Source organism: Glandiceps talaboti, chromosome 12 (assembly GCF_964340395.1).
Source record: "Glandiceps talaboti chromosome 12, keGlaTala1.1, whole genome shotgun sequence".
In the NCBI taxonomy this organism is placed as follows: domain Eukaryota; kingdom Metazoa; phylum Hemichordata; class Enteropneusta; family Spengelidae; genus Glandiceps; species Glandiceps talaboti.
The window spans coordinates 9,164,385-9,235,639 of NC_135560.1; the positions used below are offsets into that span (position 1 = coordinate 9,164,385).

At 34.8% G+C, this 71,255-nt stretch overlaps 2 protein-coding genes across 6 annotated transcripts in view; one reads left to right on the forward strand and one right to left on the reverse strand.

Annotated features, from left to right (window-relative positions):
• Positions 1-3,667, forward strand: part of LOC144443309 (leucine-rich repeat-containing protein 28-like) — a 12,621-nt gene extending 8,954 nt beyond the window's left edge. For all 5 annotated transcript variants that reach the window (XM_078132746.1, XM_078132751.1, XM_078132750.1 and 2 more), the window contains exons 8-9: positions 271-470; positions 1,154-3,667. In XM_078132746.1, coding sequence (XP_077988872.1) covers positions 271-470; positions 1,154-1,401 — 448 coding nt within the window. In that variant the 3' untranslated portion in view covers positions 1,402-3,667. The remainder of the gene's footprint in view (positions 1-270; positions 471-1,153) is intronic.
• A 5,843-nt stretch (positions 3,668-9,510) lies between these two features.
• Positions 9,511-47,153, reverse strand: LOC144443272 (myocyte-specific enhancer factor 2C-like). The gene is made up of 10 exons (XM_078132711.1): positions 47,068-47,153; positions 27,331-27,472; positions 25,380-25,583; positions 14,618-14,761; positions 13,963-14,164; positions 13,338-13,464; positions 12,784-12,940; positions 12,264-12,387; positions 11,118-11,253; positions 9,511-10,655 (listed from the first exon to the last, which is right to left on the reverse strand). The coding sequence occupies exons 2-10, from the start codon at positions 27,382-27,384 to the stop codon at positions 10,334-10,336; spliced, it is 1,470 nt and encodes a 489-aa protein (XP_077988837.1). The 5' UTR covers positions 27,385-27,472; positions 47,068-47,153; the 3' UTR covers positions 9,511-10,333.
• Between the last annotated feature and the right edge of the window lie 24,102 nt (positions 47,154-71,255).

The following is a 71,255-nucleotide window of genomic DNA, read 5'->3' on the forward strand; positions in this document are numbered from 1 at the left end:
ACCCTGTTCATGGTATTGCCCACTTGTCCTCTGCTGTGGAGAGATTCTCTAATTTGCCTTGATAACCTGTCCCATTCTCGCCACCTAGTGGTAAAGCCAGAAAATGAACAGTTTGACAAAACCATGATACAAGAACTAATTATTTCAATAACTTACCGACCTTTAAAGTAATGTATTTAAAATCATTATGAATAGAAATTACCTGTGAAAAGTAAAAGTACATGAAACTGATCTAGACCTTGAAATAAATCTGAGATATTTTTGACACAGTTGCCACAGTGCTGATGTTCAACAGATAGCAGAAGATTCAAGGTTACTTATTGAAATGGATGGATACATCACACCAGTGCCACCTGAGATTAAACAGGTGTACACTCTACAAGATGCAAATCAAGCAGATGTACCCAGTCTTCTTGACTGTTGTCTGAAAGTTGTTTATAGATACAAAAATTTAAAAGATAGCCAAAAAGGTAAGGCAGAAAGCAAAATGACCTTTGACCCAGAAGTCACAGGTGATGAAAAAATACCAGAACCCAACAGATCTTAGAGTCACATGAAAGGGGAATTAATTTGAATATTTCATGAATAAATACCAAAAGAGTGGAATGGTCGACTGATGAACAGTGTGAAAGTATTTTTCACCTTCAATAATCAAGAGCTCATGACTACAATATCTTTTGCCATGAACACTTTTCTTTGATGGTTTTATACATTAGCACATCCCCAGCAGTTGCAAACAGTCATTATCCAGCAACCAATCATAGAGTTCCTTTCATACTATCTATGTTGACTGTTTTTCCAACATGGCTGCCTATGACATAAACATTAGCTTGAGAGTAACTGAAAGGTGCTGTGACAAAAAGACGTTGACCTAGCTTCAGAAACAAAGTGAGGCAAATGCCATTTAGGTAATTTTTGAGTGTCACAGAATCAGTAAGTGTATAGAGATTGTTATCTTTACATGTAAAACTAGTAAACACAACATGGCACCCAAGTGGACATTGTGTCGTTGATGGCAGCCAATCAGGTTAACCATTTGAGGGCATGCTATCATATACAACTGTCAAAGTTTCCATATTTTCACAAAGTTTCTTAGAATCTCTGTTTTTATGTGTATAAATCTGTCTAAATCTGTGTTTTGATTTTGTTGCAGGAAAGCTGTATATTGAGCAAACAGACTTACCTCGATACTTATCAGATCTTCTACACACACCTACAGCACACTGTCTGGCACCTAATGCCTGTGAGAAACCCATCTTTACGGTTGCATATGCAAGGATCTTCAAATTAGGCTGGGCTCAACCATGGCAGGATAAAGAACCTAATTCTATACCTTTCCTTGGTTTGTGTTGTTCAAAACAATGTCTTAAACTCTTTACTAGGTTCCCAGTCCCAGTTTGATTATCACAATGCATGATTTTATGTAAGTTAAACTGTGTGGTATTAGCTAATACCACACAGTATAAACTTGGCAATTTCCAACACAAACAGTTTTTAGAAAGCTGTGTTGAAAGTTTTCGTCCTTTCACTAAGGACTTCATCAGCAGACTGAAGTAAATACTATGCACTAAAACAAAGGTGTTTATTACTTAGTTTGAGAATACACATCACTTATTTGCTGATGAAGTCCTTGAGTAAAGGTCGAAAGCGTTAAACACAGTTGTAAGTTATGGTTAAGTATACTTCAGTAAGTAGAATACTGTAGCAATGGGCAAATAATGTATAAAGTCAGCTTGTAAACCCTGTAAACAGTGAATTGCAATGTATCAAATGATAGGTCTGCAGTTTGTTTCATTTACAGAAGATACAAACTTTCTTGAGTAAAAGTAGTATGTACTCACATGATACAGTCTAACCTGTATAACCACATCTATGTGAGTCGCCCATTCTTCACCATTCTTTATAAAAGACTAGAAGACTTATCTCTTTGAAAGGGGCATTTTGAACATTTCCACAATTGTTTTTCTACCTCAGCACCTTATAGTATTTGTAATTTTACAGTATTGGATAATTTTACTAATATTTTATTTGACATGAGAGGAGTGCATTATACAGTATTATAGGGTTTCAAGCCAGTATATCTAAGAAATACGACTTTGGTAATCCAGCCTTTGGTTTACTGAGATAGACGCGAACTAAATCTGTCGTTCTTCAATGTGGTGGATTACACAAGTGGGTGATAGCAGTTCCTCTGCTGCGTGATCCTAATCACCCTGTAATCAAGATAGCGTAAATGTTGGAAGTCCCAAAACAGCGCTGCAAGTTCATGTAATTCTCAATAAACTAGTTTTCAGAGATGCCTCCTTACTGAGACTATAATTAAACCCACATTCTTTCAGTATCTTATCACTGTTGTATCAACATGTTGCAACAACAGTTTTAGTTTGTGTCTATCACTTCCTTGTCTGTGGTCTATCTTAGAAAACCAAAGGCTCAACTACCTGGTTAATAATAAACCACCCGAAGTGGATGTACACTCTAAGGTTTGACCAGTTGATGGCCATGACATATATGTCACAGGATATGACATCACATTTACCACAATCACTGTCAAGACAAAGATTGTGGTAAATATGTTGTCACTTCCTGCAAGGTTTTCCCACAAACCCTTGCAGTAAATCCACAAAATGACAGAACATGTAAGATATTTCAAAGTTACGTAAGTTACCAAGGTGTCATTACATCACCTAAAATTATATGAAAGTTGATAGCAGTAATCAATACAAGTGTACCTGACTGGACATTTTTTACTTAAAATAGAGGTTAACATGATATCAAAATTAAGCCATTTTAGAATCCAATATGGCCGTAGAATCCAATATGGCCGTAGAATCCAATATGGCTGCCGAATACTTGTTTATAACTCAATTTGAAAATAAGAGGTTGCTAATTTCCTTGAAAACAAGATGGTGACCCCCAAATACCTGTTCTTATTTGGAAAAAAATCAAATTTTAGAGAGATTTTAGAACTTTGATATTCATCAAAATTAATACCTGAGGTTGAAGTGCATTCTAACTGTCATGGTTTACCAGTTATTCTGATAATGTTTATGTACTAGTGTTTTTTACAACTCTATTCTTGCGCACAAGAAATTATTCTACAACGATAGTTGTAGAAGTCTGATTTTTATTATGGAAAATGTTGAGAGAAAATTTTTTAGATTTTTTAATCTTATAGCATCAAATTGTAATATGAATATTGTTTAACAATTTCTTTTAACGTAAGGGACAATCACAAAAGGTCAGTAAGTGAATTTTGTTCATTTAGGGGAGGGGTCAATGTGATTGCTGAACTTCATTTTCACATTTGTAACCAAATTTCAAAAACTTTCAAGCCTTCAATGATAAAAGGTTCTGCATTTCCTACTGAGATGTTGGTAAGTTGATAAAAATTTACTTCTAATGTGTGAGATACAGAGTTGGGTTTCTTGTAGTATTTTCATGCGTTTACCATCATCTCTCGACAGTAAACAGGTTCATAAGGTTGGAACTTCATGTTGACCATCATTTTTGTACCTTGCATCGATCGAAGTGGTGCAACCGCTACAGTTTTCATAGTAAAACTGGGCCCGGGACAGTAATTCACCCCAAATCACCACATTGTGAGTTGTGACAACAGCAAGGCATGTTTATAATGTAAATAAAAATAAGATTTTGACAGCTTGAATGTTCTGCTGGTCACTTTTATGAATTTAAACTTACACCAGATATATTTCAAGATTGTGCATATATTTGTTAAAGTGTGTTTTTTGAAGGAGAAATATAATTTGGTGTATGATTGGCTATTGCTGAACCCTCTGTTGTCGATGCAATTGAAGCGATGTACAATAATCCCGGGATATTATCGGTGATGGCGCCCTCTAGTGACGACTTTCAGTAAGAACAGCAGAGGCTACTATGAGATGACATCGTTAACTTTATCAAAAAACGAACTCATTTGAAAATCTTCTTGCTTGTATCATTGAAAAACAACTACCTTTGAATGATTGAAGTGAACACTATTTTAAGCAGAGGAGTTCGTATGTAGGTGTTACGGTCATGTGCTAGTATTACTGTACTCGGAATGAATCGGACAGTCTGATGGCGCAGCGGATCGGAAGACAAAATGATGATAAACCCAAAAGTTTGTGATTAATGTAGACTCTCACTTTTTTTTGAGACTACAGACCCCTGGCTACAGACATAATGCAAATTTAATTTTTAATTTCTGAATATATCACTTAATTTTTGTTATCCATGACCACAAAACGTTAAATTCGGAGACGAGATATGTTATACCCATGTATTTTCTCTCATAAGCATAGCATAGATACGGGCTACCTTCTAAAATACCACGTCTTCCGTGTTATCTTTTTTATTCAAAGCTGCAATTTTTAACTAACTGTCTCCTGCATATCTATAGTTCGTGAATAAATACAAATAAATGAAAACAAAGGAAATTATCTTTAGAAAGAGAGGAATAACATAATTCGTAAGATTTTTAAATCTTATCTCGCAGAAGTTCAAAAACTGTTCTTTTAGCGCCTAAAATGTCCAGGGTCGACTTTTAAAGCTGCAGTATTAAATTGTGAATTTTCGATAAATTGTGACTTGTTCAAGAGGACAGCAGTTTGGGCGTGTACCAATTTTGGCTTACGAATGTGGGTGCCTTGCCCAGAGTGACTCATCGTATTCTGACTCATCCAACAATTGAAAGGTATCGAGTATATGGAAGATTATGATGTGCCGCTAATAAAACAATGGTTTTGAAATCAGAGCTAAACAAAAGCAAAACAAATAAAATAATTGCGTACATCTAAAGAGCATGGTCGATTATAGTGAGGGCTACACTGCACAGTAAATCAAAATATCCCATTCACTATCATTGTTTTCGTAGATGTGTTTGTCAAATCCAGTCTATGACCGCCGGAGTACATGTCCGATCGATATTTAATTAAAGCGGTTAAATTTTGTAATTCGTCAGCTGTTTGTAGAAAAGGGATATATTGAGGTTCATGGTCAGTTCATGTCATTGAATTTCCACCCAAAACAAAAACGATTTAACACCTTTCATCAAATTTATTGCCTAGTATGGTATTTTGCTATTGAGATAGACTCATGTAAACATGAATGAACGAGCGCCGCCACGTAATACACGTGATTAGTGAATAAAACACCTTGGGACATTGACGTAAACAAGGGACAGCTTTTCATGCAAACATTGTAATTCTTTATTACTTCTTAGCATGTCTGGGACACAAACAGACGCGAAGACAATAGCACAATAAAAACCTTTTTTTTCTTGTCCTCGGACAGCTAGGAAGAACAAACAAAGAATTTATCTTGGTTGATTTCCTTCTTGTATTAATCGGTGGACTCCGTCTGCACGCAGGACTATCGGGCGATAAGATTCTAAACACATAATCTTTTATCAAACATAATTTATACAAACTAGAAAAAAGTGGGTTTGTACAAGTATAACGACTTGTCAGCGTTTTCAAATACTGTCTATGCTATGATGAAAGGAAACATCAGTAGTGGCTGGGGATTCAATATTATTACTTTTTATAGGGAGGCGAGGCACATACCAGTGAAGATCAGTAAACAAAAGACTCACTTCACACCAAACCAATGATTCCGTTGGGGCTAAAAAAGAATGATGCCAAATATCATGACACACACACACACACACACACACACACACACACACACACACACTTTTGAATACTTTCCTTTTTAGTCATTCAGTTTTCCAAAAGTTTGTCCTGAATGTCCAGCTAAGCTAGTATCCTTCGTCACATCTCAACCAGTATATCCCTTGTTCAAATCTAACACTCCCATACACATACATACATTCCGTCAGACAATAATCCAAACAAAACAACCATTATACACTTTAAGCCAAATTTTACTGTAATATTGCAGTAAAAACCATACATACAATCCAAATTTTTTTTGCATGATGAAAAATTTCCATAAAAATATGAATATTAATAACTGTGTAGAACAATAAACCTATTTTTTTTTAAACAAGCAAACAAAAGGTGTGCATTGGTAGGCACAAAAAAGATGCCACACAGCTATATGACAGGGATGACAGTATTGGAGTCTTTGTGTTTTTATGGCAAAGACCAGCTTTGAACCCTAGGAATATCCATGACCATTGTTTTACTAACACCATCTAAACTTGTAAAACTCACAAATTTATCTAAAATAAATAAATAAATAGAATTTGTCCATGGATTTGTACAGCTATTATATGACGTGGTGCAAATCTGTATGCAGGTGATATGTACTAACTATAGCGTTGAGTGATTTTCTAACTTTCTAATTTTTATGACTTGCGCATCCCTGAACACTCCTCCCCGATTGTGTTGCTACAAAAATCTCTACCTTGTAGGGTTTTAGCCTACAAGACATTTCTATAATTAAGTTTAGCAGTACTTTTTTTTGCTACGTTGCTGTCAGTCAAAATCTGGAGATGTGTCCCCGACTCTAGACTGCGTATTTCAGTCATGGAGTAGAGACGTCAGTGAAAGTTGTCACTTGACAAGGCTGGCCAGGAGCCCCAAAACTCTCACGTGGGACCATTTTAAACTGGTACTAAACTTTCTGTACACTCAAATCTGTCTTGTAAGAATATTGAAGTCCAGAACTGTCTATCTACATTTGAACAAAATTCTTGAATGACAAACAATCGTCAGTGGCAACCAGCCATTACATTATAATGGTTGAACCAACCGTGTCATCAATGACTGAACCCATGGACATATTCAGAGAAATCTGTACATTTTTTGACTAAAAGGGAACAATTACAAAATTAATGAGATGCATGTCTTTTCTTTATCTCTGTGTTACAAATCAAAATAATCAGATATGAGGTTATTAAAAGTAAACAGTTCTGTGGCAGTTTCATCTTTTAATTTAATAAATCAATTAAACTTGGCCATGTCTTTCTTGTACCAGTATTCTCTGCATACTTAGTTCAACACACTCTTTTTTGGAATTCCATGCATGCAATAGTAGTAAATTTACATTTGCCTTTCTGTTCACTTTCAAATCATTTTTATTTGAGTGTTAGTACCTGTAAATTGTACTCAGTGATTACTTCATTTTATCATACATCAAAATACACCACTGTTTGAATACAGTTTGTCAAATGTATACATTATGTACAAAGATTCTCACATCCTGGTAGGTTTTGGATTTCATGCGTCATGTTTCATTAAAGCCCCAACCAGCTGCAACAGGAACTATTTTCTTCATAATTTTTCTCTGTTTCAACTTTATTTATGTCACATGTATTGTTGCATTCATCAGTGACCTCTTAGTGATCATACTGTAACAGCATCCAATATGTTTATAATTTGTTGGCAAACGATTGAATGGCCTTTGCTTCTTATTTATACTGATTTACACAAGGACATCAAGCCTGTGTACGGTACCATAAATAAGTTTATAATTGATTCAGCTGATCAGAATGAACGAACCATTTCCAGTTAAATTTGCGACGAGCAAAAATAAATAATAAACAGCAAAGAGTTACAGCTAGTGGGGCTTTATAACTTTGAAGACAGATAGGCAGATACAAAGGAAGATACTCCAACATTTTTGATGATATAGACAGACCAGCACATCGATAGATGTTATGATACCAATAATACTCTGCCTTTTTAACGAAAATGATCGATACACACATGATTTTTATACATGGCTTATTGTTTGCAGCACGCAGAGTTGCCCATCATTTTGTAAATGGTTCCTATGGAACACAAAAGTTACAATTTCCGCAATTGGGACAAGTAAACTTAAAACTTTCACTTATATTATTAAACAGGGATAAAAAGACATCAGAATGAGAGGAAGATGTCACGTTAGACAGCAATTTATAACAAGCACTAGATTTAATTAGTTCCACAATAAATTCAACAAAAATATATAATCTTTCATAGATGGTGAGACAACACAAAACTATACGTTTTGGTTTCTCCGGTCCATAACTTCTAAAAATGATCATTTATGAAGAAAAATAAGGAAAACAATACCAGAGTGAATACACGTATGTGACAATAAAATGTGCCATCTCTATACCAACTTTTTTTTTTGAAATATTAATAATAATAAACATTAATAAATAACCAGATATTTTTTTGACCTGTTTGAGGAAAGTAATAACAAACTATCACTACTTCGTCAAAACTTGCATGCAAATGAGTTGCTCTCAATTGCATTGTGGGAATAGTGTACAAGAAATCTTACACTGGTTCAACTACATTCTAATTCTACCATCTATAAGTGGTTCTTGTTGTCTTCTTTTTTTTTAAAAACTCACTCGCATTTATTTTATTTATTTTTTTTTGTTTTATCTGCAGCAAAATATTGTACAAAATAAAGCCACACACTCTAGAGCTAAGGATCATTCATATAAAATTATACAAACATTAATTGTTGGCGATACAGCTGCAACTTTGTTGTAACATCTTCCCCAGTTTTGGTTAGAAAAAAAAAAATCAGGAGGTACCATTGAGGAAACGTATCCAAATTAGATTCTATGTGCTGACCTTTTGACCTTCACTACCTATAACTACATGCAACAGATGAAGGTTCTACTTTCTGTCTCTCTCAAAATGCATGTGGAAAGCATAGTTGTTTGTATGGCATTTTCCAAAAAACGTACTACCTGGATAAAAGATTCAACACATATAAAAATCTCTCCTATACCTATTGCCAGTTTTGTTTTGTTTTGTTTTCAGCGTAAGGCCACATATATTTTGTATCTGAGATCATACTAATTCTTCTTATTTATACATTTCTATACACTTTGTTTTTTTGTATATGAAAGAGGAGACTTTTAGTCAATTTTTTTATAACATACAGCTGGCATTATTCATTTGCCAATAATTCATTTTTTTTTGACACCATCTACATACATTTTTAAAATCTAATTTTTTTTCACTTTCTGACTGAGTACTCGGTGCAGCATATTGCTGCTTTTATAAACTATTTCAAAAAACTGTACACCTGAAAACAACAGCAAACTTATAAGAGATACCTATACCAAGGGATGAGATTATGACACAAAGACAGCTTGGATGTCTGGAGTGGGGGTTGGGGATGGGGTGGGGATGAGGGGAATAGCTACCAGTTTGAATGAACACATGGAAAAACTATACAATCACTATGTCCAATCCTGGGGGGGTCATGCAAACTTTAAAGAAGCTTGCAGTAAAGTTTGAATTCACCTAGATCATACATCAGGACACAATCCATTGCGGATTATTATTATTTTACCTGGCTAAATTAACTGACTTTAACTTTACAAATTAGCTAAGATTTGAAATGTATGTTTATGGTGTGTGTGTGTGTGTGTGTGTGTGTGTGTGTGTGTGTGTGTGAATGCGAGTGTTTATGTATGTATGTATGTATGTATGTACGTACGTATGTATGTATGTATGTATGTATGTATGTATGTATGTATGTATGTATGTATGTATGTATGTATGTATGTATGTATGTATGTATGTATGTATGTGTTTATATCTTATATTCAAAACTTGCATGGCATATTTTGTTGCAACAACTTAGGGGACATGAAGACAAGCGAGTAAACATCATAGTTAAAGATCATTTGAGTTTTCTTTTCATTTCATATTAAAATTTCTATTGCTATCGTAATTGTTTGTAGAGAAAATTTATTAAAAGTGGAATCCCCCTTTTGTTATATGAAAAAAGACTGAAGCTCTACTGTTACCATTGCAAAAATCTGAACACTACACAAGACAGGCTATGTCGGAGATATAAAACAGTCTGATTGGCTGAGAGAATTCTAACTCTAAGGAGCACCTGCTCAAGGACCAATCAGAAACTTGCTAGCTTTAATCATGTGGTTTTTATGAGTGGTAACATCCTTTGCGGTTAGTATAAACCGTAATTAAAAGTTGATGAAGGTGTAAAATCAAGAAATGGGCAGTAAGATTTGAGTGTAGTTTTGAGAACTACGATAAGTTTCATTTCTCTGAAGGCTTGCTCACAAAAAAATGGTGTCTTGTCAAGTAATCCAGAAGAACTGCACAGCTGAGAGCTTTATGTGTCTGAAAACAGTCTTTGATATGGGGATTACATAACACGAAGTGGGCCGATACCAGGCACTCTTCATCATATATCACTTATATTAACTAGGTTTATTACTACTCCTATGAACTGAATAGTCTTGGAGTAGAACTGAAGGTAAGTCCGACTATACTAACTCTATAGGGTAATAACGCCATATCAAAATTTATGTTGCATCTGATATGGTGACTGTAACATCATCCCTGTATCACTTTTTTGTAATTTATACTTGTAAATTCATCTACTACGACGTCCACCCTTCCACTCGTTGTCTTTTTGACGGGGGATCTTTATCTACCACTAGTCCTCTGTTTGTCTGAGTCTGATAACTCATTTCACCACCCCGCGTGTCTTCTCGATCACTCCCCCCAAATGGTGACGCTGATGCTGAACTGCAGTGACTGTTACGACTTGGTGAGGTTGCTGTGTCATGTGGTGTGCAGCGGCCGGCGTTCGGATTTAACTGGTGTTTGTCTCGTTGTGGGGAAATCGGTTCACTTTTTATACCAATAGATCGGTCTGTCATCAATAGTCCTTGGGAGGTACTTGGGTTTGGTGTGCCAGATCTGGAAACAGCAACCAGTATAGAAGTCAACATCAGATTTACAGTGTATTATATCTCATATCACTGGTGCTAAAATGGGCAACTTAAAGGCCAAAGATTCAATGCCAGGTTCTCACATTAGCACTGTAATTTAGTGTGTATGTAAATTCATAGAAGTATGTTGAAGTGTGTATGTAAATTCATAGAAGTGTGTTGAGGTGTATGTGTATGTAAATTCACAGAAGTGTGTCGAGTTGTATGTGTGTATGTAGATTCATAGAAGTATGTTGAGGTGTATATGTGTATGTAACTTCATAGAAGTATGTTGAGGTAACAGTATATTCATCAGATCTAGTGTACATTGATGAAAATCTTAGTAGGTAAAGCTGCTGCTATTTGTATTGTTATGTCTATTTATCTGTGTCAATGTTTTCATTTTGTCTATGAGATACAGTACAAAAGACAGGATGTGCAATATACTTACCCTATACCAGCTGCTTGTACAGCAGCAGACAGCGGGTGTTGATGCTGCCAAGCTGACACTGCACTAAGGGGTAACGTCCCCGGTGAGTTGAAATTAGACAACTGGGCTAGATCAGCAGTGCTCAAATTAAAATCTCCTGGGGATAAAAAAAGCATGGTCAGTTCTTGTTTATATGGAACAAAGCTGTGACAAGGTTTGGTGTCAACATGTCGAGAATATGATGCTAAATAAAGGACAGCGTTTCAGAATAGCGACTTGTGATGATGTTGAGTTTCACTATGTTTCCACAGGAGCATGTATTATTCACCAACCTAATATAGTGACATTATTATAATGATCATTATACCATGCATATGTCAAGTTGAACAAAAAATATGGAATATGTACTCTGGCCGTTTTACGTCACGACAATGATCGTCTATGTCATAACGTGTGTCTACATCACTGGTTCTGCTGTGTTCAAAATGTGAATCAAAACGTTCAAAATTGCCATTACTTTCCCCGATTTTTCTTTGATATTACTGAGGCTCGTATAATTATGTTATTCTCCAATATTTTTCTTCATTCAGACGGAAAATATAGTACTCGTGAGCTAAGCATTGTCACAGTGACAAAGGCACCTTAGGTCACTCATATTTTCTTGGCTAAACGAAGAAAAATATTGGGGTATAACATCTAAATAATTCTACATACTGTACTCCCGTAGTTTGTGACCATTGCCAAGGGTTTAATAGCTAGTCAGTTTAAACCTAGCAGCACACAATGAACACATGTATAAATGTAGTCCACTAAGTACCAGTATAGTTTGTGCATTATTTCCCAACATGGTAACTCAACTAAACTGACTTTCAAGTGAGTCTGAGACAGTTCTACCCTAGCAGTCACACAATAAACATGTGACAGTGCTAGTTTGACAAATACAAAATGTAGTTGGTAACTCAACCCAACAAACTTTCACTACTCAGAGATTTAGCTAGTCAGTTCCAGCCAATAAACACATGTACAGTTCTAAGTCCACAAATACCAGTGTAGACTGGTACATTGTTTCCTACCTAACTAGGCAACTCAATCCAACATGGCTTTCACTCCCCTAAGACTTCTCAGATCACACAACTATTTCCATGAACATAGATAAAAAGTTCTCACCTGTTTGAAAGGCTGTAGGCATCGCGGACGGATAGTTAGGAATTCCTGCAGGGTTACTCGGTGTCGCCAAAGATACAGTCGGGGTTGCGAGGGATTGGTTTGGATTAGCAAGGCCTATGCCAGTCTTGAAATGAAAACAAATCAACATACTTTTGTAAGACCAAGATACTGTTATACTTCAAGTCATTTACGATGTCTATTTTTTTGGGATTGTATTTTGACAGTGTTTGAATTAAACAGATTTTCACAATCAACTAAATAACTTTTTTGCAACCAAACCTACAGTATATTCATTAAAAGTCCAGTAGCAAGTCTGTACGGCCCAGTTTGGGTTAGGATTAAAACTCAGGTGTGAAATTAAGTGTCTGGCACAGCCTTAGAAAGTTTAGTCCAGAAAAATCTTTATGGCCAACATTGACAAGATACAATGTAACACTACTGCAAGAATCTGGAACTGAAACTCTGGCCCTTTTTTACTTGTACTGATGCATGCCATATTAACAGAGAATATTTCTCTTACCACCATGCCTGCTCTGCTGGCAGGTATTACCACTTTGAGTTGAGGTCTTGCAGTCGTTGGAGATTGCTTTGTCATGGCTTTGGTGACAAGACCAGAAGGACCAACAGGAGATGCTCTTGCCGGGTTGCCATAACTACTTCCTGATGATGAAGATGTGGATATTGTATAATTAGACAAGAAATTCAATCACCATCTATTTTTTCACATTCAATATTTCAAATACATATTTCAACATGTGAGCTACGTGGTGATTTCTAAATGTTTCCTTTTTATGTATAAATTAATACATTTCTTTAGCATGTAACACAAAGGACAGTAACCATGTATAATAGAGTATAACATTAAATGTGAATGACGTATGTAACTGAAGCATAGCTCATGTGAATGAAGCAATGAATAGCTTAATACTGTCATGGAGAAACTTGAATTTCTTGTGCTCTAAATAACAACTTTGCTTTGTGATAGTTTAGTATCATTGCCAGTCGGTGAAATGTATCCACTATGTACACAGCAAACAATACTGATTCCTGATTGGTTGCTCAGCAGGTGTGTGCTAGCTTTCCTGATTGGATGAGCCAATGTGAAAGCACCAATGTAAGTGAAAGAACACATGCTCACCTGTTGTACCAGTGCCAGCACTGGTACTTTCAACCCCTGATGAGCCATCATTGAGGGTAGTACCTACATGCATAACACATGCACAGACAAAACACCAGAATTACAATCACATGCACCAAACAATGAGTGACAAACCAATCACAAGCAACTATCCCTCACTTTCTCCCCCTACTGTGTGCCCACGTGTATGTTTTGGAGTGTTGGTATCCATTGTATTTTAAGCAAGCAAAAGATTCAAATTGCTATACAAATTCACCAAAGTGTTGTTTTTTTCACATCACCATCTTTTAGAAATATATACCCAGTATTTCAATGCAAATCTAATAGCATGTACACATTATCATATTCTTCACTTCATTTTCTACTCATAAATTGACAAGATAAATTGACAATGAATTGTCAAATAACTACAGACTCAGCTTAGACACTTAACAGAAACTTTACACGGTCTTTGTTCTAAACATCTTAATGAGTCTGATTTCATAATTCTATGATCAATAAATAAGCCAAGATTTTTTCAAGTGAAGAGAGATTTTTCGAGCTAAAAGTGACATGACTTACTTGGTGGACCACTGCTTGATGGTCGTTGAGGATGTGCCATGTTGCCAACTGGACTGACTGAGTTCCTTGTGAGCTGATGTTGGTGGGGTGGTTGTAGCAAACTACTTGTATTGGGATTATAACCAGCCATGTTGTTAGCCTGAGAGATTGGTACACTTACTGGCATAGCATGTGGATAACTGTTAGATGTTGGGATTCCCTGCTGGACATGGATAGATAATAATCAGTCAGTATGGAAGTCACTGCACTGTTTTAATCTATGACAAAACTGGAACTTTTAGTAATCACGGTACCTCAATATCAGTTCTAATATTTACAAATTGTATGACATACATACATGCATGCATACATGCATGCATGCATGCATGCATGCATGCATGCATGCATACATACATACATACATACATACATACATACATACATACATACATACATACATACATACATACATACATACATACATACATACATACATACATACATACATACATACATACATACATACATACATACATACATACATACATACATACATACATACATACATACATACATACATACATACATACATACATACATACATACATACACACACACACACAGACTGATTAATACGGAGGCTGACATACAGAAATTGCAATATCTAGATGCTTACCCTAGCCATAGTATTTCTCTGCATCATCATTTCAAATTCTTCGTTTATTTTGGAGTATTTAGCTTCTGTACGAGGGGTTAACTGGAAACCTTCGCCATCTGGGTCTGGGCTTTCACATCCTTTATTCTCTTTCTTGTTCAAGTGCTGTAATCAATATCAAACCTGGTGAGTTACATGGCGAGTTACATGGTGTGTTACATGCTGCAAAGCGATTACTCCAGGAAATACATGTAACACACAAATTTGTGCAGACGATACATACAGTTTGATATTGAGGTAGGGTGTGTACAGTCATGCATTATGATTTATAGTTGAACTCACATAACTAGGATGATGAAATTTAGTATCACCATATTACGCCAATTATAAGACGATATTGCACACATACTAAAATGGCTGGCATTGTTTACACCAATGCTACAGACAGATAAATAGACAGATAAAGACATATACCCGCACCCAAACAGTCTGTCATGTTCACTCATACATACAAAACATGCACAGATTGAATTATGCACACCCAGTTACAGTAAACTCCATTTTTCATGAGTTTTATAGTCATTACTTTCAACATGCAGTACAACTGTTGTTTTATTGTGTAGGGTATTATTATTAAGATAATATCTATTGTTGTACGACAGCTTGCTAGGGGTCAATAATCGGTTAATCCATCCAACTGTTGAATTATCCAGTTGTCCACATGGATACTAAATATCTGGGCACCATCAGGGCCATCATCTGGTCTCTGTGATGGTTGGGGTTGCATATCCAACATTACACCATATGGATTCCTATTTCTCTACATGGCCACTAGAGGGCACACCATCCAACCCAAGGTCACTTCATGTTTATTCATGAAATGTTTTCTAAAGACAGCAGCTTTACCTTTCTAGTGATATTATTAGCCAGAAATTATAGTTTCTGGACCATTACAAATGTAATTTATACTTGAAGAATATTGGCAATTTATGAGGGACACTGTAAAACAGATGTTTTCTTTTATTTTCAAAGCTCATGGTTGTTAGAAAGTAAAATGAATGCAGCACAATGGACCACAATATTGCTATTCTTTTAACTACCAGTACAAATACAAATAAAAAAAAATGACATTACTCATTACTCAGCTGGATAGTCATCAACAACTGACGAACAAAAACGGATTAGTACAAACGGTGGAATTCTAAAACACATATAAAAAAAAAAAACATCTCTGAGGGCAAAACACCACTTTGAATTAGCTTTCTTGCTTAACCTTGACAGGTTGATATTGATAACTTTATCTATCGTCTCCAGTGAAATGACCCCAGATGAGAGGTCATGAACAAACTATCATGTTTGACTAATTACGTGAAATGACTAGCACGCTTTGAGCACACTCTGACGCTGCAGTATCACCAGTTTCTAATTAAATCTTAATCATGGGCCATGATGACTTGCCACAGGAGTGTCATGAAGACACTGGACTTTGTAGCCGAACAACTTGAGCAGAAAATTAGAAGTTGGCCAAAACGTGCTCTACTGTGTGCCGAATCAATAGATGCACATCCTGTGTAATCAACAAATATGATGGGACGGGTACACTTTCACTTTACATTGTGATTGGGGTCAGAATAATCCAGCCAGTGGGTGTCTCTTTTTTTTTTAATCACAGACTGTCCCATTTATGAAGAATGCCTCTCTCAGCTCTAGAATTCATCAATTAGTATCAGATCTCCAGACTGTTTGACCTTACAGGATTCCATTCTTGCTCATCAACTGTAACTCCCTGAATACTTGGCGATGAGATCTACAGCTCTACTAGTACTAACATGTGTTTTACTCTTTCTATGAATATCATTTGAAGTAAACTGAGGGTAAGAGTATCCCTGGAAGTGTAAATATCATCAAAATATATTAACCCCTTCAATACTGAAAACATTCCCGCCAAAATTGTGTGGACAAAATTCTTGTTTTATGTAAGTTTTTGGCATATATCAACTTCATTTTAGACTGGAATTAAAGAAATGTTACTTCTTAATAAAGTAATATTATTGTAATTATAAAAATATTCATACAAATTGGGTCTCCATATTATTTAAAACTCGTCTCTAGTCATGAAAGGGTTAATATTCACGAGGGCAAAGTGATACGAATTCTGTACATCTAAAGAGGGCAATCAATGTTTTACCAAGAGCTCAACAAGAGATAGAGAGGGGGAAAAACGGTTAAAATTGACACTGTTTACCCTAATATGGTTAAATAATTTGTCACACACTATGGCGATAACAACCTAGGCAACCAAAATATGTAATGCCTATGTACAGTTGTTCAAAACACTTACAGTAAAATTAGGTTACATCTAAACAAACATTGCTGAGTACTACTGTGTTACAGCTGTACAAGAACTTTACACATAGGTATTTTTTTTTATCAAATCAGCTTTTGAATTTGTTTTATTTTCACTGAATCTAATTCCTGGTGACTTGCTTTGTTTGTTTTTTTGGTCCTATCAAGTTCTAAAACAGTTACTGGATGACAAGTTGGCACTAATACTCCTCTGAGGTAACTACCTAATGTTGGACCTAATGTATCAATTTTCACTGCTTACTTACAAAAGCAGAAACCAAAGAACCCCCCCCCCCAATTTCTTTTCAGTTGAATCAATGGAGGAAAACGCAGGCTGCAGAGACAAGCCATCAACTCACACAAGATAATATGCTAGTGGGATATAATATCTGCCATGATTTACAGTAAGGATGAACTTTTCCCCCCAGACATTAATGGTATCGCAGAGTAATTCATCACATATAATTTCTAAAAATATTATGATAAATTACTTTTGTAAATTATATTGGAGATATGATCTAGCCTACAAAGCTATTTGTACTGTAAATTTAAAGACAGTTTTGAAAATGAGCCAAAAACAAAGTCATACATCAAGATGTATGTTCCTTCTAAGCTGTCGCCTATACACACAGCTCAATGTTTATGTTTGATGTAGTAAATCCCGGAACAACTGCGGTTTACTTCTATGGAAGTGGCATGGATCGACATTCCAAACAGCTTTGAAACTAGGACGTGAGGAAATACATCTTGTTCACTGTTAATTCAATGAGAACGACCATTTATCAGTCCAAGCAACGATTTAATTCCCCTGAGCACACGTCATTAATTTCCAACACTAAAAGTATGCCATATTTGATCAGCCTTTTCCCACTCTCTTGCTATTCACTGATGACTTCAACGTCTTGTGTTACAAGTACATTCTATTTTTAACTCAAGACTGCTATATTTAGCAGCAGACTTATTTTAGCTCACTGTAAGTCTATTTTAGGAAATGTGTTCAAAGGGTTTATTTGCCTGACACTGCATAAGGGATTACGTCTCCTGGCAACCGAGTACCCGGTACTACTTTTCAATAACGTCACAACAGATCCCAAATGGATTTCTTAGCAATATTGATTTAACATGAATTATTTTCTCAGATTTTTGTCCAGACAAACAGCCTTCTAATTTAAATAATGAAGGGAATTGCACACACAAAAATGTCTAAAACTAATACATGGAAAAAGAAATGTAATTCTTTTCTTTTTTTTAAAATTCAAACTACACCACAATTTGAAGTTCTTTCCTAGACTAAAACTGTTCGTGTGGTAGAACAGAATCATCAAATTAAATATTTCATAATTATCTGGGTAAATGTCAGGTTATTAAATATTTTATTATATCAATCATAGACAGGACAAAGAAAAATAAATGAATTCACCAAAACCACAAACAGAAGATATGGCATGTCATCTCAGTTAATACATTTTCTAAATTTAAGACTCAGCCTTCCTTTGAAGTTTGATAAACCAAGATACTAAAAGAAAAAAACATTTCTGTAAAGTATGACAAATGGAAACTTGCTTAAATACTTTCTGCTTACAATAAATTATTCAACTTAGACTCAAGTTAGAGACTGTATTGCTTTTGTCTGAACTCAATTTGTTCACGTGATTATCACAACTTGTGTTGTTATTACATATTTATATCTATAATATGGAGTTGGTGTATTACATACCACATAGACTGTAATATACCAAAATAGATATGATAAATATGTTTTTGCACGGAACAACCGAGAGGAGGAATCTAATAAAATGCAGACTCCATGAATATCATGATGACGCCATAATTTCAAGGGAAAGCCTAGTGATGTGGGGAGGGGGTGTTTTGGAAAATTTTACATAATTTTGTATTAAATTCAATTTTACGTTGGTATTTGAGTGGGATATTGTGTAATCTGACAAAAGTCATATTCTACTACTGGTACTTCATATTGCATCATCAGGTTATTATCTCAGCAAAAAATTCACACAGGTCAGAGGAATTTTGTTGCTTTTATGTATATTATATAATTTCTGGGATGGGGAATTGTGTTCTATGGTTGCAAAGATTTCCAGTGGGTTTACAAATGTGTGTGTATGCATATGTGTACACGATGTGTGTATGTATGTATGTATGTATGTGTATGTGTATGTGTATGTATGTATGTATGTATGTGTGTGTGTACATACGTATGTACGTACTTACGTGTGTGTGTGTGTGTGTGGGTAGGAGGCATGGGTGAGAGGGGGGGGGGCGGACAAGGAGACAAGAACAAGGATTTCGTATTGAAGTGAATGTAGAATATAAAGGAGCACTCATTCTAAGTAATTGAAACATCAACTTTGTATACCATTTATAAACTGCAAACACAGTAAATTATTTTTAGTGTGAATATAGTGGCATGTGTTGAAAGTACTGTCCACCAGAAGGTCCTACGTGCATGGAGTCTACCACAGCCTACAACTTTAGATAGACCACAGCCTACAACATTAGATTGCTGGAGGGCGGCACACTTGCTGTATTCTAATGGTTATGGATGCTTTACTCTAGTTCACAAATCTCATTCATATGTCTTTCTCATTTGACAAAAGACCACCCAATCGGAATTCTCACATAAATCAAAACAACTAAAATTATAACCACAAAGCAGTATACCACATTTTTTCCCCATGTGGCCCTTTACTGTGTGTTGCCTTCATAGTTAAACTTGTTTCAACTTGCTGGCAGGGAAAGTAGCATATGGTATATTTTAACAACAAAGGGCAATATATCATCAATATTACTTTTAATTTTTATCTTCTATAACACTGCTACTGAAGCAATACTAATTTTTTCCAACAGTTTTAAACTCCGAGACTTGACAAGAAGAACTCGAGCACACAAAATGTTGATTTCACCATACCCTTTTTTGCCTAACTAGCGTGTTTGGATACTCTTTACATGTACCTAAAATTGCCTCTGACCAGATAACAAACTACTGATTAAGCTTCATTCAATATACCATTTTCATTAAAATGAAGGCCCACTGACTTGAAATACTCATCTGCCGATTTCATGTTGAAATTTCGAGAATGTGCAGCGTGTTCTTGTCAGCCAAAACATGACATTAAACGAGTTATTAGTTTTAGGTCAAATTTCTGAAATGATGTAAGAAAAGAAAGTATTTACGGAAACTTGATTTATAAGGGAGCTTACACTTACAAAGTATACAGTATTATAATTATCAACTGGATCAAGTACGTATGTACACAATTTTATATGCAATATGCCACTTAGGCAAACACAAAAAAAATGTTTGTTTCCAATACGATGACTTCAGAAAATAAGGTAGGTAGGTCAGGATTTTACTTTATTTTTTTTAATTCCTTTGATCCAAAGACAAGATAGCCATTGGTCACAATACTTCTGTAACAGTTGATGAGGTGTACAAGAAGTAAATAAAGACAATTCTGTGATTCAGAAGTAGACGAACACAATATGTAGACTGTGCTGTTATAGGCTGATATTGTTTCTCTCTGGAATATAATTTTTTAGAAAAAAAAGTAACCGAAGATACTTTGGGAAGAAAATCTACTGGGAAATAGAAGTAAATTGTCATAATTTTATCTGTTTGCATGTAAAAAATGGTTGGCGGCTTAAACTAGGGTTGGTTTGGTTACTGGAAACATACTATTTTTTTTATTTGGCCTTAGTAATATATGTCTAACTGTATTAAGTATGTGCGTGTGTACATATGCATTCTTTGAAGTGTGAAACTGATTTATAACTCTATCAGATTCAATACTAATAAACCTGGGTGGTGTAATTTGAAGAAAGTAGACTGCATTATTAAAAGTTGTTATAATTACAGCATAGTTAAAGAATGATCACCTTCCAATTTGCAAGTCTGGTGTTAGTCCGATGTTAACTCTCCTGGTTAGCATTGGGTTGGCCCAGTGTACTGGTGTAGGAAATACCCTTCAGACTGGCCAACATAATGCTGGTGAAGTGCTAATGCTTGTCTGGTGTTAGTCTGATGTTAACTTTCCTGGATAACATTGGTCACTAGCACACAGCTAGCCTAATAGTTTACAATGAATGGGTCTCATCAAAATTTAGACTATAAGGTAAGATGTAATACGTCAAGTCCTTCAGCTCTAACGCAGGGTGTCATTTGACAAGGAGTACATCAGAGTATGCTACACTGAACCATACTACAATGCACCATGGGAACAAATTGCCCTCGAAAATCTAACTTTCTTCTATTCTCTCCAAACTTTATCAAACTTAACCACATGACAGCTTGTCCTGGTCCTCTTGGAATAATAAAAGAAATTTGAGGGTCCACCATCTTGTTTTCAAGGAAATCATCAATACTTTATTTTCCCATAGACTTAAAAACAGTATTCGGTGGCCATATTGGATTCTAAAATGACTAAATCATTTTGACCCCTAACTCTAATTAAAAAATTTGTATGGTAACCCTTGAATTTTTCATTGTAATTTTCTTGATTTTCTTATAAAGAGTTCATTTCAAGTCACATTCTATATGAAGACAAACATAAAATATGTCAAACTTATTCTCAAATAGTTTGGTTTTGTGAATAAACAGAATGCAATTTGCAAATCTTTTTGTCAACCTACCCTAAACTGTACAAAAGTGAGTGAATCACACTGTACTGTCTAATCAAAAACCAAATGGGAATTTTAACATTTCAAATACATTTATGTTTTTTTGAACATGAAAGAATTACATGAAAATAAGTACGAAAGAAAGTGACTTTATTCAGCTCTACCTTTCCTGATAATGTATCAAACTTGACGAGAACAGTGTGAGTATTTAAACACACAGAAGACGACAACACTTGCGTTACATACCAGTAAGTCGTACACACACCAGTAATAAAAAAAACATCAATGCCTAGTTTGATGCCCAATGTCATATCTATTGTTCACATCAAGGTTGTATATCATGTATTAGTACCACACAACATTGCAACATGTGTCGTACTGAAAGCATTGAAGGTTGGAGCAAAATGTCAATCTTTTGTTGACATGATTACTTCCTTCCCCATTTTGATCAGTAATAAATGCTATACACTGTCTCCACAATTGCTCTCTTTTGTTTGGGTTACTATTGTGCTTAAATAGGGAGGGCAGAACATGGTAGTTTTTTCATAATGCTTTTCTAATTTTCAGACTCCTGTTCAGAGCTACCAATGTGAGTACTGAGCACAGTACTTTTCTCTTGGTAAAGTGATGCATATCAGATGTTTGCCACTTTCATCAATCCTGTACATCTACAGGCCATATATCTTTAGTTCTAACTTCTATCTGCTCTAACTCTGTCAACCTGATATCCTAAGACACAATTTTCAAGTATTTATTTTGAATGTTTCTATTTTTCACCCTCAAATATGGCTTAAATTAAATCCATATACACACTCCTGCAACAACATTCCATGGCGTGCGCACACACACACACACACACACACACTCTCTCCCTCCCCTTCCTCCAATCACACATATGCACTCACATACACACTATTTATATTTATTTTATTAAATACACACACACACGCATGCACGCACACATACACACATGTACGCACGCACACACACACACACACAGCATACAGTAACAACAGATGGACTTTCCTTGTCTTTTCTCCTACCTCCAGTCATACTCTCAGACAGACACAGACACAGATACCACATGTCCTTATATATTTGTCTTTCACTACAAATATTTCATGCAATACAGTCACAATGTCCTCTATTACATAATTATGACATTGTAATACTTGACCAAATGTACGATGATTTATGACAAATTGAATTAATATCTATTGTTCAGATACACCAGTTTATGTAATCAAATTTATGAATATTGTTCTAGTTTTCATAACTATAACAATTCTATTCCCTTGATATCATGTGGGTTATGTAGATATACAATAATTCAAAGGCTGTAGCAGGCAAGCTGACATTTCTATGCACCCTGTCTTTCAACATATCACAATAAATAAACAATCAAACTATGCTGTTTCAAAAATATTCTCACATTGTCATTATAATTTCCCATTTTATATTTGTATTGGTGAATGATATCATATCTATACTTTTACATGGACACAGGACTTGGTACTTAGAAGTAATGTATACTGCTATTACTACGATGTAATATTGAATAAACAGTTAGATGTTATTCCCCAATATTTTTATTCATTCAGCCAAGGAAAATATGAGTTACCTAAGGGGTCTTTGTCCCTATGAGTCCCTTAGGTCATGATTATTTTCCGGTTGAAGGAAGACAAACATTGGAGAATAACATGATTATACCACGCCACTAATATCAAAGAAAAGTAACGTTTTGCCTCATATTTTGAACACAGCAGAACCAGTGACACAGACACACATTATTGTGATGTAGAACGACCAGAGTATAAATTCCATATTTTTGGCTTATGCACAATACAATCTTGTATTCAGAAATGATAATTTGTATGAAATATTCAATCACCAATATTTCTCTTCATTTGAGATGCTTTGGGAAGGCTGTAAACTTTTTTGACATGTTTATACACTATTTGAATTAAAATTAATGATTCATTTATTGTTAATGTTGTCATAATGGTTTGCTGTGCACAATATATTATTTGTGTTTTGATAAAAGACAGCACACAATCATACCTTTGTATCTCCGCTAAACTACCTGAGTGTTTTTATGCTAGGGGTAGAACTCCAGTAACAGAGATAGGAATATCTGATAAAAGTTGCATAACTTTGTACCATAGTTTTGGTGGGCAATTTCCCAACTTACCTACTTACAACCCTAAGTGGTTGTTGAATGGGGCAAGAAAGAATGCTACATACTGGTTAAAACATCTCATCTAAAGAATTTATGACAATTTTCCCAACTTGCTCCTTCCTCCCACCACCACCCACCAACAGTTTAGCACACACTATTTCACCCTATCAATGTTGCTTAACACACAGATTGGAAATTGACTGAGCCAAGTTTGCACTCTCCTTAAATAGGAAGCCAGTTTTAATTGCTTGATCAACACTCCATCAGAACATCTTTCTTTCTACTAAGCTGCAACCTTGAATGGTAGTTTTAGCACATATTTGTACTATAGCCATAACTGAACACATACGGCCAATTCTGAAAGTCACATTGTATTTCACCTGGGGCATTTCATCTCAAGTCATGGAATATCAAATTTATTACCAGTTTTATAGGTTTTTTGTGAAAGTCACATTCGACTGCTAAACCATGCCGTTAGCCATTAAACATGAATAGATGGTAAACAGTGTCTACCCTTTCCTTTTCAACTTACCAAAAATAAATGGTTTGGTTGATACGGGATAGCAATGGAATAACAAAGACTGTTCCGTGCTACCCTCTTTTTTTTACTTCTATAACTTTCACTAACAATGACTACAACTGCAACTACATTAACCACATGGTTAGCAAGGAAGGTCCACTGCACGACAAAATACAATACCACATAATTGAGTTGTGTCATATTGCTCCCCCCTGTGTCTTAATTTAGAACACTTTCACTGTTTTTGCTGGTTTCAAAGTTTTACAAGTCAAATAAGAAGACTGATACACTTCTTAAACAAATAAAGTCCAATGTTGGAGCCATGACTTGGAATAAATTTGCTCTTTTTTATTTCATTTTTAAGAGTCAATTAACTTGAACAATGCATTTAATAACATGGTTGCTGGCTGCCATTATGGCACTTTTAAAACTTGTTCATTATCTGGTTTAGGAACGGTAGTTTGATCACTGTTAGAACACCAAATGGGTCTTAATCCTCTAAACTTTATTACCCGACAATTCTTGAATGTTCTAAGGTGTCTGTCACATCCTTGAGGTTGAATGGTAGGAAAGGAAGGATAGAGTTACAATTTGTTCTGTTTTTTTATGTCTCCACTGAGGGAAATACAGGCCTATCACTCTATTGCTCCCCTCCAAAACAATGTATTTCTAAGCACAAAACCATTCAATTATTCTGCATTAGTACACACATATCCCTATGAGAAATGCAACCGCTAACTGAACACACCCAAACACTTAGGGACAAAGGATGAGTGAACGATATAAACTGGGACATGACGTTGGGGTTTGGGTGACAAAAACAAAGGTGATAAGTTCAAGAACTGTTGTATTTTTGGGAGAATTCAACTGTTCCAAACAATTCTGATATGACATGTTTTGAGTGAATACGCTATTGTTGAGCTGCTTCCGAGCATTGCACGCTTTGACTTTCTGAAACTATTGTCTCGCAAACAAGCAAACTTGAAAGCAAACAAACTGCATCAGGGTACTTTGAAACGTGCACAAGGCTATTTGATGATTTTCATTCTTGTTGCTTGAACAGTAGGAAATCAGTGATAGAAAAAAATAATGGCATTGCCTACCTCAATAATATCAGTGTTGGTTCTACTTTCGTGTGGTTCGTTGTACTCTGTGTACTTGAGTAGAACTTTGTCCATGTCTGTGCTGGCATATTGGAATAGTTTATTTGAGCTGTTGAAGATGATGAGCGCAATCTCACAGTCGCACAGGACACTCAATTCATACGCTTTCTTCATTAAACCAAATTTTCTTTTGGTGAAAGTAACCTGAACGAGAAAGGACAAAAAGATATAGAGAGGTACTTGTAACGTGCCATAGGGCATTGTGCAACCATATGGAGTGTCTACTTCTAGTTATACCGTCATGTAACATGGTAACGGTTGATAAACAAATGTACCTAACACCTAAACAACAATCAGAAATTAGTACTTTTGAAAACTAGAGACCCATCAACTTCTGTTCACGCATGAAAGTCTAAAGATCTGAAGCAATACATTGGTGTACATATTGTAGGAGGTGTCACTGTGTATATATATACGTAACTTGGTAGGAAAGAAAACTAGAGTAAGGAAGCTATGACAAGATGGATGGGCTTGTACAGTAACAACAAAAAACTTGAAGAAGTGCTGTTCAAATACAAATTTTGATAGGTTTGTTTGGACGGTAACAAATGCAAGTTCAGGCCATTACCAGCACAATAAGTCACCTGGAGTTGATCTCATTATGCTTTACAGCAACGTCACAAACTGTTTTGTATTCTGTAATCATAGCCCCTGTTTGGCTGACTGTAAAAACTCTGAACAATGGCGAGAACAAAAAGACAGCAAGGAAGGGGAAAAGCAATCGAATCAATGTACATACATACAAAACGCAGACACGTGGCACAGAGCTTACTGCCAAAACACATTTCATGGAGTGAAAACTTATACAATACATTGCGATGTTAAATTTGACTTGGCAAATCAATCTTTGGCAAACCTTTTGTGACCCCAACCATTCTAGGGGAACCCATTACACGTGTACGAAATAGTATAAACTTTAGTTGTCCAATTTACAACTGATGGTTATTACATAACATAAAACTCCTCCCGTTCATTGTCTTTACAATAGACAAAACCATTAAAAACCACCTTATATAATTGACTATTGTAGGATTATAGAAAGTGTCTGATGTTTATGTTTCCAACGATTTTATTACGACATGTATTTATTAGGACACATTTGCGTATTAACCAATTGACATCAAATTAGCCTTCTAGGTACAAAACAGACTCTTTTAAAAAAAAGACAAAATGTTGCTGCAAACAGCTGTCAGTATAAGGCAACCAAGTTCCAACATTTTCAACTACTTCATAGGGGCAAGATAAACACTGGGTAGTCTAAAGCAGCATAATGGTTGGAAAAGAAAGCAGGAATACTACAGAAGAGGTAATGAACCCCCATGTTTCCACCTGTTCATCATTTCATCCCTGGCTAACTTTCACACAATTGCAAACAGAATATTGCTCTATGGTTGAATATATTTCCATGCATTCAAAAATATGACTATCAACCAATCTGGTTCTTTTACTTGTTCAACTTTTGAACCGAGCCACTTCAGTTTGAATTCACTCAAAACTACTTCAGAACAGGCAATCACAAACAAGTGGACCTCCGGGAAATAAAAGTCTACACAATATACTCAATAATTTTTCACAGCGCAAGTTCCATGTATAAACAAATAACAACACTTTTTCTTAACTCTCCACTGAAAAGAGGAATTCTCAATTAGATTAAGTGCAAGCAAACCATGCCCCCACAAATATAACATCATCAGGTATCGATGCATTTAATTACTATATGTGGACGTTTAAAAATATAACCAATTATGAAAATTAAAGATAGAAAAAAGTAAAAATAAACCTTCATGATCTATTCCATAAAAAGAAAGAATAATATTTTTGAAAATATAAACAATTACTTTTCTGAAATATACATATATCATGCACATATATATATATATATGACACATACCTGTCGGTTTCTTTCATCGTTGATACGAGATATCTGGATTTTCTTTCGTCCCATTCTGTTCTGTCGGGGTGTTTCTTGATAAGCTATATTTGTTGTTGATGAGTATTCTACCTTATAGCATTACCCAATGACAGACCAAAGCCTGAAAGGCAGACAAAAATTACAAGTCCATTAATTAGTGTGTCTTTGTATATCCAGCCTAGCATGAAAGAAAGGCATCTTTTCAAGCTTGTTTCTAAACACAGACACATAGCCCTGATAATAAGATATGAAATGAGTAAAAATAACCAATTTAACAAAAATCTCAAATTAGAAACTCCTATATTTACCACAGTCGGTTCTCTGTGCGCAGGCATTAGCTGGAACTCGTTCCTACTAAGCAAAAATAGCTTGACTATGCCTCTTTTAAGTCAACTCTGGTGGTAAACATTTGCTGGTACACACTGTCAGCCAACTTCATGCCCTGGCAGCTGATCAGTATGCAAGGATCTCATGAATATTCATGCATACTAATGAGGCCTTCAACAAAATATACAGCTTTCTGACCAAGAGAGATGCTGGACACACAATATGGCACAGTGCATGATACCCTTACTTGTGCATCACTAGAACCGTGACAAAAAAAGATTAACTAGATGATAGATTCTAAGAACCCACATCATTCATCCACAGGACTTGGTGTCAATAGTTTGCACATTGGGTCATCTTGTATAGCTCATCTCACAGCCTACATTTAACTAAACGATGTGTTAGATCTACATCATAATTATTTTATTTGTGTCAGTCTCTTTACAGTTGCAAAAATAGCAGCTGTTAACTTTGTATTTAAACATCTTACCACAGTTTCAAGTTTCTACCAATTAATGCATATTTATCTTGAATTGATGTATAGATCTGATATATTTGTTGGTGTGAATTCTCAGAATTTTACACTGTTGGTATAGTGACCATGTTTTCAAGAAACTATGTTCATTGTGAAAAAAAAATTATGCTTGCTACATAAGCACAACATTCTTGAGAGGGGTACGCATCTCTTCTATATATGAAAAAATAAAATACACATGCACTTTGAACACCTTGTGGTTGTTTTGTTCAATGTATCACAGAATGGAAATATGACACTTGTACCTTGGCTTCACACCTGCAGATATACAACACCCTATCAACTATCTGTGCATTGGCTGAAGTTACGAAAACAGGTGCTGTGAGATTAACATATCTCACAGCCACACCTGATCTCATGATAATATTTTGTCTGTGTATTTTCTTCCATATTTTATTATCCATATTTTGCAACCAAACAGATATGTAGAAGATGTCAGTGTCAGTTTTCTGGAAGAAGTTGTCATAAATCTCTTTGTTTACCCTAGACATAGCATCAAACAGATTATAAGTTCAAGTAAGCCAGCTATGCTAAGCTTACATACTTTGTGCAAGTCCAGGAAACAAGTTCAATTTGAAATCAAGTTAAAGGGTCTTTTACAAAACAGTAGCAGCCTAGACAATCCTGTGAAACTCAAACTTCAGATGGGCAATATATACAAAAGCTAATGCTTTATGCTGAATGAAATCAGAACGATATATATTTAAGGGTATACAGCTTTCATACATTTAAACTCTTTACTAATAATTCTCATCAGACATATTCCCCCTTTCCGTCATAATATTAAGTAGCACACATAAATGTTATTCTTTGTTGGCAACTTTATTCTTTCAAGTTATTTGACAATGTGTTGTTTTCAAATTTGAAATATAAAGTTCCAATCTCTAAATTTCTGTGACAATTGCAAAAAAAATTTTATGATTTGTATATATCTTCCAGTGTGGTATTTTAATTATTGATTATCTTCAGTTATAACTTATACATTAGTTTTTACCTTCAAAGTTTTAAATTACTCTCTGCATAATTCATTTGCAGTAGAGATATTTTTCGGAGAGGTTTGGCAAAATTTATTTATATCTTTATAAAATTTATCCGATACTATAGAAACAACAAATTTTACTAAGGTAAAAAATTCTTGGCACATCAGTGAGGTTGAACACTTTTACTTATGACAAACTGAATGTGTTAACTTTTCATATTCCAATTTTTTTGAAAAAATATTTTGGCTGTCTTGAAAGCAAGTCAGAGTCAGTGTCTTGTTGAGACAATTCACTTATTTGTTTTTTCCTAAAATGGAAGGGGGGGGGGGTAATTTTTTTTTACAAAATAGTAGGGTGACAACTATCACAATATATTTTCATTAATTTATTATACTTTCTATAATCATAGTTATATTCCCAAATTAAATTGCCATATTTACAGAAATTGTAACTTTTCCTTGTCATTCTCTACAACCTTTTCAGTTCCACACTTTGGCAAAAATATTTTATTTACATAAACAATGAATGTATTATCCCAGTAGATAATTTTAAACAATTTATCGTAATGTTTATTTCCTTTCATCACCTTTTTAGTCATAGACATATATATATATTCCAGTAACCTACAAAAATTGAAACTGATACCATTTCGGATCCTATCTAGTTTCAAAGACCCAAAATGTTATATTGTGTTGCCAAAATATCTTACACTCGGGTTACAAAAGCTTGCCAACGGAAAATGCAGCGAAGCAACCCTCACAAAGTTATCCTCAGTATAATAATAACAACATCATGTTGGTGGTAGCGTGTGACAGAAGTTTCTATTTCTGTATTCTCTCTTTTGCTGTTTGTTCTTGCACCCTCATATTTCCATGGCTAATTTATTAGAAAGCGGAGACATAAGCACCGCGACAAGTGTATAGGCTTTGGGACAACACACACAATGGCTTTATTTTTGGGTGGAACACCCTCAAAATTTCACCTTAACATCACAATTTCACACAACACCAGCCTCCTTACTTGGCTATGATTATTTATTAATAACTACAAAACAAACATAATTAATCTGGAAATCATACCCAGTAACAAATCATCTCATTTTTTTACTAACATAATTATAGTAATTAGGACAGTGGAAAAAATCATAAAATGACATGTGTAGCTCTTTCTGGGTCCAATTTTTCTAAAAATATTTTCTCTAAACTTTTGCTTCATGTTTTTTTTTTCTGGTTTGTCCCTTTAATTAAAGAAGACTGCAGCAAACTATGTTTTAACTTTTGGTCATTTTTTTAAATATTTGTACTTCGTTTATATTACAGAAGATTTAATTACGTACTATGAATGTTACAAGCCTGTCACTGCTCTCAGTAATTAGTGATAATTTGTGCTACAAAATTTATCAAGAATATTCATTTCGCAAAGAAAATATTTTTCAGGTTTCGTAGTCAAATTACAAATCAACATACATTTCTATATCAGACTACAACGAAATGAGAAACTTTCTCATTATTACACTTCTCTATTGCCATGACGATAACTTAAGCCTGAAAGTGATAAGCTAAGCAAAATTTTTTCTAAAATTGTTGTATTGTCTATAAATTTTCTTTGAATTTTGAACAAGAGGAAAAGTTACCAAGTTTTTCATCCCAAAATTTAAATTAAAACATTAACCTTGCAAATAAGGAAAAACTATGAACTTTTATGATCAAACTGTTAAATTTCAGTCTTGCATAAATTTCTGACAAAAAATTTCAATGGAGGAACAATAAACTGCAAATATAAAATGTACACATAATCTGTGATTCTACACTTAGCAAAGGTTCTACGTAATTCACAGATTCAAGACACTCATATACAGAACAACACAAGCAATACACCTTATGGGTGCATATCCTACATATACAAATATCTCACAAACTGAGAGATGACTTGCAAATACAAAATCTTGTTTACATATAACATGTGGATCCATACAAAGTAAAGTTTCTATTAGGTTTCCAGATTGCAGGAGATCTGTTCCAAAATCAACGAAAGCAATACACTTGATGGCAGTTTCACTGTCCACATCTCAGATTGAAATGTCAATCACAATAACCACCACTAGTAAGTGGTAGATGTTATTTAGATGGGACATAAAAATGATATCAAAGCTTTGGAAAAATGCAGTCTTGGTAACCAGGTTTCCTTGTGTATACTTATTTAGACTCAATCACATTTATCATTCTGACAAGCACCAAAAATAAGTTTAAACAAGTATTTTGTATGTGTATTCTGTATGCTAACTTTAGATGCAAATCTTAGATACAGGCTGTGTTGCTTTTTATAACTTTGTGTCGGATAAATAAAGCTAAATATAACAAAAAAAAGCATAGCACACTAATATACACAACACACACACTTAAATATAGGTTCACTGCCTGTGTTCTCGCAAAGGTTTTTTAAACATTGAGTATTTCAAAATTAGAAAATAGGCTGCAGTCACAGGGGCACGTGACTGTGGGTTTTATCAGAAAAAAAGTTGAAAAAAAAGTTACTTTTAACTTTCATGAAATGATCGCAATTCATTTCAGTTGCTTTTGATCAAGCAAAGCAGTACTTGTATGACTGAGCAAGGGTTAATATGCTTATTCAAGTTATTGCACTTTTTTTATCTTCATTTCTCTATCTATTTCTAAGCCTTACACCTCCTTATTTGTATCATTTTCACAGATTACAACTAATAAAAGATTCATGAAATGTTTCATTTCATTACGTTATAGTAATGGGTACAAAAATACAAGTTGCGAGGTGATTCTACATAGTACCAGGTATGAGAAGCTTAGTTGAAGATAAAATCTACATAGCTACAAACACGGAAGTTCTGATTTTCCCAGCGTCCATTGTGTATTCAACATAGTGGCAATTTTGAGTGATACTCAAGGTAAGAATCAGTGGTGCTGTACAAATTCTTTTGATTGATTGATTAATTGATACATTTGAATTAAAGTTGATACACTTGGGATTGTACACTTATTGCTGTCAAGTACTTTATGAAAAATTGTGTCCTGTATCATTGGTGGTAATAATTGGTCATACCATGCCTAGTCGATTTCTGCTTCCTAAAATTGAAAATACGTATTCATATAGCCATTTTTCTGAGAAGAATGAGTTGACGGACCAACATGGAAAATTTCATTGATCAATTCCACAGGAGTTACCAAAAAACATTTCTACTGTAGGGATGTCCTATTCTAAACACACAAACAATCCCAATATGAACACCTTCACATTAACATTAACATATTCTGTACAAACTACAACATACAGTATTTCAAGAAAGCCACCTGACCACTACTCATTTTTTTATCCAATTCTTACGTTACAGTATGCTGATGGAGGGAGTTACTTCATGTACATGTACATGCACTTGTACTGGGATCATTCGTATGTTTAGAATAGGACATCCCTACGGTAGAAAAAGTTTTTCCAAACACTCCCCTGGGGTGCACAAGTAGCGTGCACTTCTCTCCCCCTACTTTTGAAACTTAGTGAAGCCCCTGGTACCCGTTACTAAATCGATCAGGCTCTTAACTAATATTTGTTACCTACATTCCTGCAAACCAGACACGACACAAATAATACAGGAGACATGTTTGACTAAATTTATCATTTATAAGATTACAAAACTGACAAGTAAAGTGTGTAGGTTTCCTAGAATGGCTGTATTAATTAACTATTATTTCACCTGATATTTATAATCATAAAATAAACTTGCTGAAGTTCGCATTGGTCTTTCAAGTTATAAACAAACACTTCCATAGTGGAGCATTAGATGAAAACTCTCATTAACAAATTCAATTAACTGAAGTAGACTTAAATTCAAGAGGATACAGCATGCCGACAGTTGGGAAATTAGGAGAAGAGGAAGTCGTTGACTAAAAAAAAAAGGAGGCTAAATTTGCAGTGATGTGTACTCAGATGGCGAAGCATGCATCACTGTTAATACTTACTCATCTCATTACAAATGTATGTATCTTGGTTAGCTTGGTAAAAGAGGACAGAGATGTTATTATAATATAAATCTATAACATAATCTGTAAACGATACCACAAATAGCAAAATAGTTGAAAATGTATAATTTGTCAACTTTTTAGAATCTCAGCAAAATTCATGAATCTTTCAAAATACATTCATAAAAGTTATTAACTTCATTCCTGTTAACTTTTAACCCAAATCCCCAGAATAAAATAAATGTACATATGCTGAATACCATCATAAACATATTGTCAAGATTTAGCTTAATAAGTAACTGAAAATAAACAGCAAACAACATTATGACGACTACTCAATTATGAATCATATTTTACAACAATCACACTCTCATAATTCATCCAAAATGTTTTTCCTGTTATGATACCAAAGTATCACCTCATTGGTAGCTTCAGTCCGACCAGATTATTACTTAGTCACTTTTATAAATACACCTGTGGAATTTGTTTATACACAGACTGAGAGCTTTATAAATCCTCATAACGCTTGTCAATGGCTGTCAATTAAATATGTATTTTTTCTGATGTACTTTTTTTAATTAATCACTACATGAAGTAAATATGTCCGGTAAGGATCTGGAACACAGGCTGTTTGAATAGTCTCATAATGTCAAAATGCATCTATACTTATACAATTCATGATGGATGTCTGGACTTGTCATAAATAATGATCATATCAATATGTGGTAGCAATGTAGTCGGTGTTTGTTATTTTATGATCACACATACCTACATTTGCACAATGTAGAAATTACACATCAACTGCGTTACCAATGCAATACTTTAGTTATTTCATATTCATATCGATGTAAAATTTTCAAAGAAAGTGGGCTAACATTATTATGTAACAGTGTGCTTGCTAAGGGCAGTAAGTAGGCAAAATCTAAGAGGTGGAGGGGGGGGGGGGAGCACTCTGGATTGTAGACTCTATGAGGATGATGAAACACTGACATTTTTACCCTTTCTCCCTATTATGTTACCAGGGTTCCCCAACCTTAGCAAAAAACACTGCATAATGCTTTTTTACGACTATAATGAATAAACTCAGTAATTTTCAAGAAACTTGTATTTTCATAATCATATTTATAGTTTTTGGGAGTTGAATTTCAAATGTTGAATATAGACAGACACCTGTTCTTGGGCTATGTATGTACACGTATAGTTTACAATGGAAGGTGTCTTCTCAAATAGCAGAATGCAGTTGACTTTCTGCGTTTACTAGTCATCCTTCTATACCTGCTGACACTGAAAATAACCATGTATTAGTAGACCAATATTCAATCGAAATGTACAGCTAAGGCGAAAAAAATTAATTTAGTATTTCCGATACCATGGCCTTTAAAAATAGAGTACGTAGGTCGGGATTTTATTTTATTTCATCTTATTTTATTTTATCTTTACCTTTTTGATTGTTTTCATTTTTGAAAAATATTGTCTCAACCCAAAAGCAAACAAAATGTCAGTCAGTATACCCCTTCTGTGATAATCTGATGAAACATGTACAGACATCACTGTGGAAACAAAACAGACGTGCATGGAGGTCAAGAAGACAAAGAGTTTCTTAACTTTTTGTTTTAAATGTTTAAAAAAATATTTAGGGTCGGCAGCTTAAAATAGGGTCAATTGGGTTTCATATTGGAAACACATTTTCTTTTGCCTAATATTAATGTGCATATGTTTCCCATCCACTATGACTATCTGTGGTGTATATTGCAAACAATTATTATGTATGGACATGTTTTCCCTAAGTTTGAACTTAATTGACTTCAGACACAAAACTGATGGATGAAACAAAAGATTCAGAAAAATAACTACACAAAGACCCACAAAGAAGCAGAACAAAAAATATCATCCATTCAGGTTCATCACATGGTAAAATGAACCTTACACTATGTAATATAATCCACACTGCCAAATTTGTGAAATGGGTGGAATTCACACACATGATATTAAATTACAACTGTACAAATCATCCATATCTCCAGTAACATGCAGTTTCACTATTATAAATTTTGCATGATACAAAAGCTCTCCCTATGGCAAGGTAAAATGGGGTTTGAAAAATGAAAAGACACATTGTTGTTTTTATCTCTATTGGGTATACATTGCCCACCTTATCTGGCCAGACTCTGCATTGTACAGTGAGCTACCTGTTTTGCATATTTTAAATAGATATATTGCAAAAAGACATGGTATATCTATATTTGGCACCAAGAAAATTTGTGAAGGCAAGCGGATCATGATGCTGGGGTAAAATAACATAAAGACACTGTCCCTAGAAGGCACAGGCTCCCCAACTTGTTGGATATTTTAGATGCATTGTGAGTGGAAAGTTACCCCGAGTGCATGTACGGCAACAAATGCTATACACCTACTGTTATTGTAAATGTTTTGCTTCCAATTTAAACTTCAATCCTTCATACAGCAAAGATACCTGCATTTTTTTAAAAATTTGTTCTTGACTTTAAATCACCTGTTTGTCTTCTTTTTTGTTTTCTTTCTTTTCCAACTTTCACTCCCACAATTGTTTATTATATACAGCTTATATATAATATATTCCATTCTGTAATTAGCCACTGACCCATCATCCATGTCAGATCTATTCGAGAGGTTATGGTGGGGTTTGTCTAACTTATTATTTGGCAAGGCTATAAAGTTATACATTTTCTTTCCTTACCCCTCCAAATAACTATTTTTTTTTGCCAAATGTCAAGAACGGGTAATGGGGTAACATTTGTTAAAAACTAATAGTTGTAATATAACTTTGCAATTATTTAGACCAAATTTATGAACTTGTTTATAATTTCACTGGCTTAAAAAAAAAGCTAGCATAATACCTAGGAACTTTGATATCAGAACCTTCTGGCTGAAACAAATTGTGAAAAAATTTATCGCCATACTTTACAATGTAGCTCCCTTGAACATTGTGGATATACTTCTATTTTTAAGTTACAAAACACACTTTTGCTATTTCCATGTGTGTCCTTTGAAGCCACAATACCCTCTATAAGGTGACGTGTACTTTTTGCCTACACTTTCTCTATCTACCCCGTCATATCAGCGAAGGTATATTGTTCATCACAAAGGACCTGATTCTTTAGTATTCAGCCAAAATCGATCCCTTTGAAAAAAAACAGACTTTTCCAGTATCAATGGTATATGTGGACTCGCTACAAACAAAGTGGGAAAAGCTGGAAGCTGTAAAATACATGATATAAATTATATTTCAGTTGTACCCTTGACATAGGAAGGTAAGTTAAATAGATCAGTAAGTTCCAGACATATTCACAGCATTGCAGCCTGAAGAAAATCCCACTCTTTCGTTGATTAAACATTTCTGTGGTATCACTGACGTCATTACACGTATCTCAATTATTACCAAAGTAGCGAATCAGTCTATTCTTCCTTATATTTCAAAAGCAATTTGGTGGTACACAGACTTTAATATCTTCACAAAAGGTGGTATCGGACAGCTGCAATACCTGTATCCCTATGTTTTGGGGGTTTCATGTGGCATACCTCTTGACCAGTATAAGTGTTTGACCCTTAGGCATTGCGGCTTTGACAAGAGTGGACTAACATCGACTTGTATAATTTATGTTTTTATAAAGAGTATTATTGAGTCGAGTAGGTAAAATCAACAGAAATTCTGCAGGTATTTTCAATAAGATTCCCCAGGAAAATAACAGCACATGGAATGGAACTCTATGCACGTTTCACCACATTTTCTTCCTCTGTTCATTAGACACTCCCCACCAACTCTGTTACTAACCTTAGTAAAAACACTGGTAATACATAACACAGATAGTATGTTGGACCTAGAGAAATATGGTACAATTAGGTTTGGAACAGGTAAAACATTCTGACGTCCATCTCACTAAGACATGGTTTGAACCATGAGTTGCCATCATGCTACGTAAACATTTGCCCCCTAGTTTTCTGTATAGTCATCGAACAGACTAGACTGTACACCCATACCTGTATATGCACTACAGAAGTCACTACCATTGAAAAGGCAAACAAAACCATCATTTATAAATGATTGTTACTCCTCAAGCAGTTTGTGGTTTTGACAGACAGACAGACACAGAGATAGACATACATACATACATACATACATACATACATACATACATACATACATACATACAGACAGACAGACAGACAGACAGACAGACAGACAGACAGACAGACAGACAGACAGACAGACAGACAGACAGACAGACAGACTATCATCAATGGTAGTTATTTCACCAAAAACATTCTGGAATAAACTTCTGTCACAAATATCAGTTTATTTGCATATTACGGAGAGCAGATTAGTACAATTTAAATTTTACATACAGATTGCATACATATACATAGTTACCAACAAATAAGATTGCAATTCTGTAATGACATTCATCCTTTCAGTTTTCAAAATTACTAGTATGCACGACTATGTCAAATTTTTTTAGAAGACATTTTTCATTACATGTCCTGATGAGTACGGAACTATGTCAGCTCTGTTGCCTGAAGTTATTTGGTATTTTTAATCAAAACAATCTGATATTCATTTACATTTTTATAACATTTTAAATGGTGACTCGATAAATCGATGATATATCATCATGAGATAGCACTTTTCTGAATAGCTTGCCAGAACACATATTACATTAGTCTACAAAGTATGGAATCCTATGCAAGAAGCTTGAGAATGACAGTAAAATCTATATGTAGACACTTTCCTAACCTGGGTGTAGAAGCCCTTGCACAAAGCTTTGGAGAATGAAAACACAGGGTTTTTTTTATATTCAGCGGTTACAGAATTATACATGGATGCTTTTTATGAAATGCATATGCTGTAAATATACATATACAATGATACAATACAAAGGTAAAAATACATGACTATTTTTGCGAGTAACAAAAGCTAAGCTCAGACTGTAACAAATGGCGGAGCAGGGTATCTATAGATAGTGGATGATAAAACACTATATAATGAATGAATGTTTCAAGGCTTTATGTTGAATTTGGTTTAACACTAACATCATTCAAGGACCATGTAGGATTAGGGTTAAAATTTTGGTGGGAAAAACAGATACTTGATGGAACTACGGTATATATACGAAAAGTTGGCCCTGAAAAAAATGAATGATGTTACAACGTATAATCCTTACGACTTCACTGATAAGAAAACACTACATTGCAAAATATGAGATTCAAACATTGGACTTTTAAACACAGCAAAATCCACACCTACAGAAATATGTATACTGCACATTTATGATGAATATCTCTGATTGTGTTGCCGTGGATTGCTGGCGATAGAAAAACAGGGAATTGAGCCAATATATCAGTGCTGGAATACATGCCTAATACGTAACTCAACATCAACATTAAACCATCCCTGCTGGAACACTACACTTCAACTTTCAAAGGCCTGTGTGAGTGTGTTTGCACATGGCTATTGAACGGGCACGTTCATGTTTTTCACATTGCTGACAAACTTTACAGAGGACAAGTGACTTTATAAAGCATATAAGAGGATTATGGTCTTAAAGTTCTTATCTATTGACTTTTTTCAATTTGCCTGTTTGTAAACTTGGTGATTTATTTACCTAGATGACAGGTTCAGTTCACATTTGACATCCATACTTGGTACAGCATGCAACACGTGCTGTGATATGGGGTTAATTTTTTTTGTCACCAAAGTGAGAACTTAGTCAGTTGTTCCAATAACAACTGACTAAGGATTGAATTTGGTGAGCAATTATAATAATTTTGTACTGACCTGAACGATAGACGTGAAGGAAGATAAAAAGACAGAAAAAAAGGGCATACATTGGTGGAGAACACAAAGAGAATAAAAATGTTAACTACACTCATCACCGTTTGATTACTGAATTTACGGTTTGTATCCAAAAAGTTTAACTTTGTAAGCAGATATTTTCATTTGTAACTATGAACCTAGAGTTCATGAACATTCAGTCAGTCAAGAATATTCAACATTTAGTAATTAATGGTAAAAACTGATAATTTTCAAGAATATCTATTTAAAGTAAACACAATTTTGAGAGTATCCCCCCCCCCCCTATTTAGAACAAATTCATACTCTTAATATTTATAGAAATTTGTGGATATTTGGAAACAAAGTTTTGCATGTATATTCAGTTTTGTCCAAGACCACCTACCAGGGTAAAAATTTGTATAAAAATATTTCTCAAAGTTGCTGGACAAAAGCCTGACAACAAAGTGAAATTTTCAGAATTCCATCTACATTTCCTGTTTTTCAAAATTTTCCTCTTTATGTCAGTCTCTATCAACAAACAGGAAATAAATTTGAGTTCACATTTTTGAAAATTACGGTAAAAAACCACACTATAATACCAAAATTTTGATATTATTTCATACGTGAGAACTGTTTCTACGGTTCTGGTCCAAAACAAATTTGCAATTTGCCAAAAACTAAAAAAAATTGTTCAAATAATTACGGTCGGTATTTTGTCAATTCTTAGGAAGTAATGAACGAGAAAAGTATTAAGCACAGGTCAGTTCACAAAAAGTTATTGACATTTGATCAAAAAAAGAATTTCAATAAAAATCCATCCTAAAAATTCAGCACTCACTTCCTTTCTATGATATTATCTCTTATTTTGATTTATTTAAAGATTGACTTGATCACGACACATCATAAAAATACCTCGCAGCACTTAAATCTATGATCATGGCAGTAACATCGGTTCCTATCCTTCACATATCAAATTGATACTAATAGTTGTCACAACTGATCAAAGTAGATACACATTATGTGGCATCATAAAAAAATAATTGGCGATGATAAAACAAAACAAAGTGTATAAGATACCAGAAGATCTTCAACTTAGTGTAATTGATAACAATTTTGAATTATTTTTAGCACAAAGATATTAATTTAACTTAGGCCGATCCGATGAGTCTATAAAATTATCCAGTATGGCTAGCAGATTTGACTAGGGGATATAAAAATTCAAACAGGTTGGCTGATGACAGTTATGTGGCAGAGGTTACTGGTATCAGATGGCTTTTTACTCTTCAACACTTGATCTATGTGTGAAATCCGTTGTACAAAGAGGATTGCGCCATTCAAATAGTTGAAATATGGGCTTTTACTTAGTTTGCTATTATAACACAAGATAATATCTTGCCAATAGTCAAACATATTGTTGATTTGCGTTGAGAGGGCTGTCACCAACCTGGGTTGACTGGTGGGGGCTTGATTGAGTAGAAACCTAGCCCAACTTTTACAGCTGTGTCTAAGAACAAACACTGGAGTTAATTACAATTAGGCATTGTTTTCACTGACAATACATACTTACATACACACTTACATACAAAGCTCCAAAAAATTTCAAAATTTCAATGCATTTTTAAAAATTCAGTTCAAAACTTTTAAATATGTCTAAGTACTAGAAAGACAAACTAAACGTAATCTGTTCATTTCACAACATCTCTGGCCAATTTTAAATATAAATGGAAAGTGACAACCATATATAATGAAATAAACAATGCATAAAAAGTAAGGATATGTACACCTAAATAGTAATGCCATTATCAACAATATTTCACCCTCATATAATTTTCGTACCATTTCAAAAGTTCATTTATTGACCAAAATGGTAACAATAGGTACAATATTTGCCAACCATAAAAAACACAAACAGTTGCATAATTTCAACTAGAGTACATCACTTTTTGAAAATTTTGGAAAAAAAGTCCCAACACAGTGATGAAGAGAATACTCTCTGATGACAATATCATTATGAAATTCCCGCTGTAATTTCTAGTCCCATTGTAAGTTAGCATCAAATTTTTCTTCACCTCCATCGTCTAAAAGTACTAGTTGTGTATTACTGTTCTGTCTATACCCATCTATTGGGACAGAAGCAATGGGTCTCCTTTTCATTTATAGAGTTCCCCTTAGGGCATAATTTTATAAGCCACCTTTACACAAATGTAACATACTTGAATAGTGAGTAAATACTGGGCTCCTCTCCTACACATAATAATTGTACTGAAGCAAAGTTTTTCACAGGTATTGTAGCCTTGGTAAATCGTACATAAACAACAACAGAGTACACCGATAGTAAATATACACTTCCTCACTGGTAGGACTCCCCTACACCAAGACTGATGAAGGCTCCAGTGTGAAGTCGAAATATTGAAATAAAGATCTTAACAGTAGAAGTTGTGTCTTGTTCACTTACAAACCCATAAACACTTACACAGCATTTCTTCGAATGAGGAATAAAATCTTATAACTTGAGAACATGTAATCAACAAGGAAGTTTATGAATGTATACTACCAACGTTTCTGTTAACTGGTTATATAATATAGAGTGTACCAACAGAAAGTACAAACCTTGAATTGTCAAATTTGGACCATTGTTTATATGCTATCATCCCGATAATTGCAAATCTACCTAAATAATTAAGTCAACCAGAATACCAATTAATATTAGACTTTTGTAATGATGTATACAAGTAAGGCAACAAAATCTTTCTACATTGTCAACATTTCACAGATTCCCCAACGATATCCTAATAAACAGTCTCATATGTTCCCTTCCACTTACCCTATAAGTTAGCATCATCAACTATATGCCCAGTCCTCCAGACTACAATCATGTTCACAATCAAACATATAGTCAATATGGATAAAATAACACCTACGTTAATATCAGCGATACTATTTCAAAACATACCAGTTCACTCTATTGCCTCGTTTCCAAAGTCTCCGTTTTCAAACAGACAACTTTTCATATCCTATGAACAGCATTTGATGAAGACAAAATTAGATTTTTCATCTTACCTGAAATATTCTTGATATACTGACTAAATCGAGGTATCACTCGTAATGAGGACTTGACCACTCATGAATAAAACATGAGCTTTGGTTCAGCATCTGTAGGTCGGGGGCGTGTCTCTGCATCCTACACAATAGACTGTGATGTATTCATCACCTGTTGCTATAGCGATTTATGAAGATGGCTAATATTCATAAAAGCCAGAGAACAATAGAAGTGAAATGATAGCAAATGTCAGACACAGCTGTAACTTATGTAGCCTAATTAATAACGATATTGCTAACAGCCTGTCAATTTTTTTTGGTATCATTTTTTGGGCTTGCGAAGACGCTAATTGGTAATTTTACAACTTCATGATATTTTGATTAGTGTCTCAGATATAAGTTTACCTTAACCTGTATGAATACCATTGTCAAATCCTTAGAAAACTGTTTTTCATATAAATATCTTTTATACTCATTGCAAAGATCCTATGGAAAAAGCTTTACAAGCAAATATCAACACTTGGTGTCTACTGCTAAAGTTGCCACTCCCCCAATTGAGTTCAATGCATAAATTGCATACCAGGATAAGCAGCACTTCATGTGCAGTGCATACAATTGTAACACCCATCCTCATCACTTCAGAATGATAGTGAACATTTGCAAGTTCATCTATTGAGAACATACAAAAAATACCACACAAACAACTCAAAGTAAAATGGCACACACTACAACTTAATACAAGTCTTTGACAGTGGTGAAAACCATCTTATTATAAGTTAAACTAAATGTCAAAGTGTATGCCTTTACTATCATATGGATTCAATGCCAGTTGCCTATTAGCATCATTTGGAGATTGTTCCATTAAAAAAAAAATTACAAACAAGTCAAGCTTCATAATTTATTCCCTTGATGGTAAACATAGGAATGAACATTTGAAAGTCTACAATGTTGAGTCCATTAAAAAAAAAATTACAAACAAGTCAAGCTTCATAATTTATTCCCTTGATGGTAAACATAGGAATGAACATTTGAAAGTCTACAAGTCCTCAACATTTGCACAACCTACGCATCTCTCTGTAGGTGATAGTTCGCTCTGTATGGCATTACGTTACAGTAAACAAATAATTAGCCTAGCCTTGTGGACAAACATCATTCAAATTAGTTAACTGCTTGACTAGGACTCATTAGAAGCAATACTCCAGTCTCCATAACTTTTGCTCTCATTTTAAAAACATAATTTTTTTTTTTTTGCGAAATGGAAATCATACTTTCAAAGATCCAACAAAACAGACAATACGGAACAGTCCTATTATCTCTCTACACAAAAGATTTCATGAACAGAGACGTACATTTTTATATCACAACAAAAATATAATTGATGCTGTCATGGTTTGAACTCGTTTTAACATGTTGTTATGTGTTTATACGAGTATTTCGTAGCATATCATTTTGTATATAGTAGAACAATAAGCTTAGGATTACGCCATTGTTGGATATTTGAAAGATGAGGTCTTACTGAGGACGGCATTGTAAGAGCAAGCTGAAGCCAGATGTACAGACTGTATATACACACATCCATTATGCAAATACTCAGAAATGTACTATTCCGATAAAACTTTCTGCTGGACGTATCACCAGTGTCAAAGACTGACACAATACGAGTATCTAATACGAATAGCGCTTCATAATGAACAAAAAAGACACAAATGCAAGTTTTGGCTTGCAAAGATAAAACTTGCATTAGTTACAGTGACGGTTTTACAATGGTGAGGCACATTTAAAAAATTAATTTCACAAGTTATAACAATTTGCTAATACAGGTGTAGTGAGTGGCACAAAAAGTGATGAGATAGAATTGATCGTGCAAAGTTGTCGAAATGGGCAAGTCATTGATATGAATGACATAGTATTTGGCATATTTTTCTCTCATTTGATATTTCCCATAAATGCATACCAGAGGAAATAATAACTTTGCAATGACTGACTGACTGACTAGCCAACATCTGCAAAACGTATCTAAATGTAATATGACTTTCACTGAGTGACGAATAGACCCACACAAAGATGAACTAATATACGTACATGTATTAATCTTCCTCTACCCCTGCCTTCATTTGGTGCTTTTTACATACATGAATTATGAATTTATAAGTTTTCGTTAATTTAATATTTTATCAAGGGAATGACTTTTCTGCCACATGTTTTAGAAATTACACAATGAAAAAAGTTGTACCTATTGCAAAAGTGAATCGAAATGAAAGCTCCGTGGACATAAAGTATTTATCGTCATTTTGACGGGAGGTATTTTCTTGACTAAAAGCTGTACAAAACTGACATACAATTTCCCGATCAAATCATGATGTATTCCTACAAGATGACAACACATCCAACTATTTCAATACCACTTTGAGTTCTACGATAATCTCTTATCCCCGGCAATTTTAACTTGACTCAAACAATCTGTTGACATCAGGGTTTTTTTATTTCACACTCACGTTGAACAAAGACTGCAACAGTTGAACAAAGAATGAAACAGACGTCCAATATTAATTACTTAATTAACAGTATACAAGCCAATAGTTAGTAATCTATTTGAGTTTTACACTCATTTAAACACCAAATCTGTCAACTGACTCAATTATCTCAGATGTTGTGGTATGTACATTTCAGTGTATTGGTCAGCTTTAGGGTGATAATCCGTGATAGTACGTATTAATTTCGTTAAAATGTGACCAAGTATGATCAGTGTTCTTAGCTTACCACTCCAATACAGTTTGAGGTTATTGTCTGTAATGTACAGTCTAGTCAACCCCTCAGGCATCAACTTTGGAAGGGTTACCAAAACCCTGACTGTATCCAATGACTCTTTGCGTCATTCTAAAGCTGACAACAATTCCGTTCGCCCTCCAGGCTTGCAAAGACAACTTGGTCCAATGTGCTCAGACATGAAAATCATCACAAAACTTCTTGAGTCCTGTACACTACTCATTGCACTCTGCATTATTCAAAGATGCCACAACTTTTTGCCTAAATTATTTTTCTCCAATATACTTTCATTTTAGACTTTTAGTTTTCCAGCAATCACAGTTTTCGTACAACCAACCCTCAATCATACACTTTTATTTTTTCATGTCTGTGCCCAGTAGCTAAAGTCGTTAAAGTGAATCAAGCTAAACAGAACAAGAAGACTCTTTTCTCAAATAGGAGTGAAATTGGTAACTGACTGGTTTTAACTTCATTTTAAAAGGGAACTGATAAAGTTAAGTTTTTGGTTCATGGGGAAAACAGTATATCTTTGAACTTCATAATATTAGCATCTTGCTACAATTATAAATTGATAATTATTCTACAAATTACAATAGCTTCAACAACTGATTCTCTTCTTATTTAGTGTGCATATTAATGTACCTACTTTTAACATATAGGGGGGGGGGGGGGATCATGACCATATGATGAAGCAACTCGTGTATAAACTTGCGTACTGTGGAAGAGAGGACCAGAATTCAGCAATTGGTGAAAACCATCAAACAATGCTTTTGAGTACCATACTGCATATGTATCGATGTCTGACTGATGCTAGCAATTCATGCTGGTAGCAACTACAGCTGTGTGTACACTCATGGCACTATCAAATCTATAGCTCACAATTCCATATACTCAATGTCTGCTAGAAACTGACAAAACTTTTCGGCTTTGTATGAAAATATCAGCAAATTATTACGAAATGTCTTGAAGAAGGAAATATTCATTTAGTTTGTAATCAAAGTATTTTGATGGAACTGCTTCATTTTGGTTTCCAAATACCATTTATAAATTTAGTGCAGGAAAATATTTCGACAACACGACGTATTGATGTGTGAAAAAAACAAGACCACCTAATAGACATCCCTGACTCAACGCAAAACTGTCGGACTCCCTCAGGAGGACAAAACAACATAGTAACAAAACTGTAACCTTCATAGCATTGTTTCCTGTACATCTTTTCAGCATCACTTGCAACTACGGCCATAAAAAACAATAACAGTGTAACGCATCAGTACAGACACTTTACCAGGTTTAGTGGTGTGTATCAATATGTCAACAGAGACAACCAACTTATCAGAGTTATCTAACACAACAAACTCCATGCATCAAAACACACACTTGTACATACAAAAAATGTACATATTACAAACATATTTTAAAACTGCTTGATGGCCCACCACCAAATATGAATTTCAAATTTTTCCTTCGAAGGGTGAATTTCATATTTTTAAGTAAAATGCATGCTTAATGTATATTCTTGCAAACTTTGCATATGAAAGCAGTTTTTAAAAAAATATATTTATCTGTCCAACAGTGCATCATCAAGTGAACAACGGAAAAAATAGAAGTGTTTTGTAGGGCTTCTCTAATAATAATCTAAATTAATTTCATAGACATCCACTTAAACGTCCTGTTAAACCTCTCAAATGAGTTATTAAATTCATCCATTACTAGTTTCTCTATGTATGGAAATAATATTCAGCTTTTGTTTTTTCCTCTTTTTGTTTATTCCAATTTCCAGTTTAAGCTGGCTAGAATGTTTTGAACATACAGAATAATTAGATCAGAAAAACATACCATTCTTTTGTGAGACATATTTGTTCCAGAAAACGCCAAAACACCAGCAATGATCCAACTTTTTTCATCATAAAAGTAGTTGTAAAACTGCATCAGATATACCATAAAACCACCACGACTAGAAGTAGGTTTGACCGTCCACTGTACATTTTACCAACCTCTGGCAGGCTAATATTAGTAGAGTTCTCCATATACTCTGAAAGTTGTGTGTGTGTGTGATATGAGCCTGCTTTTACCATGTACATGTACACCCATGCAAAAATACAAACCAATGTAAGAACGGCTTTTAAAAAAAGAAATTCATTAAATGGCCTGAAAGCACACTATTTTAGATTGAATCTCTAAATATCTCACACTACACACACATTCATTACATGTAACTGTTACTAGACGTATTAATAGCTGGTAATCACAATAAATTTAGCATATACTCACAAATAAATAGCACTATGTGTGGACAGTGACTAGAGAGCCGAGATCTGTTTTGGAGGCAGGAAACGGACTTCTTCACTGTGTTAAACCCTAAGGAACACTGAAGGAAGCGCAACAATGCAGCCAACAACTTAAATCCATGTAACTCATTAGTATCTCATTACCGAGCCTGTGATAATTTGGCGCCATCATCCAGTCAGAGCTCGGATATGCCAATTTTCACACATACCAAGAGCGGCCAGCCAACCACATCAAATTACACTATTAATTGGTCCATAGATATTTCTGTAAGAGAAACTGCTGGTGGACACCCCTTCTACCAATTACTGGTTGGTCATTTTTATTCTGAAGCACCCAGACAAAATGACAAGAAATCAAACATTACGGATAACTCAATAGCCTTCATAGAATGACCTTACCACTTTCATTGAATTTAACTGTGCCGCAAACACAATTGAAACACTTGATTTTATTTCAGCAAAGAGTTACTGTCTGCGGTGTGTAACAAGGTGCCTGTTTTCATGCCAGACATGCTTTTACTTAGAAATTTACAAGTATTCTTATCGATATCAGAAGTGACGTGAAGTTTTGTTGCCCCATTGCTTTGTTTTCAAGTTCCATAACAACCTGAAGTGCTCCAAGTCTCTCTGCAAACATACTCCACAAAAAACTGACAAACAATGGGGATGTTTTCTGTCATTACGCCTAAACCGCTAACAGTAATTCAATTGTATCACACCTCCGAATACACAGAAAGTTCCCATCGGCTGCGTTTATAACTAACACTCAAGGCCTCAAACGGCTTTGGTGGTTATTTTATTATCAGGAAATTGTTGACACTGAGTTGTAGAAAGAGCAGCAGGAGCTGAGAGTGAGCAGGGATAACAGTGTTGGTGGAAAACCGAGATGCCAATTAGTTGGCCTGCCAGTGTACTTAGGACAAATTAGAATGGTGAGAGAAAGATCAAAAATACAGTGACAAGAGTCTCCTCACACAGACCACTTACTGAAACATAAACAGGCGGCTTCTTTTAGCTGTAAGTGATCTACTAATCACCAAGAATAATAAGCCATTAGGACATCCTTACACTATCTTTTCAAGATAGTCCACTCTGGAGAACATTTTCTTGAAAACCATCTCTTTTGTGATTGTAAGCTATGGGAGAATAATATCTCCATGCTATTTTAATGACATATTCTTACAAATTACAATATCATCTAGTTAGCAGCAAAGTACACCAAACTTTACTTATGTAAGAAGAGAAACTATTCCATGGATTTCCAACAAAAGAATACTTCTCAAAGACCATGGTATAATTTCTTTTCGCAAACTTTATCATGATACCCATATGTATTGGTTGGTAGGATCACTGTTTTAAATATACTTTTTATACGGAAGTTAAGCACGTATCATTGTTTGCCACAACACTTTGACAATGTTAAATATTTTGGGAAAGTAAAAAATTACTCTGCCTTTACAAAGATGGCAATACCAAAATCAATTCTACATTTTGCATGAATTACTCCACCTAAGAAGTTCAAATTTATGCTCTCACAGTTTCCAAAACAGAAGATCATACAAACTAATGATGAGTGATATGGAAGTCCAGTATATCATTGAAAAGGACAACTGTTTGAGGTTGTACAGAAGTTACAAAACTGTCTAAACATATACACAACTAATATTAGCAACAAGTTGTATACTTGTTCACATAAGTGACAAACTTTCTTATGTACACAAAACAAACACATTGTGTATTAATTCAAAAAACATATTGACATATTAGTAATTTGAAGGAAAAAATTGCAAACCTTCAACTCAATATAATACAAGTATGTCCATATAACACGAATGTGCTTCAAACTTTTATTTTTATTCAAAACTAACATTAGGGATACACCCTTCTTGGCTTGGTAGGAGTTGAGATGACTTTACTTGACAATGCATACTGCCATGACAAATGCCAGTTTATCAAAACAATACTAGCCTGTACGATTTGTCGTTATTTGTGCCCAACACTGCAAGCAACACAACCTGGTGCACAGTCTACAATAATCCTTGAGTCTTCAATGTATGAATATACGCAGAGAAAATCATCAGTTTTGCCACCATGATGGTGAAAGCAATATTTCAACAATAATAGGAATTCTACGGTCTTTAAATAAAATCTCTACAAGATGATCACTTGCCAGGGGAGCAAGTTCATTGTTATTAGAATACCACAATATGTTTGTAAGACATCCTGTGTAGACCTCAGCAGTGGCGACATACATATATATCTCAACTAATTAAAACATAATGATGATAAGGCGTAAAAAAAATAATTTTTGGTTTCGGTTACCTGACCCCACCTTGCTTTTCACTGCAGACACTAAAAACTTTTTTTTTTAAGTATTCAAGAAGAAGAAAAATAAAATCTCAAAAATTCTGAAATCTCACAAGAAATAGCAGATGCGGAAACTGCCATCAACTTAAAAAGGCACTCTAAAACTGTTTTTCCAATCTGTAATGGCTGTACATCTGATAGGAAGAAATAAATAACACAGAGACCATTTGGAAAACAATGGAAAACCTGTACTAGACACTCACACAGGAAAAAAATCTCCATTTATTCTAAAATTGAGTGTAATCGGAACCACACAATTTTTTTTAATTAGGCCTAGCGAATCACGGTGTAGATAAAATGGCAACTACTTTTAGATTTAACATTTCAAAATTGCAATCTTTTCAAAAAGAAAACATTACAATCATTTTCAAGATTTTATCCTGTGAAAACCAAACAACCAAACTCTACATAAATTATATTGTGTATATATTTGAAAGGAAAACCAAAAAGTTCCAAAAATTTAGCTTTTTATACTTTTATATATATTTTTTATATCTCATACTTTTTTGAAAATAAATAAAAAACTCAATATATGGATGATTGTATACTGTATTTTTTGGCTTGCATATAGCAAACAACAGTGTTAATGAAATGTGAACATCGAGTGAAATATGCTGTGAAATGCACAGAATGACGGTGATGGAATTCCAATCCAGCACAAAATGTTGGTTTTGTTTTAATCATATAAGCTACACGTATCTAAGTTGTATCTTGTACTAAACATGACAACACTTGTTGCAGTAAGTAGCTTCATATCTATATACCACCACTATCACCAAATGGCACACTGTCAACATGTGACAAGTTGAAAACACAAGCCATGTAACATTTGTCATTTTATATCCATGACCAGTTCTATACTGTGCCGCAGATCACAGACAGACGTTCACAGATCAAGGAAACTATAACAATACAAAAGGTGAATGAAAAGATTATAGATAATCCACGTACTTTTTGGCTGTCAGATATCTCCTAGAGTGTAACTCTTGTCACTGCAAAGTCTTGTCTTCAGATCTGAAGAAGAAGAAGAAGAAAAAGAAGCATAGACATTAGCAATACATCGTGTGACTTTAGAACATTGAAATTTCTATCTGATATAGCTTTATTTGTATGGACATACAAAACAATAAAATTAAAAGAGAACATATTTGAATGATGGAAATACAAAATAATATTGAATAGCACCACTTTACCACATAATGCAAACAATATTGAGAATGACTTCTTTTATAATACTATAAACTATGTGTACATAGATTTTGAAACAAACGGTCTCTCATCTTCACAGATGTAACTTTGCAGACAACTGACATACTAGCATTTTTAACCAAAGTTTCAATATTATCACCAGACGTTCCACAGAGCTACAATAGTATATATAAACATATGATTCAGTTGTCTCTATTAGAATTGTTAAGGTTATCGGAACACTATTTGTTAAGGTTATCGGAACACTATATACTGTTTTTTACACAGGGACCAACATTTTTGTTCACATATTGGGATATTTGTGATTCACCAAATACGGAAGCCAAGTGGGGGTCAATCTGTTTCAGGTCCCTTGACTTGTTCTTGCAGTTAAATATGTATATAGTGTGTACCAGCCGTCCATACAGCTGTTGTGCATGTTCTATATACCCTTTGTGGTAACACTGATTAAAATGAAAGTGTCACACACAACTGTCTGTTAGTACAAAAGCCAGATAAAAGCAGCAGGTATGTGTAAATACAAAAGTATTAAGAAGTCACATCAAGTAATAAATCATTTTAATATCTCATTTTCAACCTAGACTTTACATTTCGTCTATCTTTGTTCTATGGAAGAAAAGTTTCCACAATTGTGGGATCAAGTTCCCTGATAAATTATCCAATCGTCAAGTATTTTTCCCATGCTATCCTGAAGAGAGTTGCCTACCGAGTTACACACTTCGAGCCTGACATGCAACAGTTACAAACATTACCCAGCTTGAGCAGAGGTCAGAGGAGACAGCCCAGTGTGAAAACTAATCCTGTAAGAAGCCCTATTAATAGTAGTTGGGATGGCTAAGAAAACATTTATGCCTCATTAAATGGTCATTATAGGGTTGTTGTTAGCATGTACTTGGTGTTTATACATTCCCCCAGGTTGATCATTACATAGTGTACATAATTATCTGGCTATAGACAAAGCAAATACTCTCTGCTCACTCTCCTCTTCTGAAGGTCTCAACATCTAGTATGCCAATTACATCTTCATGTACACCAGTCTTGTTTAGTCTTCACACACTGCTGAGTTATGATGATAGTTGATTCTAAACTACCCCCTCCCTCCCTCCCCCCAACTTTTCTTTTCAGTTGTAACCCCTGATCAGCTATTAAAGAAAGTTGTATTCCCAACTTCCAGAATCAAATAAATCTTGACATATATCCAAACCCAGCTTGTCCTGGTCTGACCATCTCTAGAAGCTATCCCAACCACCTAAGATATATACTAAACAAGATGAGTCTATCGGCTCAACATGTCCCTACCCCATAGCATAAATTCAATGGATCCAATGGTTTGTGTTGTACCAGAAGTTTGTTAGTGCCAGGGCTGATACATACTTAATATCATCAAAGTCTTTCAATACTTCACCGACAGTATTATGATCAAACATAAATCATATTCCCCTTTTTTGTCAATCAAAACACAATAACGTTCTCATTACCATAATATAACAACAGAGCAAATTATGAACAACATAACTTTAGAACATCATACAGAAAATCTTTATTTTTAATGCTATATAATTTAGGGATTTCCACCGTGACAGTTCCAAAATATTAACTTCTAAATGTGTATACTTCTATGGTTCACTTCCCTGTGTTATTCCTGTAGTTCACTTCCTTCTCATTGCTGTATCAAAGGATATCTATTTTTCACCCAAGGTATCCCTCCTAAGGGCATCGAACATTGAGCTTGCTAAAAATATCATTTTAATGTAATCATTGGTGTACCACTTTTTATACCACACACATACATGTATGTCAAGTTTAACATGTTTTCACAAATTATATGGTTTCATTACCTTTGGTTGTTCTACATCACAACAACTCGCGTCAAATGGTTCTGCAGTTTTCAAAATATGAATCAAAATGTTCCAGATTACAATTACATTATTCCCCAATATTTTTCTTCCTTTAGTCGGATAATATATGTGTGACATTGCTGTTGATACTTCGTTTGAAGTTTGCTTCGGAGACAAATTTGCACATACTCATATTTCAACCATGTGTTTATCGGTTATACTGTATGACATTCACACGGATACCCACAGATTTATCAACACTTTGCATACACTGAAAAATTTTGTCGTTGTTTGCCGTTTCTGTAACCACACAGGTTTATTATTAAAGTGGTTACAACAACACAAACGAGAAGAGTCTCGAAAAAAAGAAAACTTGGTGACAGCTCATTAATTGATGAATGCTTCTCAGGATATTCAAGAATTATTTTGCATGATTTCTGTTCCCTTGCAGAGTGTGGAAATGAAGTGATTGCATAAATACTAGTGTACAGGTGGACTTTATAGTCTATTTCTAAATGTACAGCATCTATAAACTCTGGTGAAAACTGGCAATTTATGAACTCATTGATAAACAGATATATTGATTGATTGATTGACAGGATCAGCAAGCAACAGTAAAGTGGAGTAAGTTACACGGACTGTAAACAACTCAAATCAGAAAATACAACACATATAAAATTCATACCACTGCGGTCATTAAAATCTGAATCCCTATGGATACCTATCTGAAATCCTTGTCATGTCTGCATCACAACAGGATGCGTAGGCAGTGTTACAACACAGGGAGGTATTCGACAGTGGGAGGTCTTCATTCTAATATACCAATGAAAAACTCTTCTTGAGATTCACTTATTTTTATGAAAAAACATCAACTTGGAGACTTCCTGTGATTCACTTATTTTTATGAAAAAACATCAGCTTGGAGACAAGATTAATTCTACAAAAACCATAACTACACTGGTCATATGATATATTGTTTATTTCCTGCTTATTGTGGTTCATATCAAAACACTTTGTATCTCCTCTCAAAATGTACTTTTATTTCTATCCGAATGGTGATATAACTTAAAACAATTTAGCAGCTACAAATAAATATTAAAAAGTGGTGTACAATATGCAGGAAATGGCCGGATTTCAATAATTGACTCTGAAGGCAGAAGTCAGGGTCTCAAAAGAAAATTTACACCGAATATGATGATAGACACTTGAATGAAGTCTCTATGCATTAAAAGTTTTTAAGTAAATTATGATTGTTCACTACAAATATGGCCACCACTCAGTAAAAAGGGTTATTAGCACAAAAAGTAATAGAGGTATATATGTATCTCTTCTTCTGCATTATCTTTAGATATGTTTTAAGAAGAAATTGGCCACACGTAAATGCTACAGACTGTCTGTTGTATGCAAAAAATCGCTTGATATTGATAATTCTGTTAACCGACCCTGAAATTCAAGGTCAAAGTTCACTGTTAGAAGAACACTTGCATATGATGGGATTAGACATTTAAATGGAGTCGCTACATATTATAGTTTATGAGTTATGTCATAAATATTGATTTTCAACCACAAATACCACTGCCATATGGTTAAATTTGCATATTTTGAGAAACAAAGTGAGGTGCATATGTCCCATATGACATGTCACCTTTGTGCCAGGTATGAAAGAAAATTGGTTACTGCATGGCTGAGAAATGCCATATTATGGATGGATGGACAGAACCCATTATAATATTTTTAAAATGTCTCTCTTCCCTCCTCTCCTTCCCCTCCCCTTCCCCCCTCCCCATCAAGTCACTTCTCTTTCTTTTATTCTAATCACACCATATCTCAGTCAGGTATATGAACCAAATACACAGACAATAAGTCCTTCAGAAATCTTGAATTGAATGAATATTTCTCAACATCAAAATACTCAGTACAATCAATCAATCAATCAATCAATCAGAAAATTAGAGCTCCCGTACATGTATCCAATATGAAGTAGAGCTCAGAGGCGCTGTACAGTTAAATGTCGAAAACTTTCAGGAACATGTAAAGTTTAACATCAACGACATTTCACGCATCCAACAAATGCTACAGATATAGTGTTCGGGCATCTAAGTACTAAATTATGCAAACCTGTACATATAGCAACATACATGTACTTATCTTAGCCCACTAATAGTTTTACGCCAGAATTAAATTTGTTGGGCCCTGGGAGTGACCAATTTTCCACATAATAGTACATTCACATTAAATTTATAGACCACAAGCTCTTAATATTGAAAAATAATTTGAAAGGGTCGAACAGTCCAGTCCGTCAGATAAAATGAGACAAAAACTGTAATTTAAGGTATAATTTCAAGAACATTGTAAAAATTACAATGGTTATTTTAATGATATAATTTGTATTGATGGTGATACATTTATTTACAGATGTCATAATTTAGTGACTGACACATCTCTAAGGAACAATACAAAAATGTACCTGTAACAAGCCATGCTGGTACAACCAACCATACAGCTCATAAAACCACAAACACAAAATATGGGTTCTTCTAAAATTAGAATAATCCTATGTTCCCTACCCATCCTACACAAATGATACTCACAATCTTTTGCTTTTGGAGGACAGAAAGACACAAGCAGCTGTCACCATGTCTTCTGTAACTACAACACACAAGACTAAAATTTGTCTCTTGGAATAACATGTAGACCTAAAATTTGCTTATTTGCTCATGAAAATATGCAGCACTTTTTGCCGTATCAAACCATAGACCCTCCACCACCAGGGTCTATGATCAAACCTTTGTATTTGACTGTGTACAAAATATTGCAATATTTACGTACCACAAATTAGTATCTTTGAATACCAAGTAATCACAAAGAAGCCCACATTGTTTTGGAATAATATTGATGTTGGCTCTAATTGCACACCAGCAATTACATGTACATCATTTTGCCAACTCATGTCTTTTTACATTTTGAACTTGCTCTAACTTTTAAGCCTGGCTAAATCTTCTATTGAGTTTCACACACAGCACCATCAGCCAACTTTACAAAATACAGTTATATACTAAAATTACACTCTGATATCTGTCCTGAAAAAAAGTGATAGTTTTGTGTTCACAATACTTTTAGTCAGGTCTGGGAACACAGGAGTGAAATCTGGTAAAATTGGCAAGTACTTTCCCATACATTTGATATTTTTGGTAACCTAGAGATTCATCGCTGGTTTTCGCAATGAAAAACCTCAAAATATGAAAGCCAAAAACAAGTCTCTGGGCTATAATTTTGGTGGAGAACCCTGGCTAAAATGACTGGGGAACCCAGCTAGAGTTTACCAACCTTTCACTGCAATAACCTAGTACATTACATTTGTATTCTACCTTAGTATACCTTATCAATTCTATCCATCAAATTGTTGTACAACTGTAACCAATTGGCAAATATATCACCACATATGTACGGCATGAACAGACATCAAAACCATATAAGTTCTAAAAGATTAGACACCATAGGGGACACATATGCACGAGTACAAACACATTTACTTCTTTTCTGTTGTTGTACATGTACTTCTACAAGTGATGAAACAAGGTCTATTATTTCCACAACGGCTGGCATATGTATATTGAGTGTTGCACACAGAGCCCTCACTTGATCAACCCTATACAGTTTCCTATGAAACCATCTTATTGAAACAGGAAAATTTTTGTTTGCAATACATAAATTACTGGATTTTTCTGAAAATCGGTCCCAGGCGGCTATATGAAAAATAGTGAAATTCGGAGAGAGAATGTAGAAAACGAAAACAACATATAGCAACTAGACTATTATAATGGTTATACAGTCCTGCCATTCAAAATCTTTAGGGATGCAAACCAACCTGTGTCCAATAATGCTCATCATACTACTACTACTGAAGGCAACATGACATGACATAGCAATCAAGGAAGAATAGAAAATAATGCCATTCCCTTTCAAATGACCACTTCACCACGCACACTCAAATTTCAAGAGGCTAGAATATGTTCTAGCAATATCATCCCAAGCAGTGAAGCTGATTTGTTTTTCACAATTAGTTACTAAATTGCAGATATTTAAGGCTGGCTATATCTTTCACCGTTTGGGTTCATATCAATCCAGGTTACATACATCACTGTGGGTAAACCCTGGTAAAAGTGTAGGGTTACAGGTACATTTTATATTACCTGTTGCCAATACTGTAACTGCTTTACTGTGTACACTAAATAATAATTTCCTGGAGCAAACAACAGAAATGTTGTATTCACAGAGACCTAGAGTGTTTAGTTTTGCTGTTTCAATACATAACTGTATTGAATAATTATTACAGGTAACTGCCGAGAAGGAAAGGGGGGGGGGGGGGGGGGTTGGGGGGGGGTGGCATGAGTTACATGTGGCCATTTGCATGGTATCACACTCGATATCATTCAATCTCTCCAATATTAAGTTTAATAAAGCTGTAGAATCATTTATTAATTGTATACTGAAAAGGCAAAATTTTTGGAAACTGTATATAGGAAATTTGTGGTTTATATGTGGTGTATGAGCAGACTGAAAAGTTAAGAAAGGTGTTTACGGAACTTGTGGTCATGTGGTTTGTGAAGATAAGGTAAACATTCTAAATAAAGTTATTCTGTTGAGATTTAAAGTATACACATGGGCTATCCATTGCTCTAAACCTTTCTCAGGTGCAAGTAGTGGTGACTGGATTTCGTGACTAGCCATGTCTCATGAAACCCATGCATGTATCAAGCAGTAGGCAAATACTGGTAGTAGGGCATGGATGGAGGGACTATCTGTTTACTCAATGAAACTCATATTTGGGTATCAAGCAGTGGGCGGGTTGCCACAGCAGTCACTAGATGTGTAAATATGGGCACCTTCAATTCAGTATTTGCTCTAGAGATATCATAAGAATACTAACAGACTACACAGGAAAACTTGATCAAGCCAGGTCTGAACAATCCACTCACCTACATTTGTATACCATGTATCTTTATCATACATGTAGTTATATATAAGCTTTGTACATGTAGTGTTATATACACATATATATATATATATATATATATTTATTTATTTATATATATATATATATTTATATATTTATATATATATATATTTATATATATATATATCAAAAAGGGTCACAACACTTCACACTTGAATATATCTTGAAATCCCTGTGATCATACTCTATATATCTTTTTGTATTCCCATTTTGAAGCTCCACAACATTTTCCACAATGTACGGGCCACAAGAGTTTCAGAGCATGTGTACACCATAGAGGGAGACAGGGTCCAGCTCGTAGTGTCTAATTTTTCTGGGAGAAGTTTATTCAGAATTCACTGCTGCTCTACTGTGTAGAAGCTTTGTCAAATAGCCAACTGGTACAGTAAAAGTTTACTGACCACTTTTTTGAATGTATGTTTGTCATATTTTGACACTTTCAACAGAATGTTCTAGCAATTATTAAAAGTACACAATGATAGCTTTTTGCCTAAAGGACTTTTTCATAGAACAATAATACACATTCTTCTCTACATACATGTACATGTAACTAACCTGTTGATAAATGCACTCACTTGTACTTCACAACCTCATTATAAATCATCTAAAACAGAGCACGCAGTCTGTTCTTTGTTGTTTGGGATTAGATACAATACCTGATCTATGTATGTCATCAATTTCAGAAATGTGTTAGGACCTGCAATAACATCCCTGGATACGTCTCCTAGCCTTTAGTTATTTGATGCATGTTAGCACCGAAGGGCTTGAGTAAGGTCACCTAACAGCCTACGGATATCTACACAGAGACTGCCAATCCATGTCTAATCATCTATACACAGGCCATGGGGTTCACAGCTGTGAACATCTTCCCTTGTTCTCATCTACGTCAATGACGCAGCCAGTCATGTCTGCTGACATGTGTCTTTCTTTTGATGAACAACGTTTGAAATTACCTCACGGATTCATTTCATTTTCGCATGTTTACATTTCAACTCAGCAAGAAGTAACAATTTGACTCGGTAAAATGAGCAACTGCATTCTTCACATTTTTTCAAATGAGAAACTTATTCCATTTTGTTGCTCTGCTACTGCTAGTTCTGGCTTGACCTCTGAAATGACCGGCTACTTTGAAATCAGTTGACCTCAATGTTTCAGGCTATTATTATGCAAATATAATCGTATCTAACTGAAAGGAGACCTGGATAGATTCTGACCCCGATGACATGGGAATATCAGAAGAGAAAACAAAACGACCAAAAATAAAAATGTATTTTTACATGTATTGATGATGAATGTAATGTCCTGTCTATGAATAACATCGCTAGGATACACACAGACACGGTGTTGTGTCCAGCAGGCCTAAAGGTCACAAAGTGATGTATGTTTTGATCTGTCAATGTAACAATACTTCAAAGTGAAACAATGGAAAGGAACCTGAATTGTCTAACCAAACAATGGTGCTCCTACAACATCATAAATTGTGTTGAGAGCTCTCAAAGCCATACATCTAACATATGACACACACAATACCATGATGGATGTTTTAAACACATACATATACAATGTATGTACATATGCTTTTTTTTTTTTGACAAATTAATTCACCTGGAATATCTACTCACAGGACTACAAGTATATTGCAGGCAAAGAAAACAACTTTAATACCTCACCATGTATGTATACGATGTTTATAACTATTCAACACTACAGTGCTGCTCTTATGGTTACTATTCAACAAATTTCTGTATCTCTTTGGATGAATTAAGATTAATATCATTATATTATTATCATCATCATTATTATTATTATTATAACTAATAACTATAATACACTATCTATTATACCATGCACAAGGCAAGTTGAACAACAAAATATGGAATATATACTCTGGTCTTTCTAAGTCAAGACAGCGCATGGTTATGTCACGACTACCCTTTTCTACTTAACTGGTCCTGCTGTGTTCAAAATATTAGTCAAAACATTCAAAATTGCCATTACTTTCCCAAATTTTTCTTTGATATTATTGGCGCTGGTTTAATTATGTTATTCTTCAATATTTTTCTTCATTCAGCCAGAAAATCCTCGGTGCCTAAGGGTTATCACTATAAGTCTAGCGACTCATGGTGACAAAGTCTTCTTAGGTCACTTGTATTTCCTTGGCTAAACGAAGAAAAATATTGAGAATAACATCTCTAATTATGTCTGTATGAAAATCCTGAATATGGGTTTGACAGACCGAGGTTACACTTGTACTATCAATGTTAGCTAACACCAACATCCGAGACATAGGGGTATTATCAAATACCACCATATACCATGGAGATACATGTGTAATAAATAATTTGCATATTTTTGGTGACAATGTTGGATATCATATTGGAAGTCAAAATCGCCATTAAAATTACAATAAAAGCCAAGACCATACCACAAAGTAGATTGAAACATGTACTGATATATCTACCATACCTTTATTTGAGCAAATGTGCCGTTGGCATGATATGGGAATTACAGCACAGCTGTAATATGTATGTAGCTTACAATTTGTCCTTAATAACATGCAAGGAGGTGATTACAGGCAGACAAAAATTTTCATAATACTCTCCACAGAAAACAAGTATGGGTCATGGCATTTTGTTTCAGGATCAGATACACATGTACATGATACATCCTACAATATACAAATAAACCATTCCAGACTGCAAACAGGAAATAGAGAATACAACAATGGCGCCCTCTCTCAAATTGGGGGTATTATCACCGCCTAGTACCGTTCATTAAGAGTTTTGTCCCTTGATATTCTGCAGAAGTGTAAATCAGGGATATTTTTCGTATTGTTCTCACATCAAGGAAAGCAGCAGTGTACTATGATTAATCAAGTAACCTATACCATGTATACCCCCAAAGGTACTTTGAGTCAGGAAATAGAGCATCACCATAGCAAATTTTGGAAAGGCCTATCATAATTAGCTACATTCATCAGGTCAGTAAAACATGGTAATAATAAGTGGTGGTGGTACAAATACATATTATTCCCCAATATTTGTCTTCATTCAGCCAAGGAAAATACAAGTCACCTAAAAGGGCCTTTGGTACTATGAGTCGCTAGACAAGTAGTGACAACCCTTAGGTCATAAGTAGTTTCTGACTGAATAAAGAAAATTATTGGAGAATAACATAATTATACCAGTGCCAATATATATCAAAGAAAACTTGAAAATGGTAATGGCAATTTTCAACATTTTGACAAAAATTGTCAATTGCTGCTTATACCTTACAGTTAAAAACCACATGACCAGATTTCGAACACAGCAGAAGCATTGACATACACACGCGCTGTCATGATATAGAATGAGCACAGTATATATATTCCTTATTTTTGGCTTATGCATGGTACAAGAACTTATAATGACAATACCAATAATTTTGTAACAAATCCTAGATGAATTTAATCATGTCTATACAATGATATTCATTTTATTTGAAGAGGATATTATTACCTGTACATTGTCACTTGAGGTGATTTTCTACCCAGGTGATATGTTGTACTCCATATCTTTCCAATCAGTAAACTGCTAATTATTTCACAGACAAATGTCACATGTTCTAAGTCCAAACGACAAATGTACAAAATAGTAATTGTCCCCATACATACTGATTTAATTTCAAATTACTACACAACTATATTACCAACAAATATCTCTGTTTGACAATCTTTTGACTATACATAAACATTTTGACATTGATATGTTGGTAGTTGCATACAACTGTGCAACAAATGTACTGTACATGCATGCATGTAGCTGTGGTGATATACTGCCCGTTTCAAGTCACCGTTCACTGACTATGCTTGATACAACCACACAGAAACCATTCAAACAACTGCATACCCTACACTAAGACAGAATCATCACTACATTGTATTTCACTACATTTTGTTAACATGACATACACCACTTGAAAGTACTGCAACTAGACACAGAAATGTGAGCATCAATGATTTGATGTCTGTATGGTAGCACGTTAGTTCGTTATTTATTTTAGTCAAAATGTTGTAAGAAACTGTATTTAGTCAATCTCGCTACCTTAAAGTATAGCATGTGCACTTTCTTATTGGTATCCGCGTGGTTGTATCAAACAGTGTCGCTGAACGGTGACTTGAAACTGGCTGTATGTAGTCAGTGTATTTGATATTATTGATCATATAGAATTTGTCAAAACAGAAAAATAGTCAAACAAAACCTTTCCTCCAAATGACAACATACATGTACTTGGATTAATTTTGATATATCATAAAGGTAAGGCAAGACAAAAATCAGGGCCAATCTACAAGGCTGGCACTGCGAAGAGTTCTAGTTTTAGTTCCTACATTGTACATGTACATGTACTATATACAAAGTTACATGTTAAAAAACTGAGGTTGTTATTAATTAACCTATCATTCACACAGAAAATATATGTAATGGCCACAGCACCAGTACTTTTTAAAAATCTATGCTAGAATAGTTCTAGACTATAGGAACAACAACACTCATATTTTCATAGAAAACCAATTCATCAAAGCTTGGCAATTTAAGAAAGATTTTTCACAGTCACATTAAAATCTATTTTCTGGCCATACAATATAATTAGAAATAACAGCCACAAACACAGTTAATATTTAATAACTTCATCATTGGAAGTGATGATAAACTGTACGGCGTACGCATGTAATGAGATATTGTTGCATTTCTGATTCAAAGACCTTTCGTTCTCACTAAATTATCTTTTTTTAAATAGTAAAATAGTTGGCTAAATGTTAAGTATCAGATGATGCTTCGAGATATAAATCCAAGTTCCCTCTGGACATACAATTGTTAGTTCTGATACATGTATTAGTGGAAACAGTACACAAATCCCTCTTAAGTCTATCCTACCGAGTGACAACCATGACTGTACAGAACTGCTTCCCCATTTATGTACTACCTGTCTACATTTTGTACCCATAATCATATATCATGAACTTCAACAAGAACTTGAACAACTCAATTCCCATTCACATACCTATAATTGAATCTACCCTAGACATGCATATACTTGAGGAGTTGAAGAACCTGATGAGATTGAAGTTGTTCTAAAGATGTAGAGTTTAATATGTGTCACTGTTATTGTTTATTTGTGTGTGTATATGTGTGTTTATGTATGTATGTATGTATGTATGTGTGTGTGTGTGTGTGTGTGCACAGGTATGTATGTATGTATGTATGTATGTATGTATGTATGCATGTATGTATGTATGTATGTATGTATGTATGTATACATATATGTGTGTTTATGTATGTATGTATGTATGTATGTATGTATGTATGTATGTATGTATGTATGTATGTATGTATGTATGTATGTATGTATGTATGTATGTATGTATGTATATATGTGTGTTTATGTATGTATGTATGTATGTATGTATGTATGTATGTATGTATGTATGTATGTATGTATGTATGTATGTGTGTGTGCACATGTATGTATGTATGTATGTATGTATGTATGTATGTATGTATGTATGTATGTATGTATGGGAGTATGGCGATTATGTGTGTGTATGTATATGTATGTGCGTGTATATGTATGTATGTGTGCACATGTATGTATGTATGTATGTATGTATGTATGTATGTATGTATGTATGTATGTATGTATGTGTGTATGTATGTTTGTGTGTCATGTATGTATGTATGTATGTATGTATGTATGTATTTATGTATGTATATGCATGCATGTCATTGTGTGCATCTATGTGTGTACACTTCCATTTTACTTATATTTGTAACTTGATATAATACATTTTAAATATCGCTCTGTTCAATTTTCAGACTAGATTTCTGATTTCTGACTGCACGGACAATGTATAATTTTGGACAAACATACCCATTACATACTAACAACAGTGAAATTAACATGTTTGACATTACTTATATAGAACTCCATAATATTGGTTTCATTTCATGTTCTGAACATACCTATCTCTCTGTTTGATGCAAACAAGGCATATTAAATGATAACAAGTTTAGTATGATCTCGGCGGGAATCTCCAAGCAAAGGAGGCAAACTGTGTTTATCTGATTTCTACCTGATAGCTTACACGTTTGTCTGGGAATATGCCCATCTGTTCATGTCATCGAAGCAACAGTATACTGCGTAAATCTATTATGCACGGTTCAGGTTTCATCACCGCTATGATTTATGCATGCTGCTTCTTGGGCAGTTTTATTCATTTTTGGACAGGCAAGAAAGCTGATCATTCTCATTACGAATTCCCTTCCTTTTAATGTCCCTTGAGATATAAATATTAACTATTAATATAAGCCCACACATATATAGAGGATAAACATTCATTTTTTCAAACATTCAAATATTACAGCACAAGAATTCAAATCCTTTGTCAAAATCCTCGTCCAAATTTCACTTGCCATTTTTTTCATGGCTTTGTCAAGTTCTTGTATAAAGTGCAAAGGCTACATGCATTATTTTTAGAAAAATAATTACAATCGGACCACACAAAAAATGAAAAAAGTACACACGTAATAGTTTCACAAAGGCTTCCAGTGATGCCATTCGTTGATCATGTGACAGTAAACACAGTTACTGTCTTGTCATTGGTTGATGCAAGTCATGTGACTACTCTACAGCAATTCCTGGTGTTGTCACTGGTTGTATTGCACCATGTAAAAATCTCTATAATCAAATCAATGATTCCCATCATTTTGATCACCAAGATCACAACTGTGTGATGACATTTAAATTGCCTGTCTAGATGTTGTTGTTGCTTGTTAAAGTTGTATACACCCATGTGACATCATTTGAATATTGTCAACAGCTTGCTTTAATTTGTAACATTGTGCATAGGGAACATAATAATTTAGGGGGTAATAGGATGAAGACAAAGGCTTGGATCCTTGTAGCACAGATCCTTAAAACCTACTGGCTTGTTGTGGGGAGGAGAGGGGAGGGGAGATAACAGAATTTTGAGGGTTAACCAATCAGGAGCACATATGAAGAGATGTGCATCAATACTACTACTACTACATGTAAGTTGCGGGGAGGGAGAACATGGGAATTCAGTGGGGACAATCCATTAGGAGCCATGATGAATAAGGAGAGGGGAAAAAGAGAATTCGAGAATTCAGTAGAGTGGAGGGGGGGGGGGGGGAGGGGGTATGAGAATTTAGAAATCAGTGGGGTAACCAATCAGACAGGAACCTTGATGAACATAGGCACCTAATTGTAAGGGGAGGGGGATACAGGGCTCTGGTAGTGGGAGAAGGAAATATGGGCATTCAGAGGGGTAACCAATCAGTAACCTTGATGAAACAGATGCTCTGTGTTGCAGCCGGAGTTTATTAGCTGATCTGAGGGAGTCATGAATACAAGCTGTGCCATCATATGTCATTAAACTGTTTTGATATTGCTTATTGACTTCAGCTCTGATAGGCAGCTGGTGCTTGCAGCAAAACAGACCAATAACTCTATGTTACCTCTACATGCAGGCATACTTGATTGACAGACAGACACACAGCAATCACGATCTCCCCGACTACATGTTACAGTCCACTCATATTAAATACTTAACCAAATATTTTCAGGGGACAAAATGTCACCTCCTAATCTATTTCTGAACGTTTAGAACCGTACTTTGAGTACCTTTTGCCAATATTACGAACAATAAATTCTTATTGGAGTTAATCTAGCCTGAAAGTTTACCTCGTAAAAATTTTCAGAAATTCTATTTTGCCGTTATGATATTCAGTAAAATCATTCATGAAAGAGGTCAAGTTACAATAAATTAAAAGAAAAATGCCATAAATTGTTGCGCTAGTAGTGATAGACACATGACACCTCGTGTCCCTGTTTCACAGTGTCATCTTTTCACAGGAGGACATGTGGATTCTCATCAGCCCTTCCTCATTACATATTTTATCTCCTAGTGTGACCTCGGCAGTTCAAACAAAGTGAAATGGTTTAACAATAATTGGGTCTCCTCTGATGGGAAAATTGACAAGTTTTTACACGAAACCTGTCTCATTCATGTCATAACAGATCAGCAGTGATGATGAATTTACTCTCATCGTTTTTTTTGTTTGGGTTTGTAGAACTTTTATAAGTGAAAGAATACAACCAATTTACTGTCATGAGAATACATGATAAGTTTTGATGTGTACAGCTATAAACACTGTTCTAACAATTCTCATTTAATTTGACAGCACTTCATTTTAGACATGTTTAAGAAAATAACTACTTTTTCTTTTTAGTCTGAACACTTCACAGATACAATAGAAAATCTTACTTTTTATTTACATTTTATTATTTATGGGGAGCGACTAATATAGACGAGGCCATGAAAAATTAAACGGCAACAAAAAATGAGATATGTAATGTATTGATTGAACCTAAAGATCATGTACATACACATGTAAATGATATTCACCAGCAAAGGCATATATAACCTTCATGTACAGCTAAATGTGAAAGAGTATTGGAAGGACTGCTGTATTTTCATTCAGGAAACACATTGGAGGGATATGTAAACATGCCTCACTGAATATACTTCTTTGTTACATGTATGTTTAAAACCTCCGTATGATACCCTACACTATTCTACAACAGTCTGATTCACAATGTGCATATGTATAACTATGTTTTATATCACAACGGTTTGAATTTGTATGACGTTTCAAATTCTGATCATTCAAAATATCAGTACACAGTTCCAGTGAGTTGAACTGCAGATAACATTGACACGACAATAATGTTAACAGGAAAACATACAAATAAATAATTTATCAAAAGATATGGAGAAAATGCATTTTTTCATCAATGTTACACTTCTGAGATCATATGGCTGAAGAAAATCATTATCAATATTGATTTGCATTTATTTTTTATGTGGAATTCAGTCTTGTGACTTGCATTGAACTATCGCGGCAAAGAATTGGAAGAAACTGAAAGGGCTCATTTGTTCCTGTTTGGCTTGTGATCTCCTAGTAGGATCTGGATTAATGTCAAAGAGCAAACTGACAAGATAACATATCTCCTATCTGTGATCTGAGACTCCACATCCTAATGATGTCTTCTCCTGTTATCCGATAGACAGCAACTCTGACCACCTAAGGAGATGATCTCCTCCGCAAAGTACATGTAACTGCTTGGAAAGATTGATGGAAAAAGAAATGTCAATCTACGGAATGGGGGGCTTGAAACATACCCATGAAAGTGAATCCTTGTGTCGCAGGAACACTAACACTACGTCTAATGAGAAAATGGCTTGTTAGTTAAGCAGCGGTGAAAACCATCGCTTACCTGACAGGAGCAACTCTACTCTATGTTTACAGAAAAATGCCTTGTTTAATAGTTAGGCAGCCATGACAGTGAACACTTACATAAGAGAAGCAACCCTAAATTTACACAAAAATGATTTGTTACAAATGTAGCTACATGTAGGCAGTCACGGAAATGACCACGCAAGTCCAGAACTGCATGTCGTAGATTCCTTCTCCGTTACAAAAGATACGTGCAGAAGACTCAAATTGCAACTTAGCTTTGGAAAATTATGAAATAATGTGAATTCATGGTATTGAGACAGAAATCAGTCATCCTCGCATGAAATGTTTTTTATGTCTGAATATAATATCTATTACTCATGTAATAAAATATCCGAGATTTGCAAGGAATATGAGAAACTCCCTGTAGGACTGTAGGATACTTTTGTGAATTAAAAGTCGTTGGTTATCATGTAAATTAACAAGCTTGTGTACCTGGAGTTGCAGATTGTATGAAATCCAACATGTAAGTGAATTCATTGCCCAATCAAGTATACCCAGGACAAACGGTATCAGTACTACTTTTATCAAAGCTCATCTCTAGTCACTACTACAATACTCATGTTATTCGCATAATTCCATAGATTTCCCTCTTTTTTTCTCCATGGTAACGAAGCCGATCAAAACCATGCCAAAATATAATTATTTCAGTACATGTCATTGGACCAACTCTTTAATACAACATATCTTAGTCCATTACATCAGTAAACAGTGTGCGGAAAATAATACAATTTGATATCCATGAATGGAAATCAATGATGTAAGTACGATGACTGGATCAATACCAATGTTTATGACACATTTCCATATCAAGTGTTGGCCAACATCAATAGATGCTCTAAAATTCCATGAATTACTCATAATATATACTTCCATGTTACAAATATGTGACAATATTATCATGTTGCCTGAAAAGATCTCACAAACCATACATGTGACTTGGACCCATCCTATGTTGGCAGCAATTCCTCAACTTAAGGAGTTTCTGCCAACATATGGGGGGGGGGGGGGGGGGGTGTGTGGCTCCTATGGATTTTTCAGAATTTTTTTCTGCCTTCATTTACCCAGTAGTTGTTTTCTATTTGAGTATCATACTATATATTAGAATTACAAACATACAAGAAAATTGAAGCATATGATTTCAACAATACAGCAAAAAAAACAAAAAAAAACAATCACATTGACTTTTGTAAGAGTCTACTCCACACCCCCACCCCCTTTGATATTTGGATTCAAAACAAATTTATGGCTATGAACTGTAGGCACCTACCATACACGTGACAAAATGTCACGGTACATATATAAAAGAGATCTCTCAAGTGCTATTTCTGTCTTTATGATTTGCTTGATTTATCCCACTTTGAGAAATATGGAAGTGTTTAAATCACAGATTATGGGTAATAAACTTACGATTATTGGTAAAGTTAGAATTAAAATATGACACAATTCACAAGAGGTTTGTGAGCACACGTACAAAGGGGTTAAGTACACTGCAAAATTCATCTTTCTATTAAATGTAACTTAGGGATTATGCCTTTATACTTGTGGTTGCTTGTATATCCAACATTGATGGTATATCCTCTTAATTTGCTATAACTTTGTATTCTAAGGAGGAGTGGTGGGGTGGGGGTTTATTTGGCTACCAATGAGGTATAGGTCTTGGTCCAAGGGGTGGCTAGGTAAGAATAGGTATTGGTCTATTTAAGAAGGACTGGAGCTAGGGTGGGGTGGGTGTTGGGTTTATTCAGGAGAAGCTAGGGGTGGGGATAGCTAGGAGTGGGGTGGGGATTGGTCTATTCAGGCATAGCTAGGGGTGGGAGGTTGGTGGTAGCCCAGAGACTTGGCTAGCTGGCTTGAAAAATCGTTGCTAGAACATACACATGTACTGTCAAGCCAGTATGTCACATTAACCATTGGTAACCAAGTCTTTGGGCTAATTCATAGATGACTGGGAAGGGTGGGTGGGCGTGACAAGGGATGGGGGTCTTGGTCTTGGTCTTGGTCTTGGTCTATTAGTGTGTGGCTAAGGGTGGGATTTGTACTTTACACATCCCTCAGGGCGCATTGTACATACATGCAAACACAGTTTGGCATAATCTCAATCAACACTCCACCCCTATCAATCACAACAATATAAGTACTTCATGCAAATGATCCATGTTCACATACTACCTTTTAATACTCTGGCTGGAAAACACACCTGAGGTTTGTAAAGTAACCTTGACATTATCAAATATTCCATAAATATTTGATTTTTTAGTACATTTATGTTTTATTAATTGATTGATGTGGGAAGGTCTGCATGGAAAACAGAGGGTAATATCATCGCCCGGTTCAGTGTCCTTCCCATGCCACTGAGGGCCACCTTTCACATGTTCCACTTCAAAAACACCCTGTACAATATTGATGGTTTGTGTACTAAGCTGTACAATTGTCTCAAATTATAATTCCCAAACTATATTTGGTTGCCATGGTAATAATGATGCCATTATTACATTTTTTAAAAATCTGAATTTTGAGAACTGGAAAAAAAGCAATATTGAACTGGTATGACATGTATAGATTTTTTGTCTTTGTATACGCAATGTACTGGGATTCATACTGTGCATTTCTTACCGACAAATATCAAGTCTACATTTCCAAAAATCTCAATGACGTCATCACATCACCATTATAAGAATATCAATGCTCATAAAAAAGTAACTAAGCTAATCAAAGCCGGGAACAAATTACATGCTATTTCAACATGCCTGTTGTTACTAACTAGAATTGGTGTCTGAGGCAAGTAGCTACCTTAGGGGTGGTTAGTTGTAATAACCTACCTTATGATGAAATTCCAATGACTTGACGTCAGAACAACCATCGTTTAACGGTAATTAGTGCTGCTGAGTTCACTTGTGCACTTTTCCGTACATGTATGAATGAATAAATCAACGTGACTTAGCGTCTGTAACATACAATTACGCTGTATAATCTGCATAAAACTGTTTGCAACAGCAATCTACGGTACTCATAATATAGTCAGTTTGAAAAGGTTTCTGTCTGGCAATGCAAAAACTCTGCATTTCAAACAGATCTACCTCTTGGGTGGACAAGAAATTGGTACACTACTTAAAGCTTTGCTAATTCTCATCTACTAAATGTACTTGCATATATTATGTATAAAATTCATGTGTTTAGCTAACTTAAGTGTTATTATTAATGACTGATTCACTAAACCATGTGAATATGATTTCAAAATGAATAGAAAATGAATTTTTGACATTTATTAATTACTTTTTCAAAACTGATTTTTTATTTTGACAAGTGTAGACATAAAGGACCTATGTTCAACTACACAGTGCCAAATTGTATTCTTTTACACTACTTCCATGTTACATATATGCTCTTTTTCACATATCACCACTGGGTCAACTGAAACATCATTTTTAAATACTTTAGCTGACGTTTCTATAGTGTTGCGTTGTAATTCTACATGTAAACTTGGTGAAGAAGATCTTGTATGGTGAAGGAACTGAAGAGAAACTGTGCAATTCGGACACGTACAATACAATACAATACATGTACATGTATGTCACCCGATTCCCCAAGGCCCTTCATTACTTTCATCTCCAGGTTCATTTATCACACATGGAAAGAATCTCTGCAACCATGCAGATGACAAGATATGATCTCAACTTTACTCTGCTAACTGCAGCAACTAATCTTATAAGTGGATTCTCTATGCAATCATTTTCTTCTTAGACTACCATAGATATGTCGATCTATTACAGAACAACACCTTACATTTGATAATTGTAAATGAATGAATATAAAAGATAACACCATTCTAAAAATGAAATCAATGGCACCTGTACCTGCATATCATACAAAACAGATGACACAGAAATAACCTATGCATTACAGAAATATTGATCTCATATTTTCAAAGAAACAGCTTTTGCTTTCCACAAAGCCCTTCATACATGGTTTCCTGGCAACCAAAAGAATGTTGCAATTTCCCAAGTAGCATGTTACACCTCATTCATTTCAAGTGCCATCCATCATTTCCGTCTTACCTGCAAAGCTCTCACATAACAATACAATGGAAATGTGTTACTGATAAAGTTAAATGATATGACTTTACACAGCATAAATATACTGACATCAGCATGGGACAAGTATGCATGCAATATACTAAACCTAGATTTTTTTTTTTGCACGAGAAAATTTTGCGATTTTACAGTCTTCAACTTAGTTCCCAAAGATTCAAATTTCTAAACTTGGTGCAGTGTGTTTAGACATGAGGTGTTTTAGTCACTACACACAGCTAAAACAATGTAGGCTTGGTGTTTCACTCATGTAACATGACATTTAATACACACCCTCAGACAACTTACAGCTA

Bases quoted from the DNA above. Each gene is read 5' to 3' on its own strand.
- LOC144443272 (XM_078132711.1), bottom strand. From the start codon at position 27,384: ATGGGACGAAAGAAAATCCAGATATCTCGTATCAACGATGAAAGAAAC. The intron at 14,165-14,617 runs GTAAGCATCTAG...ATCCATGTCCAG, and splicing joins AGAGAAATACTATGGCTAGG to CAGGGAATCCCAACATCTAA. The intron at 10,656-11,117 runs GTAAGTATATTG...TGCTGTTTCCAG, and splicing joins GTACAAGCAGCTGGTATAGG to ATCTGGCACACCAAACCCAA.